At 40.8% G+C, this 72089-nt stretch overlaps 2 protein-coding genes and 1 long non-coding RNA gene across 3 annotated transcripts; 1 reads left to right on the plus strand and 2 right to left on the minus strand.

Moving 5' to 3' along the window:
- Positions 1 to 26442: 26442 nt before the first annotated feature.
- Positions 26443 to 29039, plus strand: LOC149919217 (uncharacterized). Its single transcript, XR_016464542.1, has 3 exons — positions 26443 to 26642; positions 26858 to 27045; positions 28950 to 29039. It is a non-coding gene; the product is annotated as an uncharacterized LOC149919217 (long non-coding RNA).
- On the minus strand, positions 27455 to 32698 carry RDH14 (retinol dehydrogenase 14). The gene is made up of 2 exons (XM_031610849.2): positions 32286 to 32698; positions 27455 to 29135 (listed from the first exon to the last, which is right to left on the minus strand). The coding sequence occupies exons 1-2, from the start codon at positions 32649 to 32651 to the stop codon at positions 28518 to 28520; spliced, it is 984 nt and encodes a 327-aa protein (XP_031466709.2). The 5' UTR covers positions 32652 to 32698; the 3' UTR covers positions 27455 to 28517.
- Positions 32699 to 38898: 6200 nt separating this feature from the next.
- On the minus strand, positions 38899 to 45396 carry NT5C1B (5'-nucleotidase, cytosolic IB). The gene is made up of 6 exons (XM_031610848.2): positions 45177 to 45396; positions 44933 to 45100; positions 41821 to 41950; positions 41221 to 41343; positions 40370 to 40554; positions 38899 to 39826 (listed from the first exon to the last, which is right to left on the minus strand). The coding sequence occupies exons 1-6, from the start codon at positions 45303 to 45305 to the stop codon at positions 39488 to 39490; spliced, it is 1074 nt and encodes a 357-aa protein (XP_031466708.2). The 5' UTR covers positions 45306 to 45396; the 3' UTR covers positions 38899 to 39487.
- Positions 45397 to 72089: the final 26693 nt, after the last annotated feature.

A 72089-nucleotide genomic window follows, 5' to 3' on the forward strand; every position in this document is an offset into this window, starting at 1 on the left:
ACTAATAATGAAAATAATAGCAACGTCACTGCAGCCAGGCACATGCATTGGTATGCAAAAATGTTTTCATCTGAGCAAAATACATGGCAGCAACGTAAATATTCCCCTAAGACAAAGAAACAAAACAACAGTAAAAACACCAAAGAAACAAGCCAGCAGGATAAAAGAAAAGCTAATATGGCAGAGAAGAGAGAAAAGAAAGTAAAAAAGAAAAGAACCCCCCCCCCCCCCCAAAAAAAAAAAAAAAAGAAAAGAAAAGAAAGAAGAGAAAGAAAGAAGGGAAAGAGAAAGAGAAAGAGAAAGAGAAAGAGAAAGAGAAAGAGAAAGAGAAAGAGAAAGAGAAAGAGAAAGAGAAAGAGAAAGAGAAAGAGAAAGAGAAAGAGAAAGAGAAAGAGAAAGAGAAAGAGAAAGAAAAAAAGAAAAGAAAGGAAAAGAAAAAGAAAGGAAAAGGAAAAAGAAAGGAAGAGGTAGAGGAAGAGGAAGAGGAAATGTAAATGAAAAAAAGAGAAAAAAGAAAAGAAAAAAGAAAAGGAAAAGGTAAAGGAAGAGAGAAAGGAAAAGAGAGAATGGAAAGAAGGAGGGAAGGAAGGAAGGAAGGAAGGAAGGAAGGAAGGAAGGAAGGAAGGAAGGAAGGAAGGAAGGACGGACATAAACCTCCAAGTTTTTCATATAGATTTTTAGCACTGTATTTTACTTCAAATTTTAGAAACAAAGTTCTACAATTTGTGGAATTCCTTGGATTATTATGTTTTCCACATGTGCCTGGATAAAAGCTATCAAAGGAAACATTATAATACTGTTTATCATAATAACAAGTGGACCACAGAGGGTGATAATTTTTTACATATGAGATGGATCCATCATGGAGATGCACCCAGGGTTTGGTAAGGGTCCCAAGTGCATGTCAGAGTGCTTCTTGTGCTTCCCCTTTGTTCTCAGCCCCCAGATGCATCACTTTGTCAGCACTGAGCAAATTAGTGGTTCAGTGATCCTTCACTAGTCTCAAATAAAACTCTCTTCTGCCCAACCTGGTCACAGCACACAGACTACAGAATGAGCTCCAGGCAAAAAGTGACAATTTCCTGTCCTTTCTCCAACACAAGTGACATCTGAGCACTCACAGAGGGTGTGGAAGCCCATGGCAGCAGTATCCTAGCCCCTAGGTGTTTTGTAGGTTATATATAAGCACCTATACGGGAGGAAATGAGGGGACAGATAGAAAGCCAACCTGTGTAAGCCTTTCAGATAACATACAGGCAAAACTAGATAACTGAGTCAGAGAGTGAGCATGAGGGCATTCTCTTGGAAAAGCTATTTTTAGCCTCATCTGGATCATATTAAGTAACCACTTGCTTCAAAGACTCCCTTTCTCCCACTCAGTGATGTTACAGGGCCATATTTGATCCTTCCAAACAGCATAGGCAGAAAAAAGACTTGAGCAGTGAGAGCCCTGTTCCCAATAAATTACTGTAACCAATGTGATGTCAGCAGTGACAAATGAGAAGGAAATTATATTTTTTCAGCTGTGAATGAACATACTGGTCTAGATTCAGTGTTGAACTGAGTCCTATGTCCATAGATCCACAGCTGCATTTGGAAGTGTAAATTCTAAACTGATGGGATGATTTTTCAGACACATTCCCCCTTCTTCATGCATTTTGTATCAGTCATACCACTCAGTTTTCCAATAAGCGGCTCAGATTTGATGAATCAGTCTGATCACCTGCAGCATTTCATCTCCATTCCCCTCTTGTTGTGCACAAAGGGCCAAAGAATTGAGGACAGTCATCTCTGCCTTGGGAGCTACCACTCACCACTCTCAGATGTGAACTTTGTTTTTGCAGTGGATTGCTAAGTTTTACAGAGCTGTAGAAATGAACTGTCTTTGCAATAGTGCAGGCCAGGGTCTTTCTGCAAATCCATCTTCCTTCAATAAGGAGAATTCTTTTCTGTCTCTCTATAAATTTATTTTTTGCTGCAGTACTACTCTTTGTTAAGTATGAATTCTGGATTATCCTGGATGGAGCTTGGCAAGAGGAACCTGGATTTAGCAAACTCAGACAACAACAGGGTAAATCAGAGAGAAAACACCCTTATCTAAGTCAGATGTTGCTTGTTTTCCCGTTACAAAGTAATGCATAACTTATTTCCAGTAAAACAAGAAAAAAAAATATCCTGAAGATTATAAAAGTTGTTTGCTGTTTGCTTGTTTGTTTAAAGCCCTGTTTTTGCCTGTGTTCTGGCAGGTCACACATTTTAGTCTGTTGCGCTGCTGCTCTGACATCTGATGAAGTGTGAATGGATTAAGGCAGAGAATGGTGCTCAACAGCATAAATGCTTTCTGAAGCAGGAACTTCAGATGCTGCTCATCTGAAGTTGTATGGCTCTTCCGTGGGTTTTTTTAGGAGCCTGGATACTCAGTGCTTTTCTGAAATTCACCTTGTTTCCATAAAACGAAGTGCTGAAAAGTAACAATTCTTGCAGTGATTTATATTTACATAGTTTGCAGGGCATGAGGTCAATGAGATGGGCTGACAAGAAATGGTAGATGAACTGCTTTTCCAGTATCTGTAAAGTTGGGATATTTGGCAATTACAGGTGATGAATATTCCATATTGAGAGTTTAAATCTTTCCATAATTCTTAAATATATAAATTGAAATTCTGACACCATGACATTCACCATGTAAAGAGGAAAAGTCTCAGAGGCATAATCATCCAACTTTTCCAAGTAATTCCTTTTGAATTTTATACGTTATTACACCAGGTGGCAAACTGCAGTGGAAGAAACTGTGCAGTACCTTGTCATGTAGTGGGAAAGCATGCAGTATTTAGAATTATATCCAATAAATTCTACACCTATCACCTTCTGCTTTTTGAATGGGTTGTTTACTAGACTATCTCATCTGGGTTTGTGTTTCCTCTCTTCATGGATTCTATCTTCATTATGTGGATCCATTTGCAGCGTTCTGTCATGCCAAGATACTTGTGTATGGTTTTATCAAGAGTGACAGTGATTTATTCAATAAAAAATTCCTGCCTACATTTCATGATAGGTTTGGCAATCATCTCTTTTCCAAACTTGCCGTATGATCCAAGAAAGAGGACTTAGGCTTAAGAGGGCTGCAGCTGTTTGGCATCTGATATTGGGAGCTTATTATTATTAGTGATTTGTGATCTCTAACCAGTCAGATCACTCCTTTCTCTAAACATTTTTTACTTTATTTTTTTCATAGGGAATGTAAAACCTTCCTCCTTTAAAGTCCTATTGAGGGAGGTGAAGACATTTATTTTTCAAATGTTAATAAAATGAACTTTATATTATTATTTCAGTGACTGATTAAAAATATTCTTTATACCATATATATGCTTCTATGCATATTATAGGGTGTTTCATTTGTGATCCAGTTGAGATAGAACAGCTCCATTTCAGTTAATGTCCTGCAGCACCAACAGAAATTATTCCTAGAACTCTAAGTAATATAAACAGAAGTTCCTCTGGGTAAAGTATACCTTTATGATTTTCCATTCTATGGGAAAGAAAGATTTGTGTTTGCAAGGATTCAGGGAAGCCTCATAGATTGTGTTAAGCAGGAGGTCAGAATAACTGATCACAGTGGTCTTGTTGGTCTTATACTTCTTGAACCTATAACAAGTTACACTACACATAACTCATACAGACCCCATTCTATCAAATCCAGTCACAGTGAACCCATTTAAACTGGTGGAGGACTTTACCCAAAACTCTCAATTTCTCTTCATTTACCAAATTAGGCAAGTAAATCTTATTAATTCAGTTAACAAGGATAAGTTCTGAGCAAAATTCTTCATAGAAGTTGCTAATATAAATAAACTGCTTTATTCTGATCATGCAGAACTAGTTACGCTGAATTGTGCTGTGATCAGTACTGGCCATAAGAATGAAACCATGAAATGGAACCACAAAACTGGACAGAGGTCAGCAAGCTCAATTTCCTAAGTAAATCTATCATACAATCATAGAATGGCCAGGGTTGGAAGGGACTCCAAGAATCATCAGGTTCCAACCCCCTGCTTCAGGCAGGGCCACAAACCTCCATATCTAATTACTAGACCAGGCTGCCCAGGACCCCATCCAACCTGGCCTTGAACACCTCTAGGGATGGAGCATCCATAACCTTTCTGGGCAGCCTGTTCCAGAACCTCACCACTGTCATAGTAAAGAACTTCCCCCTGATATCCAATCTAAATCTTCTCTCCTTCAACTTAAAACCATTTCCCCTTATCCTGCCATTATCTAACCTTGTAAAGAGTTAACTCCTCTTCTGTTTGTAGGCTTCCTTTAGGTGCTGAAAGGCTGCAATGAGGTCACCCCGCAGCCTTCTCTTCTCCAGCCCAGCTCCATCAGCCTGTCTTTGTACGGGAGGTGCTCCAGCCCTCTGATCACCTTGTGGATCCTCCCCAGCAGCTCCCTGTCTTTCTTGTATTGGAGGCCCCACATCAGGACACAGTACTTCAGATGGGGCCTTGCAAGGGCAACCTATGTATAGCACCAGCACCAAAGGACATTGCCATCAACTGCATTATTTGGAATCAAGTATCACTCAAATTTTTATTTCAATATGAATCTGAAATAGTAGACATACATGTTTCATTTGTCACGTTTCCTTAGAATGTGCTTCTGCTGGAGTCTCCATTTTGTACTGGGGTTAAGTTCTTAGTTTGCCTCATTCTGGATTAGTACTTGGAAATATATTAGCTGCAGATAATTGCAGTATTTGCTTTTGCTGTAATTGGTCTTGAATATGTATTTCATATTGAAATCCTTCAGAAACTATGCAAATGTTACTAAAGTATGAAGATTCCTGAGACATTAGGGAGCACTAAATTAAGTATTCTGCAGCTGAGTGGATTGTTAGAGTTAGGGTAGTATGGTTAGGTTGAGGTGGACTTGATGATCATGAAGGTCTTTTCCAACCTAAGCAATTATATCATGCTATGGTAAATTGTAAGGTTATGAATAAACCCGAGCAGTCTTAACTCCTAGTCTCTTGCCATCATCACTGAACAGTAGAAGATAATCCAGGTTAAATTGAAAAGTTTTATTTGAAAGTCTCTTCTGTTGCATTTACTTCAATGCAATCTTGCTGAATTCACTAAGTTTTCACTGGAGACTTTTTTGGTTAGTTGTGTAAGCACGTCCAAATCAATATTTGTTCTTTTAAACAGCCTCAAGGAAAGCTGAGCTAAAAAGTGTATTTTTTATCTGATTCTTTGGTTTCTTGACTTCTTTTCCAGGACTCTCTGTTCTGTACAGTGTAAAGGTACTTCCAAGATGGGTTTTCCACACAGAAATATTCACATTGCTCCTAGTTTGCTACCAGTGGGCCTTTGTTCAGTCATCTCAGCCCACGGAACTGGCAGAGTATGCTCAGAGTTTCTGGCCAGGATCCTTGAGCCATCCACAACGCAGAAAAATATTTCATAAAAAATAGCAATCTGATCCACTCAGATGAAGAATAGTTTCAGCATCATGCTTGTGAGAAATCTTGTTTCCATCAAAAAGTCTTCTTGCTAAGACCAATTACATATTGGCTGAAATGCTCCTGCTCAAAGACAGCTCAGCTTGACCAATTAGCTACAGTCTGGGAATTCAGCAAATTGATTTCTATTTCTGGAATGAATGAACGTAGGAAAAATATTAATCTGATTTTTTGTTCTTTCAACTCCTGTATCTGTGCAAAGTGGGTAAGTTACATGGACTCCATTTAAAGCATTTTGAGATCTGCTGAGTACTCGTCTAACAGCTAGGTGTTACTATTACTCTGCTCAGCTGCTGTTTTAAATGACATCCATGACTCCTAAAGATAAAAATAAATCTCCCATAAAGAGAGATGTGCATTTAGTTTTTAATTTAGTACTAAAAAACAACAAAACTGTTCTGTCAGGTTCCCTTCAATTAGTCGCATTTTATTCACTTGCTGTGTTATGTTGTCTCAGTACCACTTTTAAAGGCTCCTGGAAACACTAAGTGAGTCACATCCAGTTCTAGATCCATTAAGCTTGACTGAACAAGATTTGAAGGAAGTTCCTTGTGATGCATCTGATTTCTTTTGCTTTGTGGTTGCACCTACATGGCTCTCTTGTTATCTGTCTTATCCATGAAAATTCATGTAACTGTCATAGCTCTGCAAAAACTCTGTGAAGAAAAGATGAGGAAGTGAATCATAGAGACTGTTTCTCTTACTAAAAGCACTGCTCCAGGGAGTAATTCAAGCCCAAGTAATCTAGAATAGCTCAGGTTGGAAAAGACCTTCAAGATCAAGTCCAAGCACAACGTAACCATACCACCCTAACAACCTTCTGCTAAATCATGTCTGTGAGCATCGCATCCAAAAGGTTTTTAAACACATCCAGAGATGGTGACTCAACCACCTCCCTGGGGAGCATCCAGTGCTTAACAACCCTGTAAAGAAGTTTTTTCCTGATATCCAACCTAAGCTTACCATGGAGCAACTTGAGGCCATTTCCCCAGAATCCCCATTTCCCTGTCACCTGTCACCAGTGAGAAGAGACCAGCCCTACTCCCATTGCAATCACCTTTCAGATATTAGAAGAGAGCAATAAGGTCTCCCCTCAGTTTCCTCTTCCCCAGACTAACCAGCTGCAGTTCCTTCAGTTGCTCCTCATAGGCCATATTCTCCAAGACCTTAAAGCTTTCCTGCCCTTTTTTGGATCTACTCCAGCACCCCAATGTCCTTTCTGTACTGAGGTGCCCAAAACTGAACACAGTACTTGAGGTGAGGCATAACCAATGCCAAGTACAGGGGCAGGATTACTTCCCCAGTCCTGCTCACCACATTCCTGACACAAGCCAGGATTCCATAGGCTTTCTTGGCCACCTGGGCACACTGCTGGCTCATATTCAGCCGACTGTCCATTAGTACACCAAGTAGTGTAGAATGGTCACATCCAGCCTGTTTCTCCAGAGTACACTGGCCATATCCACACAATATATCACTTCATTATGGCTCTCCTTTGTCCCTGTATGCTGTCTTTTGGTCCTGAAATGCAATTATCTGGAATGGCTTGGATTGAAAGGTGCCTTAAAGATCATCTGTTTCCAACTCCCCTGCTGGGGGAACAGTTGCCACCCACTAGATCAGGTTCTCCATGGCCCCATACAATCTGTCCTTGCAGTGTTATGAATAATGTCTGACTGGCACAGAAAATTTACAGCATGAGACAGACATTATGCATTGCATATCTTACTGTGTAAGAGCATACTGAAAGGCTTGAAGATGCAGAACTTTCCTGGGTAAGGTTGGAGGGCAGCACAGAGCAAAGAGATCCAAGTTTCGTCTAGTGGCTGGGAGAAGTCTAGGAAGGGAAATATCCTAAAGAAACGCACCTGATGTTTTCTAAGGAAATTAATTAGAAGAAAGAGTGATAAAAGAGAGAATGATGCCAAAGTACCTACTTGTTCTTTGTTTCTTCTGCTACACAAATGTGATTGCTTTTTACTTCCCACTGCTGTCAAACACTGGATAGAGTGTGCATAAACAGTTTGGACAATGACATACACATGACCAGCTTCGTCTATGAACAGTTCTTTTGATGTACAACTAAAGCCAGGAGCAGGAATCTACAGCTGCAAGAAGGAAAGCAGATTCTATAGATCTATTTACTTTAATCAACTCATCCGATTCAGAATTTCAGTCAGCTCTATCAGATGCACGACTCATGCTTTGTGAGAGAAGGGCAAAGTGCTGGTTCTTCCTTAGATTATTCTGCAGACTACTGTTACTTCTGCAACTTCAGGAGACTGACTTCTCCCAGCTGTCATACAATCCACAGCAGTAATAAAACTGCATATTTCATCCTTTGTTAAATATTCAGATATAACTCCAACTCATCCTTAAGTATAGCACACAGGTTACAATACAGAGGTTTTTACAACAAAGCCCCTGATATTTCATTTCAGAATACCACAGAACAATGCTTCCTGAGCTCTGGAATATCAGTTTTTGGTGCACAAGTCTTTCTGTGAACTGGGCAGGGAGTCCGGGTAGATTATTTTTGACTTCTGATTTTTGTAGCCTGGGAAATATCTGAAAATAAAGCTTTGCAACACAGAGGGTTGATCTATGCAGTCCATAAGTAGCACTGTAATATGTCCTCTAACCACAGGCAATCATTCTATTGGACATTTAGTGTGAAGTCAACCTGAAGTAAACCCTTCTATGCCAGACAACTGATTTGGCTTCTGCTCTTATGACTTCCTTAATGGTACATAGCCTCCATTAAGGAGAGCGTGGTTCAGCACAGTGCAGATAAGAATTTTCTCAGACTGCCTCTTAACTTCCAATGCTTCCAATGAAACAGTCAAAAATGCTGATAGTACATAAAGAATCATAGAATCATACAATCACTCAGGTTGGAAAAGACCTTAAAGATCATCGAGTCCAACCACGACCTAACCATACTACCCTAATTCTAACAACCCTCCACTAAATCATGTCCCTGAGCAGTGCTAACTCTTGTTCCTGAGCAAACACCTTGAACACCTAGACATGACAGCAACCTTAGAAAGTTTCTGATCATCTCGCAACCATCCATGACTCTCAAATGAGAACAGAGGCCTGCCCCTTAAGCACTTCCAATCCCCCTCTGAAAACTCATTTGACATCCCTTGTTCGCCTTTGCCTGGAGCAGATGTGGAGCACTGAGTTGGCTATGAATGGAGGCAGCTGCAGGAACCACCAGCTCCAAGGCAAGCAGGTGCCTGACTGCCCTGTGTGCAGGCTAAAGGATGCATGAGGTTACCTACACAAATCACTCACCCAGTGATCCTGTCCTGATCATCTGTTTTTCTCACATTAAATAAACCTGAAATAGGCAGACATTCACTTATATACATATATTTATAGTGTATACATTTCTATATATGAATATATATATTATTTGCTTATTTGTTTTTATGTATATATTTTAGTGTACACAATGTATGTATTTATAATCCAATGTTTCCTTGTAACATTACTGTGCATGCGCTGTAAAACTTAGTTTATTCTAAGGAATAAGGAGAATGATATTCCACAGTGTGCTATCCTCAGTGAGAAGGCCTGTGCTCAGCTAATGTAGCTGAATTATACATGGCTAGTAAAAGTGTAAAGCAGGAAACTAAGCAGCAGTTTCTTCTAAATAATGACACCATAATTAACAAAAGTGTTTCTCTGGTCCTCTACAGTATAGCAACGTGTAAAATCTGCTTAGAGTAATGACAACTGATGACTTGAAGGCCAAACAAAAAGTAGTTATTGCACTGTTTTGTATGAGTTAATGTATAATTGTTTTTGGATTTTTTGGATTTTTTATTAACAGACCTACAAGCTGCAGTAGCTTAGGCTTTCAATGACTGAGATATATCTGAGGTATCAAAAATGGTGAATAAAGGAGCAGTTTGGTTTATGTCTTCCTTCCACTCTGCTACTGCACAGAGCTGGAAAGAGCTGAGTCCCAGTGCTCCTACAAAGTGATGTTATCCTTACAGCTACTTGTGTCAGCCAAGCCATATGGACCATGCAATTGAAGGCTGACCTCTGTTCGGATCATATTTTCACAGAATTTAAAGAACGACAGGATCATTTCCTTTTGTTTATCTATTCCCTTGTTCAAATAAAAGAAGTTGAAATAGTATGAAACATGTCGAGTTTTGCTATCAGTTGGACTAACTTACATAGCTATAGAACTATTTTAAGTATTTAGAACCTTTAATTAGCGTGTTTTCATAAACGGACATTTCTAATCTCTTTGGACTTTCAAACAGATGTTTTTAAATTAGAATCATTCTATTTCAAAAGACATCACTGGGTTTATTATGATATTTAAGTTATGCATTCCTTTTGATCACGATATTGTGACATACCTCAGACATCTTCATTGTTTGTGCTATTTCTTCAGAGCACAAGTGAAAGATGATATCATGTTGAGTCAACCAGTTATGCTGGGCACTGCTCTGTGCTAGGCAGTGTTTACTAAAATCAACCTTATAAACAATTTAAAGCTATTATTATTACATGGGAGGCCTTTAAATTAATTTGTGCTGACAGAAATAATACAAGCTCTGATCTGCATCTTGAGTTGCCTGAGAAAGCAAGGACAATTGTTCAAATATCGTGCATAATATAAATAGTTCCATATTTTATAGTATCTATTCCAGAAACTACACTTGACTGGAGAAAATATGCAACCATAATTACAAGTGTGACCAGAAACAAGGTACTAGGAACATTTCTTCTACATTCATCACTACTGTGGTGTCATATTTAGTAGAATTGTTGTGAGGGAGACAAAAAAGAAGTGCCATTCCTAAACTGCCACTTAAAAGTCTACATTTCCCAGTAAAGAAAAACCATTTTCTGAGGAAGAAAAAAAATCAAAAGTTTTTTTTTCTTTTCTTTTCTTTTCTTTTCTTTTCTTTTCTTTTCTTTTCTTTTCTTTTCTTTTCTTTTCTTTTCTTTTCTTTTCTTTTCTTTTCTTTTCTTTTCTTTTCTTTTCTTTTCTTTTCTTTTCTTTTCTTTTCTTCTTTCCTTTCCTTTCCTTTCCTTTCCTTTCCTTTCCTTTCCTTTCCTTTCCTTTCCTTTCCTTTCCTTTCCTTTCCTTTCCTTTCCTTTCCTTTCCTTTCCTTTCCTTTCCTTTCCTTTCCTTTCCTTTCCTTTCCTTTCCTTTCCTTTCCTTTCCTTTCCTTTCCTTTCCTTTCCTTTCCTTTCCTTTCCTTTCCTTTCCTTTCCTTTCCTTTCCTTTCCTCTCCTCTCCTCTCCTCTCCTCTCCTCTCCTCTCCTCTCCTCTCCTCTCCTCTCCTCTCCTCTCCTCTCCTCTCCTCTCCTCTCCTCTCCTCTCCTCTCCTCTCCTCTCCTCTCCTCTCCTCTCCTCTCCTCTCCTCTCCTCTCCTCTCCTCTCCTCTCCTCTCCTCTCCTCTCCTCTCCTCTCCTCTCCTCTCCTCTCCTCTCCTCTCCTCTCCTCTCCTCTTTTTTTTCCTTTCTCTTCCTTTCTTTTCTTTTGAAATTAGTTACTCTTTGTATAAGTCAAAATTCTTAGATGATATCAAATATTCAAAAAACACAAAAGTAAAATTTTCATCTGCTTTAAGCTTAACTTTAGACACACTAGGCCTTTTTTCTTTTGGGTTTTTTTTTTTTTTTTAGCTTTAGTTTTGTTGCCAAAACTGAAGGTTTCAGATTTGGAGACTGGAATGAGCAGAATGTGCACACAGTAAATTTAGTCTATGAGGGTATTTTGCTGCAGTATTTCAGACTCTAGCTAAAAAATAGGTCGCATCCTCTAAAATGTAAATGCACCAGTAATATCTGGCCTCTGTCACTCATACTCTTATTTGCCAATCTATTTTGTACAACATATATAATTAATCCTCCAAGAAAATGGGTCATTACATTTTCAATTTCTTTCCTAATTCTTTGTTTCCATTTTTTTTTTCCTGCTCTTGCTAAACTTCAGAAATATCAGAAGTTTTTACTGGGAAATAAGCTAGGAATATTTATTTAACAAAAAGTTAAGCAACAGCTATATTTATTCAATTTTTCAGTCATTGATAACATCACACTTTAAGCAGTCTGATTAACACCCTGAAAACCTCACAGCTTTCAGTCATTCCTCAAGTCCTCATTTCATTGCCTCTTCATTCATAACGTTTTCTAGGCAACAGAATCAAAGTTTACCAGTCAATAGGATGTAGAAAAAGTAAAACCTATACTTGAAAGAGTCCTTTTTTTCCTGTTACTCCCAGAGAATGATTATTGTTTCCAAAGAATTGTGGATAATGGATAAGAAATTATTTCATGTCTTCACTGAAACCTCACTGGACCCTGAACTAATACCTAACTCAGGATGAATGAAAAGCAATCTCATAATCTATGAACAGCACAGATCCATCCTTAAAGCATGAATACAAACACAAGGCTATGCTGCAGTGCAAACTTGTAACAAGCAACATGATTCAGAAGAAACAGTCAATTTGCTCATTTCTAGAGAACTGGCCACCAGTTTGACTTGATGAAAGTTCAAAAACACATAATTTAAATACCATGTTTAAAGTTAACAAAAAAACAGACACACTTTCCTAGATAAAAATTATAAATTAGATTGCAAATTGTCAGTTCCACACTGTTGGGAAAGTTAATTTGATTCATTTATACATGGGTTCATTTGCTGTCTTCCTCCAATGCGATGGGACCAGATTTAAGAAACTGAAACCTGAGAAAGCATTTTTCTAAGGTTAATGGAAATGAATCTACAGTGTTTTAGTGTGCCCTGCCTGGTGCAATGCCACGTGTGTATGGGATTTGTTGCTGGAGTATGCTCCATGCTTTGGGTACATTCGGACCATTTGATGGAGCTGCAGAACAATGAGAAGGAATTTGACTTTTATAGTAAAAAATTCCCAGGCTTCCTCCAAGCCAATGTAAACCTGCCCATTACCATTTTCTTCTGCTCCTTCTAAACAGGCTCTTACAGCAAATTCAGCAAAGCTATGACGCAGCCCTTAGCTCCCTCTTGGCAGGGATCAAGTCAAAAGCACAGCAAATAAATTACTGAGTCAACAATGTAAATGGATTTCTTACTACATTAACTGTCTGACTATTGACTTTGCCCTACTTCATGCTATTCCAATCATTTTCAGGCAATGAAGTTCCAGTTTGTTTAGCTGCTTGGCTTCCCTACTAAAAAAAACCAACAAACAATAAAATAAAAAGAAAAGCAGAGTTTATTTATAATTGCATGAATGACTTTGCTTTTTCAACTGTCTTCCATGTTATATTATTTATTGTGTATAAGGTGAACAGAAACCTACTGGAACAGAATCCCAGCATTTTAACAGCAGCAGATGAGAAGAATTTGTCTTTTTTACAGATGGTAAAATATATGCTTTCTACATTTTTTATTTGACCAAAACAAAGCAAAGAATGAGAGGAAAAAAAAATATGAATAAAAAATGAAAATGAGAAAGAATTTTATTAGAATCTTATGAGAACAGTTTACCATGCATATTTTTTTTTAAAATACATTAATTGTAGTCTACTAAGATCAAATAAAACTACAGCATTAAAAAATAGTACGTTTTCCCTGTGCTCAGCAGGATTATTCAGATTTGTTTTTTCATCAGACATCGTTAACATAATAAATTGCACATGTTACACTAACTGGCCTTTTACAACATTCCTATATTAGTCTTCAAAGGAATATCTAAATGATCTTCCACTAAAAAGGGAAGAAAATGCTGAATGTACAGTGCCTTAAAAATAACAGTGGCATCATAAATTTCCTTGTACATTTGCTTTTTCTTGCTCAGTGTACCTAGATTCATTGGCAAGGCTCTGTAGAAGCAAACCAATGGAGGTGTATTTGCATTTCTTTTAAGCAATTTACCACCTTGACCAGCTGCAACATTGCCAAACTAAAATCAATGGTGGCAGAACAAACTTTAGAGAAGAAAGGCTTCCCAGATGGGCAGATGCTGAGAAACATTCAAGTGCTGCTGTAATGTTTGAATCTTATGCAGAGGGATGAAAGAAAAACTATATGTCAATGGAGGTGATGGTAATGAAAACAGATGAAAGCACTGATTAATCTCCACTGTATGTGTGTGATGGGTCTTACTCTGGTTCAGCCCACATCAGCTTCTGTTTCAAATAATTCTTGAATGGAGATGCTTTTTGAGGTGAGAACAGCAATTTAAGCTTTTCCTATGTTCACTCAAGTTATTATTAATGATGATTAGAAAGTGAGAAGAAACTCAGCGCTCCTGTTCTTTTTAGCAGGTAGATTTTGCTTGTCTGATTGAAGCAGTTAAGTCTTCCACCCTTTCCACTCTTCCTGAAGAGTTACTGTCTTGTGGCAAAGATGGTTGGATAAAGAAGGAATCTAGTCCAAAATTACCAGAATTCACAGCTTCATATACAACAGAAACCTGTGACAGCATCTCCAAGAACCAGCAACCTGACCTGTGAAGCACCAAGACATGGTCAGTACTCCTTGCTTGACCAGCACCTGTCTCTTGGAGAAGGTGGAAAGCAGCCCTAAGAATTACCCATAGCCCTTACCTAACCCAGAAACATGCACGAATGCCCTTTCCATTGTCTGTAGACTCCATTTAATAAGCCATTACCTCAAGCTGCATTTCAAAAGGCACATCTACATTTCTGAACAGAAAGGTCAGTCTTGGCCTCAGGATCAAACAGAACGGACCAACCTGCTCCTGTATTGCTTGTGTCCAGGTCTCTCTAGATGGGATGTTCTCACATTTCAAAGCATTTAGTACTAGATACGTGCATTGCTCCATGTAATGACTTTGTGGCAAAAATACACAAACATTGTGTTGTGCATGATGTGTCTGGAATGAGATCCATGTTGCAGTACTCCGGTGTGCTTTTACAGCTCAGAACTTAGTTTTGAACCATAGGATGCAGAATGGAGCCATGAAGAAGAATTGAAGGACACATAACTTGCTAGAATAATGTTGGAAGGTTGGATCAGCCAGCCTCCAGGTCTTGTCCACCCATTCTGTCTGGAGAAAGCAAATCCCACATTATGGTTCTAAGGAAGAAGCTGGAATGATCCAAAGCAGTCAAGCGACATGCTAAAAACAAACTGTGAATAATCACTATGTAGAAATTATGCTTTTGCTTACCATTCAGTGCTGTTCCCACAGAGTTTGTGCCATTTTAAATACACTTGTTGGTATAAAACCTCTAAATTAGTATGACTTAACACAAAAAAATACGGTGACAAAATAAAACCCAAAATACACTCAAGATGTAAATATCTCAACAAAGCAAATGAGCTATGCACAAACATATAGTCAAGCAGTTAACTAATGAGAATTGATTAAAGTATGTAAAAAAAATGTTTTGGGGTGTCTAATCTTAATTCCCCTTAAGTAAGAAACATGTATGGACAGAATGGTTTATCCTTTACACTAGAACAACTGGATATTTACATGCTATTCTGGGAGCTCTGAGGTTGAGAACTTACACCACAGAAGTCTGTGGAAATCCTCCATCTGATTTCAAGTAAACTTTATTTTAGACTGAAAGAGAGAATAACTGACACACTATTTTCAAACATCCTGTTTGAGTGTTATGGTTTAATCCTGTAGGCAGCTCAGCACCTCATAGGCATTCGCTCATCCCACCCCACCCAGTAAGATGGAAGAGAGAATTGGGGGAAAAAAAAGTAGTATTTGTGCACTGAGATGAAGACAGAATAGGAAGAGAGAAAAAAAAAAAAAAAAAGTATTAATATTTACAAAACAATTAATGTACAGTACAATTGCTCACCACTCACCAAGATGGGTGAGTGCCACTAGTAGGAATTATCTCCATAGGAGTAGGAAGCATGAAACAAACGTGTGGCTGAGAAAGAGTCAGTCCACTTAAGTCTAATCATGAAAAGTTGGGGTTGGGCTCTTCATCATCCAAGTGTCCTTCAGCATCAGTGGTGAGGTGGGAATAGGTAAATCCTGCCAGATAGAGCATCTATTCAAAAATAGACATCAAGGAGAAACAGGATGAATGAAAATCAGGAGATGTTTGTCTCTTACCTGACTGTGCTTTCATGTAACTTAGGTGACCAAATGAGCCGAAGCACCTGACTCTTAGATTTCTTAAATCTTCCCCCTCTACTTAGCTCTCGTGAACCCCCATCTGCAGTACTGAATCCAGGCCTGGGGCTCCCAGTACAGGAAGGATGTGGAGCTCTTGGAGTGTGCCCAGAGGAGCGCCACTGAGATGATCAGAGGGCTGGAGCACCTCTCCTATGAAGAAAGGTTGAGGGGCTTGTTTAGCTTGGAGAAGAGAAGGCTCTGAGGAGACCTCATTGTGGCCTTCCAATACTTGAAGGAAGCATATAAACAAGGGGGAATGGCTGTTTACAAGGGGGGATTGGGATAGAACAAGGTGGAATGATTTTAAACTGAGACAGGAGGTTGAGGTTAGATATTAGGAGGAAGTTTTTCACAGAGGGTGATGAGGCACTGGAACAGGTTGCCCAAGGAGGTTGTGGATGCCCCATCCTGGAGGCATTCAAGGCCAGGCTGGATGTGGCTCTGAGCAGCCTGGTCTGCTGGTTGGTGACCCTGCACACAGCAGAGGGTTGAAACCAGATGATCTTTGAGGTCCTTTTCAACCCTGGCCATTCTATGATTAAAGCAATTAAGAAAAATGTGTCTTTGTTTAATACTGTAACTGAAAATAAAAATGCCCAGCGCTGATTTCAGGGGAACTGGGAATGCTTTGATCACGCTACTGAGTTTAAAACTGTTCCAAGTCAATATTCCTTGATAACATGTACCACAAGGCAATCATTTTGGTCCCTGGCATGATATTGGCCTTTGCCAGCATTTTGTCAGATAATTCTCAAGTGCAACCAAAATTGCCAATAAACATCCTGAAAACGCAGTTTGGATGCAGATAAGCTGCTGTGTAAGATAAAGAGAATTCAAGTGCACAGACGCAGACTGTGATATTCCAGTTGGCCTCACTGCCAGTGAACAGCCCAGGTACATTTAATTTACTGACCACGGTAGAGCAACAGAGGCAAAGAGCTGAAAAGTATTGGGATTGCCTATGAAAGGAAACCATTAAGTACAACATCCATTTCTTGCTTCCTCATTTCACAAAAAGAGGTAAAAAATCAGAAAGGATGTGGAGGACAGCCACGGAAATCATCTGAAATCTTGGAAAAGGTCCTCGCAGAAAGAGATTAAAGAGGTTCAGTCTGTTGAGTTTAATAAAAACATGTAGAGATGATTTCAGTGATTACAATGTGTGAGTATCACCACAGGGAGAAAACACTGAGCAGGGCTCATAACAAAAAGCATAATCAGAGGTGATAGCTGGAAGCAAAAGCCAGACAAATTCAGGCAAGAATCAAACCACATATTTTTAAGAGAGAAGGTGATAACCATTGGACTACACTGCCAAAGGAAGTGATGGATTCTCCAACTACTGATGGCTTCAGATGTAGACTGGATGACTTTCTAGAAGATAAGCCTTAGCCAAACACAAATTGCTGGACTTGACACAAGGCTAACTGGTTTAAATTAAGTGGCTTGTGTCATTCAGGAAGTCAGACTAAATAATCTAAGGCTCTTTTCTGGCTTTAAAAAATCTATGGATCTATAAAATGCAACTGTGTAACTGAATTGTAGTCCAAGAATAACACATTTTGATATAATAAGATTTCTATAGTCCAGTGCTACATTAGTGGACACAATTCCAAGTGATCAGACCATAGCTATAAAATTGAAAATGAATAAAGCATGACGACATGGTGATATTAATAACAATACCAATTCTCCATGTGTTTACAGGGTCAGTCAATAGAAATTGCAGCACAGTCAGTGGAATTTTAGCACTACAAAATTAGTAAGAGAAAATATACTTCAGTTTTCCAGAACAGTCTCTGGATGTCATGGAAGTAAAGTGAAAAATCACATCTATTCTGTTAACACTTGAGGGAGGAAGGGGGCATTTTCAAGCTCTGCTTGTTCCACTCAATTAAGGAGTGACAGAGTCCCAGCTCAGGCACTGAAATTCCATCAGTTATGGTGTTTAATATTTGGGGCAGTTCTTGGCACAGTTTTGGCTCCAGCCAACTAGCACTTTCTGAAACAGCTTTTGCATCACCCAGGAGTCAGCACGGGCCAAGGACACTCCTGAAAAGCCATCTGGATGCACCAACACTTCTTTTCTGGTAGAATAGAATACGATAGCAGGAAAACTGACCCACTATTCCATTTAGCTTGTGGCTTAGGAAACAGTCCTGGCATTTAATGCTTAGCAAAACAGATGCAGCAAATGACTGCAAAGAATCAGCTGCCCTTTAGGAAGACAACTGTGCTCTCAATTCCTTCCCTATCTCTGCTATGCAATTATTTACAATATGTATATTTTAATTTCATATATAAGTCACAGTGATCTATCTTTGAAGAAAATCGGCACTTTAAAAACTGCTCAACTGTATTTCAAGTTAAAAAGGCATCTCCCAAAAAAGATAATTGCAAATTGAACTGTAAGGTCTACTTCCTGAAGTGACTCATCAGGGTAAGATTAAACTAAAACCAGAAGTGTCTACAAAAAACAACAACAACAACAAAAACCACTCAGCACTTAACTTTTAGGACTTAGATCTAAGAGTGGAATCCAAAGCCAGTATTAGAGAGCTTTTAGGCACATGGAATTAGGTACTGTAGAAAAACAAGTAAAAAAAACTCCACATAGTGAGAAAGGAGACATTACATAATCATAGAATCATAGAATCATAGAATCATAGAATGGCCTGGGTTGAAAAGGACCTCAAAGATTATCTGGTTTCAACCCCCTGCTATGTGTAGGGTCACCAGCCACCAGACCAGCCTGGCCTTGAATGCCTCCAGGGATGGGGTATCCACAACCTCCTTGGGCAACCTGTTCCAGTGTAATCATTCCTCCTTGTCCTATCCCAATCCTCCCTTGTAAACTGCCATTCCCCCTTGTTTATATGCTTCCTTCAAGTATTGGAAGGCCACAATGAGGTCTCCCCAGAGCCTTCTCTTCTCCAAGCTAAACAAGCCCAGTTCCCTCAACTTTTCCCCATAGGAGAGGTGCTCCACCCTCTGATCATCTCAGTGGCCCTCCTCTGGACCCGCTCCAAGAGCTCCACATCCTTCCTGTACCAGGGGCTCCAGGCCTAGACACAATACCCCAGATAGTACCTCAAAAGAGCTGAGTAGAGGGGGACAATCACCTCCCTTTCCCTGCTGGCCACCACCCCCCTTTTAATGCAGCCCAGAACAAAGTTAGCCTTCCAGGCTGCAAGTGAACACTGCTGGTGTGTCCAGGTTCTCATTCACCAGGATCCCCAAGTCCTTCTCCACCGGGCTGCTCTCTAGGAGATCTTCTCCCAGTTTGCATAAATACCTGGGATTGCCCCGACCTGTTTAGCAGCAACATAATAGTGAAGTGCCTAGATCCAGCTAGAGCTAGAATCAGCAGGAAAACAAGCTTCACGAGATCAGGAAGGGACCTTATAGGAATGAATAGTAACCTAGAGATGGATGCTCAATGCTCTGATGCCCTGAGCTTTGAGGCTACAAACAAATGTTGATTTCAGTGGGCTAAAATCAGAGTAGAAATCAGTCTGAAAATGAAACATCAAGATCAATCCAGGTAAGAAAAATGCTTAAAAAAAGTAAACACATGATTAATTTGGCATATCTCTTTCCTGAATATTCTTTGAATATAATTTTAGACATTCTATTGTACCGTGCTTTTTATAGCCTTGTGTGAGCTATCTAATGTTCAGCCAACTAAGCTGCACGATCTGTAAAGAGACAATGCTACCACACACAGGGTTATTTGGATTAGTGAATACCATACGCAAGTAAATCATCTGCCAGATGGCACTGGAAGAAAGCTGCAACTCTCTCACTTTCATTTCCACAGCAGCAAACAATGTTCCATGTTTAAAATAAACTCTTCCAGATGAGTAAAAGATAAACTTTGTGGTGCTCTTTCTTGGTCTTCTCTTTGACTTCAGCTTTTTTTTTTTTTTTTTCCTCAAACAAACAAACAAATAAATAAGTAAAGCAAGTTGGTCACATTAATGAAAAATCCCAATTTAGACCACCATAGTATAAAGCAGTCCCTCTAGGCAGCATCAAAATTCCATGCTATTTATTGTACAAAAGGCAAAAATGTAATATAATATTTTCACTCCAACTTCTGTCAACAGAACCCTTAAAAATGAACACCTACCACATTAAGCCATTTCCTGTCATTTTACGGGTTTTCCATAATGAAGAAGAGCACTGCTTTGTTGAAAAATGGCTATTTTCACATTTGCTGATGTTTTAACCCTTTTTTTTCCCCCACTCCTAAATAGCAAACAAATCCCTCAGAAGCAGAAACAAAAAACAGCTCTCAAAGCTTTCTAATTATTCTTTTGATGTTTTAGGCTAGCCTCCCTTGAATCCGCAGCAGACAGCAAGTTGTCTCTTGTTCTGCTCTACTGTCCCAGGGCCCTAGTTTTAGTTGTACCCCTGAGATACAGCTAGTTCTTAATATCATCTGGATAGTACACAAAATGTGAAGTCATGTTTTTTGCAAGACTCTGCTTGTACTAAATGCCTCCATAATGCACACTTACATGTTTTTACAATACCTTTAAAAAATCATTAGAAACAACTTCAGGCATTTGAAGTTTTCCATCAGAGCAGATGGAAAATAAGAAAAGTTAATTTTTTGATGAAAAGATAGTCCAAACAAAACAAGTATCTCCTCTTTTTCCTCAAGTATTTTCAAAGCCAGGTGACGTCTCAAGCAAATTGAATGCTACTGCAGGGGTGCTAGTGAGCCTGTCCACAACAAGGTGCAGGATGGCATAGCTAAGTTAAGGGACGAGGTTCTAGCAGGAGCCCTCAACCTTCTGCATCTTATGATGATGAAGGCAACAGGGAGACTAAAGGTAAATACTTCCAAGGAATTAAGGACTTATCCACCAAGAAGGCAACAAGTCCAGCTGCTCACGTGAACTGCTGCTACACCAATGCATGCAGCTTGGGAAATAAACAGGAGGAGCTAGAAGTCACTCTATTACTGGAAAACCAAGATGTAGTTGCCATCACCAAAACCTGGTAGGATGATTCCCACAACTGGAATGTGGCTATTGATGGCTACGAGCTGTTCAGAAGGGACAGGCAAGGAAGGAAGGGAGGAGGCATTGCCCTCTACATCATAGAAGAAATAGCTGTGTGGTGTACTTGACACATCTAAGGGACAGGATGCCATCCAGACAGACCTAGATAGGCTCAAGCAGTGGGACTGGGGGGAACCTTACAAGGCTCAATAAACCCAAGTGCAGGGTCTTGCCTGGGTCATGGCAACCATCATTACAAGCTGGGGATAGAGCTTATATATAAGGATAGAGCACAACCCTGACAAGAAAAATACCCAGGGGTATTGGTGGATGGTGAGTTGGACGTGAGCCAGCAATGTGCCCTTGCAGCCCAGAAATCCAACCATATCGTGGGCTGCAACAGAAGAAGCATGGCCAGCATGCCAAGGGAGGTGATTCTGCCCCTCTACTCTGCGCTGGTGAGTTCTCATCTGGAGAGCTGCATCCAGATGTGGAGTACAGGAGACATAGACCTGTTGGAAATGCATCCAGAAAAGGGCCGCAAAAATGATCCAAGAGATGTAATACCTTCCCAACAAGGACAGGTTGAAAAATCTGGAACTCTTCAGCCTGGAGAAGGCGAGATGATCTGATAGCAGCTTTTCAGTATTTAAAGAGGGGCTATAGGAAGGGGACAGACTCTGTAGCAGGGCCTGTTGTGACAGGACAAATGGTTTCAAACTAATAGAGGGAAGAGTTAGGATAGAAGGAAGAAGTTTTTCAATATGGGTGATGAGGCAGTGGAACATGTTGCCCAGAGCTTTGGTGGAAGTCTCATCTTTGTAGACATTTGAGGTCTTTAAGAGTCACTTCCAACTCAAAAGATTCTAGGATTCTGTAGTCTTCATTGAAGATTATAGAAGGGCTCTGTCACTGCTTGTCTTAAAAGTAGATGGAATTTACTGAATGGATGGTCAAGATGTAAGTTGAGAGGGTCTGGATAGCTGTTGTGGAAGGTTGCAACAGGACACTGATAAGCTGAACATCAGTCATCACAAAAGAGCACTCCAAGTGGTAAACTGTAAAGTGTGTTAACAACTGCAGAGATGAGGTGACATTATGGGGAGGAAAAACATTTCTGGAGAATATTCCAGAGTATTTAACATACTCATAACTCTTTCTTCTCCACACTGTAATTTGTGAAGTATTAAAAAATAAATAAAAAATGCCACACATATACAAAACTGCATAAAGCTTTATTCATCAAGCTTTAAAGAGTCATCCAATAGACTGTTAGAGTTCTGCTGCCCAAAGCTAAAGCTAGGACATTAGGATCAGCAAAAATATTTAGGTGTCTGACTCCCAAAACTTTTAATGGGACTGGGATTTCAGACTGTTTGCTTTGGCCATGAAGCAGATGGCAAGAAGTGCTAAACCAATTACAGATTTCAAACATGCGACGCCCTTCTGACTCCTTCATGGCAAATAAGCTATCAGCTCCTTCTCTATCTCATTAACTAAGTTTCTTTCACATTATTTGAGAATATATGTAAATGTAAATGTTAAATGTAAAAAGAAAGTGATTTCAACCACGTTTGGTGGACTGTGTCCCAGCTTCCCACAGATAAGCAATTAGGGAAACATTCCTTTCCCTATGCTACATAGGGCTTTTGGAATCAATTGAATATTTAAATTGAATGTCTTGAAGTGAATTCAGTTCCAACAGGTGTGCGGCTACCAGTAGTAGCTAACTTGGTAAGTAAAAAGCATAGAGGGAGGTCATCATTTTCTGTTATGAGAAATAGCAGCACCGTTCTGGGACACATCAAAAAGAAAAATTCAACTGAGTAGCCCTCCTGGATCTCTTTGCAAGTCAATTACCTTACAAGTGATTAGTTTGGAAAAAGTTATGTGAAAAAGGGAGCAGGCCTCCCATTTTAAAATTATCTGTGTGACTCTTGTAAGTTGTTTATTTTCTTTACAGCCTTAGGTGGAAAGAAATTAAGTGCACTTAAGATGGGAATTATCCACATTTTTAAGCAAAAGCATAAGCCTACCACAAACTCACAGGAGTCAGGCTTTGAAGCCTGTGAAGCATTCACATAGTAGGAAGCATAGGCAAACCAGACAACCATGAAGAAAGAGGAGAGAACTTAAATACTTCTGTTTTTATTGCATCATGGAAAACTGATCATTGATCTCATTAAGAGGGAGTATTTTCACTGGAGGACTCCTATTGGGTTTATAAGCTTGCCTGCTGCTTGTGTTTTAGTGCCTGAAAGAGCAGTGTTGTCCCTTAGGATAGATGTTGGTCTTTGTGGCAAGGTAAGGAAGGTAAATTATTGAGAGAATACTTTAAAAAAAAAAAAAAAAAAAAGAAAAAAAAAGTACATAAGTCTCTCTTTACTTAAACAGATGTAGCATATAAAATAAATACATGCAACTGCAATTTATCTTGCCTGCAGAAACCTCATTTACAAGAGCTAAGTGTGTGCAGAGGGCTGGCTTGTAGTTAAGGGCTGCGACAGAATCAAACAACAAAAAAAAAAAGAATTAGAAGTTCCTTTCTCAAACTCTTGTTCTATCCACAAGGGAAGCTGGGAAGTTGTTTACAAGGATGCCCTGAACGCATCCCAGCACAGGTACAGGATGCCGGTCTGACAGTGCTGGTGGATCAATCAAATGCTAAATTCTAATAATTTTCACAAGATAGCTAAAGGTAAGTTTTGGCTTTTGAAATAATTGATTTAAAATTTATGTTTATCAAATACCTCTACAAAAGTTTAACTTCAGCTGTGGCTTTCTTGCATATCTGTAATGTACTTATTAACAATGTGATCATCCTCAGTACCTACCTGTGAAGGTTGTTCATCCCTGGTCTTTACATTTTATCCCTGGCCACTGTCTACCTCTTTCACTTCTTATTTTTTCCAAGTTTAATTCTTAATGAGAAATAAGATTAATTTGACAGCAGTGGTGCTCATATGGTGCTGAGAGTGGAGGGAAGCACCCAAAATATGTCCCAGTTTTGGCTTTATGACATCAGACAATTCCTTATCAGTTCACAGAACAGTAACATGTAAAGCTTCCACATCCTTCTGGAGGCAGTGTAATACTGAGGTGAAGTGAGAATAGGCTGGAACGAGATACTGATTGCTCTAGCAACTCCAGGAAAAGTTACCAGACAAATCACAGAATCACAGAATCACAGACAAATGTCTGAACTTAGTAGGATTCTACATAGCATAGCATAGCATAGCATAGTATACTTTCTAAGCCAAATTGTTTCCAGACTAGTTCGAATCAGCAGTACCAACTGCACATAAGAGATCTTCTGTTTTGTACTTGCATACATTTTGCAAGATTTGTCTCAAAATCCTAGATGCTACTGCAGTAACAAAAATATCATATAAGATAATATAAAGAGTAGCAGCAGTCTCAAGAGAGTAATGAAATCTTTTTGGTGCATAGAGACAAATTACACTAGACTCTGAAGGTGACAAATATTAATAAAGTTGGATGCTGGGAAAAAAAAAACAACCAAAAAAGCTGATGTGTTGATACAACAAACTTAACAATCCATCTTTTCAAAATGTTTTCAGGCATACTATATTTCATTAAGACTATCACATAATTACTCCTCTACCCTGGAACAAGGGCTTTATGTGGAATATGTGATTCCAGGAATTTAATCATTTTCTGACAAAGGCTTGTATTTCTGCAGTGTTTTCAAAGATAAAACACCTGGTAGATGTATAAGACATTGCATTTTATACAATCATACTATACAGGTGGTGTATATAATTCTATGTCTCTTATTTTTGTGCTCTCTGTACAACATATGCTGATTGTGCAGTCTAAAAAAAGGGCAGTTCTTTACCACTGTATTTCTAGATTAGTCATCTTCTTCACCTCCTACCCAAGGCTTTCCCTTTAAGAGAAGCAGATTGGTTCCAGCACTGAAACAAAACAGAAGTATTACTTCAGTATTGCTACAGCAGTACTACTGAGAACACAAACCCGAGTTTGGCTCAGCTTTTATCTCCATCCTTGTTTTTTGGCAGGTGAAGTACATCATATTCTATTGGTTTGAGACAACCTGCAATTCATGGCACATTTCATTTTGCTGTTATCTTGCATATCAGATGTGTTAGTGAACACATTTAGCTGCTTCAAGGGTTCTACATACAGCTATTTACAAGTATTTATAACAAAAATATGAAATGCAAAGACCAGAGAAGAATCTTCTCTATGCATTTTGCAAGTCTCTCTCTAGCATTAGAGAACTTTGTACAACACTCAGATAATGTTTTGACAGAACACCCATCTCCACACCTCTCTTTACAATGAGGAGAACAAAGGTTAGCCTGTTAGAGGATCTTAGAAACCTGTTTGGTTTCATAGCTTGTGTTGTGGTTTTCAAGAACGCTTCTTCTCCCACCCAATCACTCAGCCTAGGCTTGTGCTGGCAAAGGTAAGGATAAATAAAGCCCTCTTGAGTTAAGTTCAAGCATGCCTGGAGGCTGAGTAAACAACCAAAGAAAGTATCTCAAAAATGAGGCTGCTACCTGGATTTATGTATTTAAAGGTATGTAAAAAGGATCTATGGAATATAACAATGTATTATTAATATTCTTTCCCTTGAGTAATACTTAAAAAGGTAAAGCACTGTACGAGAGTGCTCCGAAATAAGTGCTTCCTGTTTTATGATGTTGGCCCACAACATCAGAGGTGGATGTTGGTGGGATGGCAGAAGACCTTGCACCTTCCCACCAATATTCTGTTACATGTTGTTACTGTGTGACAGATGGAAGCAGAGGAGCCATGGGACAGAATGGCATCTGACATGGAAGTGCAGATGAAGCAGAAGTGTGTCACTGAATTCCTTCTTGTGGACAAAATCACACCTATTGACATTCATTGATGCCTGTTGAACATTTATGGAGACCAGTGGAAGAGGTTTTGTTCTCAATTATATAGAACAGTGAGCCATTCCTTTCTTGGAGTAAGTATTTTGTCTTTTAAACTACTATACAAAAGGAAAAAGAAAAGGTCGCATGAATTATGTGAACTGAAATCCATAGTACAAAAATTTTGGAAAGAAGCTGTGGAAGATGTATAAATAGCTTGGGAGTGTCTATAAAGGCTGTCTCTGCAATCTCCAGTCTTTAAGTAACAATAAACTCTGTGCATTAGATCTTTCTCAGCAGGATAAATCTCAATACCAGATGTCGACCCTGTTAATATTACAAGGGAAAATGTTCTGTGATTCATAAAAATTTATGATTAAAAATGCTATGAGAAATCACCTGCCATTATGAACCACAATGAATATGTATGCAAAGTTATTGCAAAAGACATTCCGTATATTTTATTCCCAGAAAAAGGGAAAAATGTTCCCTGTGGTTCAAAAAAAAGTATAAACTAAGCAAAGATGGTCCTCTCTACTGAGGATAGGAAGAGACTCCAACAGAAAAGGGAATGTCAGGGAAGAGCAAGCAGCAGCAGAACGGCCATCATCACCTTGCTGGACTCATCAAAGCCAACAAGAGCTTCATGGGCTCTCAAAAGTGGGAGCACAGCACAGGGTCCGGGATTCAGTCCTTCCTGGTGAGAGGCAGAGGCTTCTCATGGCCCTGCACAGGGATGGGCCAGCCATGGCCCCGCTGTGCTGAGCTGGCCCCACTGTGCCACACAGCACTGTTCCTGTATCACAAACTTTGCCACAGCCCCCAGCTGATGACATGGCAACCCACATCACAAAGGAGACAACCCCAAATTCGGGGCAGAGGCTGGGTGCCACTTTGCCCATGAGGAGATCCAAAAAGAGGAGCTTGAATGCTTGGCTCTCTGCACGTCGCAGACATGGCTGCTTTCTGGGGAATGAGCTTCTTCCTCAGCTAGGAGGATGACGATATCTTTTACCCCATCCTCTGGGTCATGCTAATCACTTCATTATTTGTATTCATTATGGCCTTGTGGAAGCGGAAGGTAGGAGTCAGGGCTGGTGCTGAGCCAGGCACTGCAACACAGGGAGGGGGGTCGGTGGGGGCCAGGGCCATCCCCAGGCCTGGGCTGGAGGCCCTGCCTGGGAGGAGAGGCTGTGTCCCAGCGGGGCCTGGCCAGGCTGTGCCCTGGGTTGGAGAGTGCTGCTGAGGCTGCTGGGGATGCTCCCCTCTCACTCAGCGCTTTCTGTGCCCATATAGGTGGGAGGCCAAGGAGGCACAGCTGCAGAGGCAATGCAGAGAATCACAGAGGTGAGCAGAATGCCGTATAAAGACACCCCCTGGCCCCACATGTCCATGGCTCCATCAGGGAGAGTCTCTCCGTCTGTTCTCTATCTCTTCTACCAACAGCTGCAGACCTCCACAGTGCTTCAGTGCTCAAGGACACAGTAAGTAGTTAACTTCCTGGTAGTCTCCCTGTCCTCTAGGAGCGATAAATCCCTCACTCCCCTCGAGGCAGTGGGAGCTGGATGCTCTTCAGGGGCCTCTCTGTTCTCCTGGCACAACAACTCCCTTGCTGCCATTGCAGCAACAGAACCTGGCTGCTCTTTGATGGCCCCTTTGCCCCCTCACGGGTAAAGCTCCTGAACTTACATCACGGCAGATGAAGGCAGCTGCATTTCACAGGTGACCCTCAGCACTCTACTGCATGGAGCAGACTTGGGTCATGCTGCTGTGGACCAGCCTGACTTCATGCTTTCAGATGCTCTTGAGCCCCAAAAAATCCAAGAGGCCTTGGACTGAATCATCCAAAAAAGGAAATGCCAATATGAACCCATTAATTACGCGAATTTTTTAAAAAATCAGTACAGCTTCACTTAACATCCATTTAATTGTTTGTATACATACAGTTATTTTATTTCTACCTCTATGTGGCAGAAACTCCGTAAAGTAAAACAGGTGAGTCTTCTACCTTGTAAACATGGCTGGTATGTACACAGACTACTGGTTGTATCTTCCACTGTGAAAGAATGAATGCTAAGTTCTTTTTAAGATTTTTATTAAAGAATATTCATTAAGCTGTATCAGTCAGACTTACCTAATCTCACTACTGAGTTGCAAGTGCAGTCAATCCAAACATATGAAGAAGCATATTCTCTTCAGTCTTATCTGATTGAAGTCTTGAAAACTTTGCATGGACTCAACTCATGCAAAGTCCTACTGAGACATGTCAACTATGTTTTTAATGAAACCCAAGGCATCTGAATATCTAGAAACAGCAAGTTCAGCATATATGAAAACAGAAATGGAGCTTGCACAATGAAGTGTATGTATTCATTGAACAGCAGTTACAATTTTCTCAAAAAGTAACTTCGTACTTCATAGCTAAACTGTACACAGCTCAACAGTTTTGTTCATGGAAGCATTCAGTGGACAAGTCTTTGAATGGCACTCATGAGGCCTAATGATTACAGTATAAGATACCAGTAAAACTGTGCTTTAGATTTCACTATGATGGCTCAAAAAGACAGATCTTAGTATTAGGTTCTATTTTTAAAACCATATCACAGGAAGAGCATTTCACCATCAACACCCTACACTGTCCAGCATGACTAAAAGTAGCAGAACATGACAAATAGGCAACATTTACTGCAGAACACAGTTTTGTTTAATTTTTATTTTAGAACACGACTTTCTGAACAGATTTAGTCAGAAGTTACATTCTCTATTTCAGGTTCTTCTCGAATGCTTGTGCTTATTAAATAAAGATTATTTTAAAACAGAATTCCAGCATAAATCACTCCTCTATCAAACATTTATAAGCGTAGATCTGTGTTCTCACAACATTTAATGTGAGAATTAGTTCCAAATATGTATTGCATAGTTATCTGCATTTTTCTTATCAGATAATCCCTAGCGCTTATTTCAATAATCCAACCATCACTTCACTTATATCCCACAATTTTCTCGCAACCAGGTCATCCATGGCTTTGGGCAGAAGTTCCTCCTCTTTGCAGTCCCCAAAGTATTTCCCAGACACACCTTCAACATCAGGAGAAGAGGCCAAATAAATAGAAGTCTGGGCTCCTTCTAGAGGTGTTCTGAAGAAAGCCCATGACACCAAATTGAATAGGGGTTTTGCCAGTAACGGAATATTGACATGTCTCCCTAAATTTGTTCTGACAATACCCGGATGAAGTGAATTGACAGTGACTCCTGTCCCTTCCAAACGACGGGCTAGCTCCCTTGCAAATAGTATGTTAGCCAGTTTACTCCGGCTGTAACAAAAGCTTTTATTGTAATTTATTTCACTGTTCAAGTCTTCAAAGTTGATTTCTCCATACTTGTATAGCTTTGAGGATACTACCACAATCCTGCTCGGAGCAGAATTTTTGAGGAGGCCCAGAAGAAGGTTGGTGAGCAAGAAGTGACCCAAGTGGTTTACACCAAATTGCATCTCAAAGCCATCCTCTGTCTTCATGTATGGACACTGGAATATGCCTGCATTATTTATCAGAACATCCAGCCTTGGCTCTTCCTTTAAATAGGAAAGAAAAAAATAATTAGTTTCATAATCATTTGTCATGCGAAACATACTATTATGCTTAATATTTCTCAGTATATACTGTTAGAGGGAAATCACTTCCAGTTTTCCAACTGGAAGTTCCAATGGTAACTTTCCAACAGTTTCTAAAGCATTACTGAAAAAAATTAAACTACCACTACTACCACTAAACTGAATATTTAACTCCAGCAGGCTTCCAGTACAGCAGAGCAGGTCTGTATTAACTTTTAATGTATGCAGACAACACAATCACCTCCAGGCTGATAGTTTATCATTGTGAAGCATTTGTTTTCTTCTAAAAAGTAACCTGTTTATTTCACTTGCAAAAGCACATGCATTAATGCATAATAGTTTCTGACAAACCTCAGTCATGGGCAAGGATTCTACCATAAAAACATCGTGCAGATATGGCACAAAAGAATGTTACTGTTGAAGAGAACTGTCAAATTGTAGATCCATCATCTCACTGTGGAGATGATGTAAAAAGCTTTGCAAAACAATATTTTCATGGCTTTAATCGCTGTCTTAAAATTACTACATTTTATTGTGATGTTTAGTGCAAAGTATAGAGAAGAGCTCATGACAGAAAAGTAGAGTTCATTACGTTATTAATCTCAGCAAGTTTCATACAACAAGTTGAATCTAATAGGCATACTCAAGAACATATGTCTACAGGACTGAGGCTTGAAATTTTTATGATATGCTCAGCACGTGCTATCTGATGGTTCAGGAAACTGACATAATTAACACAGAAAGTGGTACAGATAATTCAAACATAATTTACAATACATTCATGTATCAGCACCCACTCAAAAACTAAGAGCTTTCCAATTTACCCCAAACAGCAGCTTTAAAAAAAATAAAATAGATCAGACTAAGCTGCCTACCTGAACTCCGAATTCAGTGCTTTCACCCTTGTCTGACAAGAATGTGAAGGTATCACAGGAATCCATGCTTGCATGACTCAGAAGCAAATGCATTTACTTAACAGAAAAAGCAGGATGCGTTTCCTTTACTGCCAATTCTTTAAAAACAATGTGCAGCCAGCAGACAGACAAAAGATCACTTTGGGTCATGTTAATCATAAAAACAGAGAATCTGAAGATGAATTTCATACTGTTTATTTTCATTTGACTGCTATCACCTGCAAAGATGCTCAGAGAGCAAAATCCAAATTTGCTCTTGTCATTCAGTTTAGTGATGTTGGCACCTGATCATGCACTTCAGAGGCACTTCAGCCTCAGATTTCTGCAGTATTGTTTTACACAATTCCTGAGGCATTATCAAAGAGCATCAAATTCAATTCTCTTCACCCAAAAACACATAATGATTTCTATCAATAAGCAAGGACAGGCCTGAGATTCTGACATACTGTAGATCTGCTAACTAGCATTACTTTACTTTAGAAAACATTGTTTTATAAGCCTTTTGTAGCATCTGATCAGATGCTACAAATTAGGAATTAACACTTCAAGAAGTTGTTCCACTTGTGATATATTCTGAAACTCCTACATTTAATAATCTCAAGTAATTGAACAATGCTAAGTAGCTACTATGATCAAGCGCATAACAAATTACAAAACATCGCTTTGATGGGCAATACTATTCTCTGTACCTTCTGAGGTTGCTTCCATTTTCTCCATTTTTCTTTGGAGCCCCCCAACATCTCTAAGTCCTCCATTTTTCTTTTTTTTCTTTTTTTTTATTTCAATTAAGTTAAGGAGTGAAAGATGTAATCACCTGTACTTTCAGAATGGAAAGCTCCCACAAACAATGTTAGGCTGTGGAAATGCAGTGTTTCCTCACCCTGAAAAATATTTAAGTCTTTTTCACCCTATCCTAACAATTTTTTTAGACTCCAAAAACATACACACACAAAAAAAACACAATAACCATCCACCCGGCAACTACAAAAATAAAACAAATTGTGCAATAAAGAATCACAAGTTCGGAGAGGACAATTAGTATGAGTTTGGACATAACAGCTTCTTGAAATTACATTCCTTTTCATGCAGCTGCTTTTGGGATTAATTAGAAAATGAAGGTTAAAATGCCTATCAGTGCATGCATTTGCAGTGCTGCTTTCTCCTTCTCTGACCATTTATCATTTACAGTCACTTCTATTGGCTTTGCTGATAAAGGGACAGTAATAAATTTACATTTCTGGATACTATGTAGTAAATGTAAAACAGTTAGGCAGTGTGTTTCTTTTTTAATGTTTTGTATCATTTTCTATACATGCATATTTTCCCAGATCAGTGAAGCAAGATTAGATTGACCTTATCATTGGATTCAAATGTATGAAGGAAAGATTGCAATGCTCCACTACAGAACTTAGCTTTTAAATTTACAAAAGCTATTTAAAAGTCAATGCAACACAGTCTCTCTCAATTTTTATTTATCACAACACCATCTAGACATCTTTCAAGTACTTAACAAGCAGTTCTCCAAGCTGCACAACTCACTAAGCCTGGCTTCCTATGGCTTTGCATCTCATGGTCTGCACTGCCAGATGCTGTCAGATGAATGTCTCAGCCAAAGCCTCTCATGGAAGGAGGAGATTTCGCTTGGATATAATAAAGTTTTTTACCATTGAGATGGTGAGGCTTTGGCACAGGTTGTCTAGAGAGCTGGTGGATGCCCTATTTCTGGAAACACTGAAGGTCAGGCTGGACAGGGCTCTGAGCTCCGAAGGAGCTGTAGGTGTCCCTGCTCACTGCAAGGGAGTTGGACTAGATGGCCTTTAAAGGTCCGTTCCAACCCAAATGACTGTATAAGGTGGAAAATTGATGGGCCGTCTCCAGCCTCCTTACGCTCAAGCTTTCAGGCTACGTGCAGAAACGATACTATTCAAGACTATCCACCTACTAAACTCGGGTACTGCAGAGCGTGCATCTGGAGAAGAGGCAGCAGCACGGACACAGTTCTGCATGGCTCACTCCTGAGCCTCAAGCCGCAGGGACAAGGCTGAGCTGTACGACCAACTGAAAACATCCAACGCAGCTTGCTTCAGAGCAAAGCACCAGAATGCTACTCGCAGCCACACCTCGCACCACCCCAGCCCGGGTGCGGCGGAGACAGAGCCCGGCGCCAGTCGGGCGGAAGGCCCGGCACAGGCCGTACCTGGAGGACGCGGTGGCAGAAGGCGCGCACGGAGCGCAGCGAGGCCAGGTCCAGCTCGCGGACCACCAGCTCGCCGGCGCCTCCCTCGGCCGCCTCCCGCTCGCCCAGCTCGGCTCGGATCTCGCGGGCCGCCCGCTCGGCCCGCGCGCGGTCGCGGCACCCCATGATGACGCGGGCCTGCATCCGCAGCAGCTCGGTGGCCGCCGCCCGGCCCAGCCCGCTGTTGGCCCCGGTGATGATCACCGTCTTGCCCCTCATGGAGGCCCCGGCTCCGGCTCCGGGGCGGGCCGCGGCCCGCAACCAACGCCAGGCGGCGAGGAGCAGACCGCCGCCCAGCAGCGCCGCCGTCAGCGCCGCCGGGGCCATGGCAGCGGACCGAGCGGCGCTCCGCCCGGCGTGGGCGCACGGCCGAGCCTCGGGGCTAAGTGAGGCTGCGTGAGGCTGCGCCCGCCGCGCCGCGCCGCATTGTGGGGAGCGTAGTACAGAGCGGCTCGCTGCGGCACGAAGCGGCTCGGAGCCGAATGGCGGGGTCCCGAGGCAGGAGGGTCGCGGAGTGCCGTCCTCGCTGCGCACAGGGCAGGGCCCAGATTGTGCTCTCCCACCTAAATGCGGTCGGAGCCCAAAAGTAGGCACAGTAACTGCACGGTTCCCTGCCTTTCCCCTCTTGTCCCTTGCCCTAAACAGCCCATCATATAATTTGTGCAGCCCTCAGATTTTCTCACCCCAAATTTTTATTTTGCAGAACCACAGAATGGCCAAGGTTGGAAGGGATCTTGAAGCTTGAACCCCACTGCCACATGCAGGGCCACCAACCTCCCCATTTAATACTAGACCAGGCTGCCCAGGGCCCCATCCAACCTGGCCTTGAACACCTCCAGGGAACAGGGCATCCACAGCCTCTCTGGGCAGCCTGTTCCAGCACCTCACCACTCTCTCTGTAAAGAACTTCCCCCTGACATCCAACCTAAATCTTCCTTTCCTCAACTTAAAACCATTTGCCCTAATAAAACTCCTTACCTGTTTAGAGAAGAATCCTTCTTAGTTTGAGTGGCATTCCAGGGAAAGAGGTAATCTCCTCTAATACTAGCAGGTTTCACACAATAACAATAATAGAATTATAGAAACATCAGGATTGGAAAGACCAATAAGATCGTCCAGAACAACCATCAGTCCGTGCCTGTGACCACTCTAGACCATGCCACTCTGAACATCCCCAAGGCTGGTGGGTAACTTCCCTACCTCCCTGAGCAGCCTGTTTCAGTGCCTCACCACTCTTTCTGGAACAATGTTTTTCCTAATATCCAACTGGAACCTGCCCTGGTGCAACCTGAGGCCATTCTCCCTCATCTGCTGAGGTGGGCCCTTATGAACCTAATGAGGCTCAACAAAGCAAAGTACAAGGTTTGCACTTGGGTTGAGGCAATCCCAGATATATGTACAAACTGGGAGAAGAACTCCTTGAGAGAAGCCTTGCTGAGAATCATGCAATCACAGAATCACAGGGGTTGGAAGGGATCTCAGGAGATCATTGAGTCCAATCCCCTTGCTAAACCAGGTAGTCTACAATAGATTGCACAGGTAGGCATCCAGACAGGTCTTGAAGATCTCCATAGGAGACTCCACAACCTCTCTGGGTAACCTGTTTCAGTGCTGTTACCTTTATCGTAAAGAAGTTCTAGCCCATGTTAGTATGGATCTTCCTATATATAAGTTTTAGGCCATTACTCTTTGTCCTTTTGCTTCAAATTACTGAGAAGAACCTAGCCTCATCCATTTGTCTCCCGCCTCTCTTTAGATATTTATAAACATTTATCAGATCTTCTCTCAGTCTTCTTTTCCCCAGGCTGAACAGCCTTTCCTCAGAGGAGAGATGCATTCATCCCTGTCTTTTTTGAACTGGGGACCCCAGAACTGGACACACTAGTCTAAATGTGGCCTCACCAGTGCAGAGTACAAGGGGAGGATCACCTCTCTTGACCACACTCTTTTTAATGCCACCCCCCAGGATACCATTGGCCTTCTTGACAATACATGAAGGACATAGAGGTCCTGGTTGATGAAAAACTTAACGTGAGCCAGTAATGTGCACTTTCAGCCCAGAAGACCAATGATATCCTGGGTTCCATCAAAGAGCGGTGGCCAGAAGGGCAAGGGACATAATCCTCTCCCTATACTCTGCCCTGGCAAGGCCCCAGCTGGAGTGCTGTGTCCCAGTCTGGAGCTTCCAGCACAGGAAAGATGTGCAGTTTTTGGACAGGGTCCGGAGGAGGGCCATGAAGGTGATCCAAGGGCTGGAGCACCTCTCCTGAGAAGATAGTCTGAATGAAGTGGGCTTGTTCAGCCTGCAAAAGAGAAAACTGTGGGGAGACCTCATTGCTGCCTTCCAGTATTTAAAGGAAGTTTATAAACATGAGGAAAATCAACTTTTTGATTGGGTAGATAGTGATAGGACCAGGGGCAAGGGTTTTAAACTAAAGGAAGGGAGATTTAGATTAGACATCGGGCAGAAGTTTTTTACTGTGGTGAGTGGTGAGGTGCTAGAACAGGTTTCCAAGAAAGGTTGTGGATGCCCCATCCCTGAAAGTGTTTAAGGCTAGGCTGGATGGGGGCCTGGATGATCTGATCTACTACTTGATCTAGTGGCTGGCAACCCTATCTGTGGCAGGTATGGATTGGAACTTGATGATCCTTGAGGTCCATTCCAAACCCTATCTTACCTGGGAGAAGAGGCCAACTCCCACCTTACCACAACCTTAAGGTCTCCCATGAGTCTCTTTTTCTTCAGACTAAAAAATCCCAGTTCCCTCAGCCGCTCCTCATACGGCTTCATCACTCTTCTTTGGATACGTTCCAGGGACAATGGCCTGATCATTCTCCCTTGATGACCTTAGGAGCAGCTGCATGTTCTTTTTTTGATTCCTCGGCCTGTCATTGTTCCTCTGATCCTTGCTGGGTTTAATTTGATTAAATGTTAGACAGATAACCTAGAAGAGCCCTTCTGAGGGGCTGAAGCAGATAGAAGGTGACAATAAGGTTAAGCTACATGTTCCTAAAATGCAGTTAAGATCTGAGGAAAACTGCTATTGAAAATTATGAACTCAGAGCCCTAATATTTGAAGTGCAGCCTTGCTGCTTTGCAATAAGTGTTACAAAAGTGGTCAAAGAGCTTTACTTTCTGCTTTAAGTGTAAAATGGCACCTGTAATAACACACTTAGCTGGACTGTATTGTTACACTTTACCCATTTTCTGTAGTCTCTGGAGCCTTACAAAGCTGTCAGATTTAGAGGCTGGCCTGTCACGCTAAAGGACAGATGGCATTCACATCTTTAATACTCCTTATTGAAGGCTGAATCTTGTTTCCCATTTCTTCTCTGTTTTGTATTCTCAGGACCTGTTCATCTAAATCCAGAAAGCATCCAGATTTAGGTTTGTAAAGATCCCACGTCACCTGCATCGTAAGGACCTGCAGAATGTGCCCTCCTGTCCCTCCACCATGCCAACTTAGCTTTGAATCTTCAATCCAAATTCTTTTTTTAGCCACCATCTTCACTTCATTTGCTCATACATTACCTTCTCTAAATCCAGGCCATGCTGAACCTTCCCATAGGGAGACAACAGTTCTGTGAAGGACACCAGAAATAAGCTTGGTTGCTAAATAAGCATAGAATCATAGAATATCTCAAGTTGAAAGGGTACCCAAGTCCTGACTCCACACAGGAAGTTGTGTATCCTGTGTACCTGAAATTCTAACTCCTTATCTGAGGCCATTGTCCACACACTCCTTGAATAGCTTGGGGCTGTGACCAATGACACAGGGAGCCTGTTCCATGCTCACCACTTTCTGGTGAAAAACCTTTTCCCAATCCCCAGCCTGATCCTCCCCTCCATTCCCTGTGAGGAGCTGTAGGCTGCCATGAGGCCAACCCTCAGCCTCCTAGCTGTCTTCTGTCAAGACCTAGTACGTTTGGGGAAATGAGCAAGAAATCCAAGAGAAAACCCATGAACCTTTCATCCAGTTTCTTGCAGTTGCCCTGGATGTGATAACCATTTGCAATTTTAACCTCCACTTAACAGTCAAGTGCTGATGCTACCAGCATCTGGGTATATGTTCATATTGCTGCATTCTGCTCTGAGGCTGACTTTAGTCACATCACAGCCAGAGAGATGTATCCGATTTTTCTGCATTTTTCTTGCCATCTCTCCTCTGACTGCCTATCATATTTCTCAAACAGTTTAACAAGCTGTATGAGTACCACATCTAAACACATTCGATTCTCCGAGAGATCTCTTCTTTGTTCTTGAGAAAACTCCCATCACTCTTTGCCCTTCACTCCACTGTCTGGCTCACGATTACACCAAAGAGTATTTTAATCAGGTGACACCAACGTGTCTGCTTGTGACAGAGATAGCTTTTGGCATTCTTAAACCAATGCAAGGGCCATAACCAGTGTGAGTAAGAACCAGAATATTCTTTATTAGAGGAACAGATTCATCCTGCTCCCTGTGCAGGATAAAGAATCTGCTATTCATCATATGGCAGTGGGGATTCTGACAGTCAGCTCTCAGGTAAGAACTGATGCTGCAAGGGATAGACCTCTACCACTGTGTGTGTACAGACCAAAAAAGATACAAGAACTGGAAGCTTCTAATCATGCCCTGGCCAGCATGTTTATAGAATCACAGAATTACAAAATCATAGAATCACCAATGTTGGAAAAGACCTCCAAGATCATCCAGTCCAACTGTGCACAGCTTTCACATCTGTAATGCTAACAATGCATGCGTGTAGGATGACTGATTATGTTCTGCTTCAGCAAGGCAGGGTCAATCTTCCTACAGTTTGCAGCCATGCTTTTGTGGTGAAGGTACACGTGCATTTTATACTTCACAGCTAAGGAATATTTTTTAGATGCCTTGGAGAGCTGATTCAGAGCTCTCATATGAAAACATCTGTTAATAACGTTTTTTTTATTATCTCCATTTGGTGAGGTAACTCTATCCCATCCTGGCAATGACCAAACCACAGTTATTCGCTTCTTCCTCATCTTCTGGCTGAGCTATAGAAATGTGATATATTTTGGGCATAAAGCCTTTAACACTTATGAAATTCCAAGTACACCAGAACTCTGCAGTCCATTCCATCAATACGGCAAGCTGGTGTGTGAACACAAAACCTTTCCAGTGCTTTCTGTTCAAGTTTTGTACAGAATCATGGCTTTCATCTTTTGTTTCCAGAGATCTTTGTGGCTTGGATGAGAGCATTTAAAAGATTAGCTACATTTTTGGGAGGCAAACCACAATTAATGCAATGAAGCTTTCTGCAATAGCAAGACAGTTCATCTGGACAGAAGAGACTGAACCTTCTCCGAGCCTAATGTGAGACTCTGGAGTGAATTCCCACAGGAACCACATATTACCACAAGCATTCACTACTATCTTATACTCCCCCTGCAAGGCACATTCTTTTGGTTTTGCCTCTTCTCAGATGAATACACAGCAACAGTAAAAATAAAACAGGACACTTGTTCCACTGGGGAGGGAAGGAGAACAAACACCACCTGACAGATGTTAACTGTGTCATTTGGAAGGCATTCAAAAACATGAACGACACTGAGATACAAGAACTTAGCACAAAAGAGGTAGATTAGACCTATGGTGTAATTTTACATGAATTCAAGTTGCAACAGACACCTGTCCAATGGAAACTCATTTGCCAGGTTCAGGTCATGCAGATTACAGAACAGATGTGAATACTATTATGAATCCAATCAAGAAATAAATAGTTCTTTAGTTTTTGCCTGAATAATGATATTCATAGCATATCTGACACATTAACATGAAATCTATTGGAACATACACGTCTTTGAGACATTACTACCTTGTAATTCCCATGGGGCTGATAGCAGTTAATTGTGGTTCTGTTCTGCTTTTAGCTGGGATAGAGTTAGTTTTCTTTATAATGTCTGATATGATGTTATGTAGTGGCTTTAGGAGAAAAACAATGCTGATAATACACTGATGTTTCTAGTTATTGCTGAGCAGTGCTGTATGGACCCAAGGACATTTCAGTTTTTCAATATTATATTGTTCTGCCAGTAAAGGGGCTTGGGGGAACCAGAACCGGTGAACCAAATTGGACAAAGGGATAGTCCATACTATATGACATCATGTGAAACAAACAAACAAACAAAAAACCACCCTATAAAACTGAGGAGTTGGTTAGGGAGGGCTGCTGCTGCTCAGGAACTGGTTGTGCATCAGTTGGCTATGGTGAGCAACAGCTTTGTGCATCACTTGTTTTATATACATATTTATCGTTACTGTTATTTCTCTTTCTTTTATGTCCTGCTAAGTAGTTTTTAGAATCTATACTAATAGGTTCAACTCATAGAACTTATGACTTCTACCTTTTATTTCCCCCCCCCCAAATTCTATCTGTCATCCCACTGAGGCAGTGGAGAGAATAAGCAGAGGGCGGAGTGGTGTTTAGTTGCTTGCTGGGTTAAACCACAACAGGTTCTAAATACCCCAGGTAGGGAAGAGAGAAAGAATTGCTGATCACATAAATTCATTTTGCATAGGAAATTATACTAAAGCCTGTACACAGAAAAATGACATTCTGTAAAGCCAGCTTTATTATAGTAGGAAAACAATATAGAAAAATAAAGGGTTCTTGTAAACACAGTATCAAATATACTAATATTTCACTTGAAAGACAATCACCCATGGAAGCTGAAACCTGCAGGTAACAAAGCTACGGAATGTACATTTAACAAGGTAATGACATGCAGGTAAACTGTACTTGTGGTAACTTCAGAAATGAACAGTAAGGGTTATATCTGCAGATGTTTCTTCTTATAAATAACCCAATAACAGTTTTTTTAGAGAAAATATTACTGTTCTGTCTCTTAAAATATATCTCAAACTATAAAAACAGTACAAATCTTTTTTCTAATATTGAAAACACAGTGTCATATCCAGAAGGGTAAACAAAAATAAACCCTAAACTGCTTAAGAATGCTATTAAAATAACTACGAAAAACTGGCCTATATTAAAAATATTTCATTTAAAGGTTTTTCTAGCCAGAAGTTAAATCTTTAAACAAAGTGCTTGTAGTACACAAATGTAGAGGTTTTCAGACCTACTAGTATATTAGAGGCTGGCTGAGTCAAGAACTTTATCCAGGATGGTACCACCCAGTCATGCAGATTTTTGGTATTTCTGAGCAACACCATAGGGAACATGTGCTGCTATGGTGCCTAATTTCTGTGCTCCTTCGATGTGAAACATCTGGTCATCAAAGAAGATGTGTGGACGTATTTTCACTAGGATTGGTCCTTTAGGAGCTCCTGCTAGGAAGAGCGCCTCATCAATCTCCAGACCCCAGCTACGAAGAGTCTTCAGTACTCGGGCTCCAGAACTTGCTGCACTTCTGGCTGTCACCAGGAAGGTCCTTATAGGACAATTTAATCGCTCATTTTTTGCATAGAACTTCTTCTGGAGTTTCCCTAGGTCTTCCAGAAAACCTTTCAAAGGACCCTGAGAATGAAATATTAAATGCACTATAAATATTTGCTCGTAGTCCCTAAAATGGTCCCTATGCTTTCTTCCAGATTATCATTTATATACAGAATTCGTTCCTTAATGCTATGATGCTTAGAGCAATCTCTATGTGTAATATCTCTAAGTAGGTCTACAAGGGCTTACAGGATGTCTTACAACATGAAGTTATAACTATACTACTTAATACCATGTACTTTAAAACCACCAAACTTATTTTACAATGATCCTCAAGGTGCAATCACTTGCCTGTACAAAGCCCAACAGCAGACTTAATTACACAGATGTCACCAAAGTCATTTCAGATGAATGACAACATTGTAATTATATCCCGATTAAAAGAAGTAAATTATATTTTGAGTCAATTTCCAATATGTTGCTTTCTGCAGAACTTTCATAGATCAAGCTTTTACTCTTGATTTGTACCATTGTTAACAACAGTAGAGATAGTATTTTATTTTAAGCTAATTTTAAAATGCTTGTGGTCCTTAGACAAATTTCATGGTTCTACCAAGTACAAACCTGTGCAAGTGGCTTATTTTCATTCAGCTGTTCATGTTCAAAAAATTTATCTAATCCTTGCTCTTTGACGATCTGTTCTGATTCATCAGAAAACAGAACTGCATCCCCATCAAATGCTACTCTCAGCTGTGTATCTGAGTAAGCAACATCCTTGTTGGCAGTGAACATGGTAGCCGATGCAATGCCTGAAAGCAGATCAGAGAACTTCAGTTGCCATGTCCTGCAAAGTCATTCATAGAATTATCAGCAGTTGAGTTCCAATGGTTTATTTGTGGTGACCTTTATATATAGTGAGCAAAAACCATTCCTGAAATTAGTTTGCAATGGCTGATCTGTAACACATACATGTGAAGGCTGTCTCACTGAAATAACTCCTTCAATAGGCTCACTTTCAGTTCCACATAAAACACAAACCCGGTCCCTAAGATATTCTGCAAATGAGGCAAAGCATGAAATTCCAATGAGACTGTTAAGTCAAAATATTTGCTTTTCTGAATATTTTTTGCTTCTAAAACACAGAAGTTAGCTTTTGTACCCCTATCAAACAAATGACTCGATTCACACACACTGAATGGGAACAAGCAGGGATGCACGGGAATTCAATTCCTGGAGGATGGTAGCAGAAGACGCAAAAAGGTGAGACAGAGGTAGAGGCAGATTAAGTTAGCATTATCAGCAGACTGAATGGTCTGCGGGGAAAAATGAAGAGAAATATTGTTAAGTAACTCTAAATGATAAGATTTTGGCATGCATAATAATGATTTCCGTCATTTGATGAAGCAACACTACTTTCTGTGAAAGACAAACAGTTCCTAGGTCGGCTTTTAACAACAAACAGAGACAATTCCAACCTGCTTCTATAGCTTCTTGCACTTTCTCAGAGTCTGCTGACAGGTACAAGTTGGTAAGATACGCAGTCAGGTAGCCAACAGGACTTTTTCCTCCTGTCATGCAGAAGCGTTCGATTGTTAAGCCTGAAATAAGAACAGCACAAGGTATGACTCTACTTGACACTACAAACCTGGAAAAGGAAGCTGTGAAAAACTACTTTAGCCTACAAGTGACAGTAAGCTTCAGAAAGGCAAACCTGTTCACTGCTGTATCAACAAATTACACAACTTAAACTGATGTTTAATCAGTCCTTCCATCTGGAGAACTTAACACAAAATCCCTTTAAGAATGTGAAAGGACATGTATATGGAGTGTGAATACCAAAGAAAGAAATGAACTTACTCTCAGAAATTAGGATTCACACCTGATTAAATCCGAACTATGGACCAAATCCTGTTTAACACTATTTCACTTTGACACACAAAAATAATTATTACCCCCAAAGGAACGGGTGTCAGTACCAAAGGAACTGTTTTTAATAAGGTCAGAGCAGAAAAAAATTGAATTATTTTATTATATAAGCACAGGCAGTTCTATAAAGTAGTATTTATTTTACTTACCGTAGTGATTAATGCTGTTTATGAGCCTCACTCCCACTTGGGCATGGTTGTTAGTCATCAGAACAATGTCAAATCGTTCTTCATCATCAGGGTACAGTTCGAGAAGCCTGGCATTGACATGCTCCAGTGCCTGTGGGTAAGAAATGTGGAAGTCAACAGACACGTGGTATATGCCTTCCTTCCTCATCACTCTGGCTTAGTGATAGGACTGTCTTAAAGGAGAAATAGTTGAAGGTTGAACTTGCTCAACTTTTTTTATTCCTTTCTCCTCTGTTGCTCCCAGGAACTGATGGCCTGAACTCATTTTAAGACAAGAAAGTTTATTTTGCTCAAAGTTACAGGATTTAACTAGAATGTAAATCCCTTTTCTTGAGATGCTGTAATCATCCAAAGTGTATCAATGCACGTATTGATTCTATGTTTTATTTTTATATTCTTGGCTTAGATGCTGAACTTAAACTTGTTCTAAGCTCCCTTTGAATGTTTTACTCTGTTTTGGATACCAAACATTCTTTTTCAGGAATAGAAAAGTCTCTTCTTCAGAAACATTCAAGTTTTCTCCTCATATTGCTTACGATTTGCTTGGAGACATCTTACTGATTTCAATTTGAAATCACTTTCAATGGGCTAACACACTGTATTCACAGTCTGGCATTCTTCTCTTTCCTTGACCTTCAATCTGCTTGTCTGTCTCTGTACCCATCTTCTTTTGATAGTATTTAGAATCTTATTCCTTTGAAGTAATACTTGCACTTTGCTCTATATTTATACACAGACCTGTGCTTTGAGAGCTTGGCCCTTGAATGAAATTCCTTGGGTTTACAGCAATAAAGACAACAATGAATCATCAAATAGATGCAAGATGGGTTGTTTCTCATTAAGGTGCTTTAAAAAGCCAGACCAACTGTTAATAATTAAGATGTAGATTTTATAACTAAATTCTGGAATTCTGGGAATCTCACTTTAAAAAGCACGTCTACCTCATGTGGGACTGTGTTTAGGAGAACTCTAAGTCAGAACCTGGTACAGATCTAGGAAAAAAGACAGTTTCTGATCACAAGCCCATGGTACCTTTTTTTTCCCCCCTTTTTAAATTCTCTGCTATTATTCTAGTATACCAAAACTTTCTTTAAGTATTAGAAATTAAGTGGAAGTGGAGGCAGGAAATGCCATTTTCTGTCCAAGTGCCTGTACATTCCCTGCCCAACTTGATCCCATGATATGGAAACCCAAGACATGGGTTCTCAAGTACTTCATGCATGAGATACAACGTCATTAAGTTAGTACTGTAAAGATTTCAGTACAGGAATACAAACAAAAATAAACTATTTACACTTTCTTTATCTCAGATAGAAAGTTGCCATTCAACAAACCTACATTCCTGCAGCCTAACGATTCCTGTCACTAAGCAATTTATGATTATGTAAAGAATTCAGATGCAAATGGAATAATGAAAGGGAACAGAGATCAAGATGCATTTAGCTTGGCCTAGCTAACAGTTCTAATCTTCAAAGTGTGAATCAAATCTTGCTTATATTCAAAAAGAATTTGACACTGAGCCTTAAGAAATCCTTTGAAAACAAACTGTGCTGGCAGGGCTGCTTTGTGGTATCTGCTGTGGGTAGGAAAAGATGCAGTAAATTCCCAAGCAAGTATGGCCTCCCTAGTGTACACAGCAAATTATTTCATATCTATGCTTTTGTTAAAAACACCTTTACTAAGTTTGTGCTTTTAGTGCTATTCACAGTTATCTGGTATACTTTAATAGCATGGGTATTTACCTCAATAATTTTTTCCATTATGTATTTTCAAAACCTGATCAAATCTACTGAAAATGTTTTACGTTCCTGAGACTAGAACACAACAATAAAGATCTACCTTTAAGTGAAGTTTTTTGTTCCTAAAATTGGTGTGTCAGAGCTTGTCAAACAATTTTCCATGGATATAACATGAACTCTGAACAGCAGTTTATTCAGGTTAGTCCCACTAAAACCTATGTTCCTCAAAATCATACATATGATTTCAACCTGGGATTTTTTAACTTGCTTTCCATGCTGGAGGCTGTTTGCCTTGGCCATTTCTCTTTTCTTATGCAATGAAGCAAAAATATTCCATTACATCTCTGCTCAACCAACTAGGGGCCTGCTGCATTTTCTGATCCTCAGGAATTATTTCCAGAATGAGAAAGAATCTTAGAACCACAGAATGGCTTAGGTTGGAAGAGACTTTAAGGCCCATTTAACCCCTGCCATGGGTTGGTTGCCAGCCAGCAGATTAAGCTGCCCAGGGCCACATCCAACCTGCAGGGATGAATGCCTCCAGGGAGGGGGCATCCACAGCTTCTATGGGCAGCCTGTGCCAGAGCTCTGAATAAAGAATTTCTTCTTGACTTCTAATTTAAAACTCCCCTCTTTGAGTTTAAAACCATTATATCTTGCCCTATGTGAGCACTTCCTGACAGAGTTCCTCCCCATTTTTTCTGTAGGCTCACCTACAGAAAAACAGAGTACTGGAACGCCACTATAAAGTCTCCTTGATGCCTTCTCTTTTCTAGACTGAACAAGCCCATCTCCCTCAGCCTGTCACCTCAGGAGAGTTTCTCCAGCCCCCTGAGCATCCTTATGACCCTCCTCTGCACTCATATTTCACCAGGTCCATGTCCTTCTTGTACTGGGGGCCCCATGGATGAACAAAGTGCAACAGATGGAGTTTCACAAGAAAAAAGCAAGGAAAAATTAAAGCTGATAAAAATAGTTCACTTCTGTATACAGTAATTTGATTCACACTAAGTCAACAGTGTCTTTAATTACAGCAGTCCTAATACAAGTGGGATTAAAAAGTGAAACTAGGATTAGGAACTGAGGGTTCTGTGGGTTGTTTTTTTTTCTTTTTTTTTTCTTTTTTTCTTTTTAGGGGAAGAGGCTACAACAAACTTACAACAGTTTGGGGCATATCTTAACTGTGAATCACCTCCCAAGGAAGGGCTATGTGCCCGCACCCGGCAGTTTTGGGGGCACAGGGCCAGGGTTATCTCTGTGCAAGGAGGGCTCCCAGCTCCTCCTCTTCCCGAAATCCGCTCTCGCAGCATCCCCAGCGCCCCCGAGCCGCGCACCTTGACGAAGTGAAACGCCGGTCCGGGCTTCAGTGTGACGTTCTCGTTCTCCTGCTGGTACTCCACGTACTTCTCCACCCCTTGCTCCTCGTAGATCCGCCGCTCCTCCACCAGATCGAAAAGGGCTCGAGACGAGACGGCCACCGTGATGGCATGCTGAGGCTTGGGCTGCAGGGCGAGAGGAGGGTAGCGACGGCACCCCCGGCACCTCGGATATCCCCAGCCCCATCCCTCCCCCGCTCACCGGCCGCGGTCTCTTGGTGACCAGGTTATCGTAGAAGGCCTTGGCCGCTGCCCAGTCCCGCTCGGCTTCCTGCAACCCGCTTTCCTCGGCGCTGTCGGGCTGCGGCGCGTCCGGCCCGGAGCCGCTCATGGTGCAGGGGGACGGGGCGCGCTGGGCGGGCGCGGCCGGAGCTCAGCACCGGGAAGCGGCGGGGCCGCCCCGCCCCGTTCGGGCAGGGGAAGGCGGCAGGGCGGCCGCTTTCCCTTTCGCTCCAGCCCAGCAGCACCCGCCCCTGGGGCAGCGGGGACAGAACGCGTCCACGCCCTGCTCGATGTTAGGCAGCACCCGCCGGAGCTGGTCTAATCTACGGGTGACATTTTATCTGCGGCACTTAGAGATTTATTGTTGCTTTAACATCGGTTGGAAAAAGTTCGTGGTGAGGAAAAATACAAAATGAAGTAATAAGGATCTGGTTGGCCGTGGAGCAGCCTGGGGTCTACTTTCCACGCAGCTCTTAGGAATGGTCATTTAAACGATAGCGTTTGGTTTGTGTGTGGCAAGCTCAGTGAGCTGTCATTCTGGCAGGTGGATTGGTCGTAAAAGACAGCATCCCGCAGAGATACACTTACATAACATGGCCTACTTATCTCATGCATACTGCACGGAAATGTTTCCAGCCTATCTGAACTGCAGCAGCGCTCCCCATGCTGATGGGCCGGAGGTGGCAGTGGGGAAGGAAGCAGTTCTGCTGCCTGGGCTCAGTAAATCCACAAAAGCGGTGACTCCACAGTGTCAGCACAGAGCTCAGTTCAGAGGAGTTGGAACATTTTGAAGGCAGACCCTAAACGTTGCCTCAGCCCCTTGCTGTTGCATAATCTTTCGCAAATCATGTATTTTCTGCCTTTGTCTATCCCCAAAAGGAGTAATTGTGTTTGCTGCTTTTTTTTTTTTTTTTTTTTTTTTTTTAAACAGGGTTTCCTGATGCAAGGAGGCTTATGCGATTATACCATCTGTCCATCATTCCCTAGTGATGTCCAGTTCCAGATGAATTTGGCAGAAGGATAAAGATTTCAAAGAGATTTAAATTCTCAAAACATTTAATGCCCACCACCAACAGCCTGCAGGAAAGCCTGTACTGTAAATGCTGTATATTAATCTGCTTGTTCTTGTGCTACATAATAGTGAATGAATGCTGCCTGGCTGCCTGCCTTCTCCAGTCAGCCCTATTGCCCATGGTCCCGCCGAGCACAGGGGATCTGGAAGCAGTAGGATCTTCATGGAAGGTAGGCAATGGGCAGAACTGACCCAAATGGGGAAGGAGGGCTGTCATAAAACCACAACAGAGGTGCATGGGGAGTACCTGAGAGTAGTTATTAGGAGGTCAGATAGGAAGAGAGGAGTTGGGGTTATTGTAAGCAGTAGTTGTCAAATTGCAACATTCCATCAGAAGAGGGGTGGCCAGCAGGGACAGGGAGGTGATTGTCCCCTCTGCTTCGCTCTTGTGAAGCCCCATTTGGAGTACTGTGTCCAGATCTGGACCCCCCAGTACAAGAAAGACAGGGAGCTGTTGGAGAGGGTCCAGAGGAGGGCCATGAAGATCATCAAGGGGCTGGAGCACCTCCCCTATGAAGACAGGAGCTGGGCTTGTTCAGCCTGGAGAAAAGAAGGCTGCGGGGTGACCTCATTGCAGCATTTTAGTACCTAAAGGGAGCCTACAAACAGGAGGGGAATCAACTTTGAAAGGGTAGATAACAGCAGGACAGAGGGAAATGGTTTTAAGTTGAGGGAGGGGAGATTTAGGTTGGATATTGGGGGAAGTTCTTTACTATGAGAATGGTGAGGTGCTGGAACAGGCTGCCCAGAGAGGTTGTGGATGCCCCGTCCATCCCTGGAGGTGTTCAAGGCCAGGTTGGATGGGGGCCTGGGCATCCATCCCAGGTCTAGTATTAAATGGGGAGGCTGGTGGCCCTGCCTGTGGCAGGGGGGTTGGGGATTCATGATCCTTGAGGTCCCTTCCAACCCTGGCCATTCTGTGATTCTGTGCAACATCAAAGGTATAACAGACATCTGAATGAATCTGGATTTATTGGCACTGCTATTAATAGGTGTAGATTGCTGTCTGTACAAAGCTGGGAGGAGCAGCTGACACATCAGAAGGCTGTACAGCCATTCACTGAAACATGGACAAGCTGCAGAGTTAGGCAGAGAAGAACCTGATGAATTTCAGCAAGTGCAAGTGTAGGGCCCTGCACCTGGGAAGGAATAACCACATGTATCAGTACAGATTAGGGGATGACTTGCTGGAGAGGAGCTCTACAGAGAAAGACCCAGGTGTCCTGGTGGGCAGCAGGTTGGCCATGAGACAGCAGTGTGCCCTTGAGGCTAAGAAGGCCAGTGGTATCTGCATCATGAACAGTGTGGCAGGTAGGTTGAGGGAGGTGATCCTTCTCCTCTTCTCTGCCCCTATCTCAGAATAGGGCCACATCTGGAGTACTGTATTCAGTTCTGGGTTCTTCACTTCAGAAAAGACAGGGATCTCCTAGAAGGGGCCCAGCAGGGCACCACAGAGATTATTGAGGACCTGTAGCACAAGGAAAGGCTGAGAGACCTGGGACTGTTCAACCTGGAGAAGAGAAAGCTGAGAGGGGATCTCATAAATGTTTATAAATACCTGAAGTGCGGGCATCAAAAGGATGGGGCCAGACTCTTTTCAGTGCCATGCAGTGACAGAACAAGAGACTGGGCAGAAACTGGAACACAGGAAGTTCCATACAAACACAAGGAAGAAATACTTTACAGGGAGGGTGACAGCACTGGAATAAGCTACCCAGAAAGGCTGTGGAATCTCTTTCTCTGGAGATATTCAAGACCTGTCTGGATACTTTCTGTGCAACACACTGTAGGGAGCCTTCTTTAGCATCTAGGTTGAACTAGATGATCTCCAGAGGTTCCTTCCAACCCCGATGATTCTGTGATTCTTTTCCCTGAGTTTTGATCCTGAATGTTTCCCTGCACTGTCTGTACTTCAAACCACTGCATGACATGCTACTGAGAACCCCCTCTCTTTCCTGCTGTAAGATCAGGCAAATCCCTGCATGTCTGTCAGCATCCAGCATGGGGGAAAAGCTGAAAAAGGGAGTTCAACCATAGAATAGCTGCATCTCGTCCCAGTCATTCCCACTGTCCTGCTCAGAGGCTTCAGCACAAGCCTGAGGAGGTGCTCTCTAATAAGATGCTACTCATGCATCTAGTCCTGGTTAAGTGCTGCAGTTGGTGAATTGCCTTTTATTGAATGGTGTTATTTTTGTTCTTCCAACCCAAGGAAAAGAGTTATCGCTGAAGGACTGAAGACTCCTTTTAACCTTTGCAGGGCATCTGAAAATGTAAAAGATGATAACTTGGTTCTGGTCCCAAACACTGCTGTTGAAGTGCTGCTGCTGAAAGCAGTGCTATGCTAACGTAAATATTTGACTCTCAGAACCCACATGGTATCTCTACATAGCACTCATCTGTGTGAACATATGCACTGAGCTGAGCTGTCTCTGTTTTGCACTCCACTGCTCACTGCTGACATAGCCTCCATTTCCTCCTTTGCTGGAGCTTGTGAACTTCAGGCCTGACATGAAAGCCTTCCAGCTTCAGCACCTTATAAATGAAATCTTGACTTTCCAAACGCGGCATGTAGCTGCCTTATCTACATCTAAAAAATGTGGTAATGCCCATGGAGTTCCAATAAATATCTATGTCTTGCTTTTACTGAATCTCCTGGGGAGTCTGAGAATAGAAATGGGTCCAAAATGGAATGACTTTGTGGTTTCTGAGCTAAACTCAAAAGGAAAGGAATTTTCTGCTATCACCCATTAATTTGTAAAGTTGCAGGGCATTTGTATTAAAACTAAAAAGATGTGTGTAACTCTTTGTGTGTCCTTTTTTTTTTTTTTTTTTTTTTTTTTGTACACGCCTTGGGCTGTTGGAACAAGCAGAGTGGGAAAAAAGTTCTCTTGCCTGAGCGCCATGTATTTTTCCAATATTAAAAGCAACCATTAAGTAAGGTTTATATGTTTCTTTTCAGGAAAGAGCTCAAAGTGTGTTATTAATGGAAAAAAAAAAAAAGCAAACCCACACTTCTATCTGGAAGGACGTGAAATATTTCCAAACATTTAACATACTGAGACCAGAAGTAAGGAAAAGATCACAATGGAAAGACCTTTTCTGCCTTTAAATTTGTCAGTCCTACTTCGTATTGTGCATGATTATGTCACAGACATTCAGTCTCTGGGGCCTCATTCAGTCATACCAGGGCCACTTCAGGCTGTGCCTCCTGTGATCTTTTTATGACTAATTGTGTACTAAGGCATTCACTTGCAACAGAAACATAAGTTGGATAGTGATTGACAGCTCATGTTCTGCTAAGGCTATCTATTCTATCTCCACTACCTTTTGCATGACTCATTCCAGTGTTTATGGGGCGGGTTATGTGACACCCAAACCCAGCAGTAGAGGTTGGCAACAGTCACGGAAGGAGACTAAGGCACTGCACCCTTTGCTCATAAGAGGAAAGCAGAAAGATATTTATTGATACAAAGTAGATATAATGTGGTAATTTGAACAATGGTGACAGCGGCTTAAGAAGATTTGAAACAGCCAGATATCCTTGACCATTTGCTACACAGAGGGTGGGGGAGCAAAATTAATCTAAGCGAAGCTGGTATGGCTTAAAAACAATAAATCACTTACTGAGGATCTGTCAGCAAGACGTCATCACATCCTAGGTGAATCTCTGTGCAGTCGTTGAGTAAATGTGAGTGGTATCCCTACTCAAGGGGAGATTCTGATGTGCAGCCAGCTGCTTGCAAGAACTCTCAAAAGGGGTTCTCTGGCTGCTTGCTATTTATGGGGTAAGATGATTTGTTGGTTCTGTCTGTCATCATATGTCTGAGCACTAATGGTGATGCCTTGATTGTTATTAGTCCCAAGGGCAAGGTCTGATGCACCTCATGGTACGCACTGTGCCTTGGGCATAATGACTGGGCTGGGTGTGGTGAGTGCAGTGTCACAACCACCCATCCTGGTTAGGTGACAAAGGTGACAACCCAGCATAAGTACAGAGGTACTGTGGCTACTGCTGTGTGGGTACTGCTGTGTGGAGGTATAAGGCTCACTGACCACTGATCTCCTTGCTCTAAGAAATCCTGTTTAATTATTGCAACAACAGTTCTGTTTTTCTTTTTACTGAGCTTTTCTATTCCTTAATCTTGTCAGGATGAAATCAGTAGCTAAACTGTGTCCTTAATTTTCTGGACATTTCTTCTCAGGGCTTACTACAAATTTTCCTAGAAAAGGATAACCTCTGTAGTATTCATACTGAATTCAGAGTGAACTGATTTGCTAACTCTTCTGAGCTGAGCAGCAAGTTGTGAGTTTACTTTCCCCCAAGGAAAGTTATCATGTAATTGCAAGCATTCAGAAACAAATCAAGGAGAATTCTGAAATTCAGAAAAATGTTACCTCTACCTGAGCATTAGCCAAAAAATGTGGTAAAAGAGCATCTTAGCTTCAGGACTGAATATTCCTGCCCCGGCTAGGTGTTTGCTAGTGGAAGAATTAAGGATTAAGTGACTTTTCTCACAACAATTGAGCAAGAGTCAATTAATCATAGAATTACAGAATAATCATAGAATCACTGAATCATAGAATCATAGAATGGCTTGGGTTGGAGAGGACCTCAAGGATGATCAAGCTCCAACCCCCCTGCCACATGCAGGGCCACCAACCTCCACATTTAATATTAGACCAGGCTGCCCAGAGCCCCATCCAATCTGGCCTTGAACACCTCCAGGGATGGGGCATCCACAACCTCTCTGGGCAGCCTGTTCCAGCACCTCACCACTCTCTCTGTAAAGAACTTCCCCCAGTATCCAATCTAAATCTTCCCTCCCTCAACTTAAAACCATTTTCCCTTGTCCTGCCATTATCTACTCTTGTAAAAAAAGGTGGAATAAGACAAGAATGTAGTCTTGCTGAAAGTCCGTGGTTAAAAAAAACTCAAAAAAGGTACATAAGCTGTAATAAAATAATTATATTAATGCTTTTTCAGCTAACTTAGGAAAGAAATTGATAAAATCATACTGATTAAAAGCAAAACCAAACAAAACAGCAATACAACTACCACCAGTGAAAACAATAGCAATAATAATGGATTTAACTGGTCTGAATTTGTCTTTGCAGTGATGGAGTTTTGCTACGGGCTGTGTTCCCAGACAAAGCAGAATGTCTGCAAAACAAAACAACCACACACAAAAATAAAATGGAAAGTTGGAAAAACGTGCACACAAATCCCATGGATCCTACGGAATAAAAAATACAATGCTCCCCCAAATTTACATTCAGATCTGTATAACAGAGATAATTCTTTAAATGTTTTTTATTATGCACCAATTATCTTGTTGATAATAGAAACAAATGGAGGCTCCGGCCAAGCAAGCAGCTCTACAGAGGAACAAGTCTGAGCAAGACTGAGACCTACATGCTGAAACCCTTTTGATTAGTTTTTCTGTATCAGAAGTTATACTATTTTACGATTCACCCATGTAATTAAATATACTATTTTGCATTAAGTGCCCAATGATCTAGCTATTAGGCCACTTTAGATTTCGTGAGGGTTTACATATAAAATTAGGTTATAGTCTTTAATAAGAAAATCTCCAGCCCATCTGAGCAGAATGTGGTTTCACACTAATCTCCTCGTCAGAACAAGGTCTCAAACAAAGTTTGCACTTGAATGTCAGTGATGGAAGCAGTGCACAATCCCTGTTGCGATGACGGAACAGTCGGTCCTATGGGCTTTGGGCAGAGGCAGCAGCAGAAAACCAGAACCATCGGAACAAAAACACCCACAGTGCACTATGGCACTGGCTGTCTTTCACACATGTATTGGGGAAAAACAGAACCACTGCTTTGCTAAAACAGAATATCTGCCTTTTCTCTTTACATACATAGAAAACTTCACTACTCTGCCCCCAGGATGTAAGACACAAATAATGGAATCTACACAGCACACTGGGACAGGATTTTTGTGTGCACGGCCAGCCCTCCTGCTGCTGTCCTTGAGAACAAAGCCTTTTTGCATGTTCCTTAAGAGCATCTGAAAAAAATACTCTTTATAAGCACTCTATCCCAAAGGATAGGGATTTAGTCAGAAGAAGCACAAACTGCTCCAAGGAAAAGGTGTGGAAGAATGGTGTGATTATACCTATAGATTCGTAGAATCATAAAATCATTAAGTTTAGAAAAGACAACTAAGATCAATCAATCCAACTGTCCACCTAACCCCAATATTGCCCATGAAACCATCTCCTTCAGTGCAACATCTCCACATCTCTTGAACACCTCCAAGGACGGTGAAGCCACCACCTGCCCAGGCAGCCTGTGCCAGTGCCCAACCACCCTAGTGATCTTCTTCTAGAAGTTTTTCCTAACACCCAACATGTGAGGTGAGCTTTAACTGCAGAAAGTATTTTTCCGACTGCACATGGCTACCATCTATTTCCAAGAAAAGGATTACAAGTGATTAGGGCAGCACTAGGGGGAGAGAGCAGCCAGAAGTATAAATATGGGAGGAGATTTAGGGCTTCACTAAGCCATAGCTTCAGACCTGTCATCAACCTGCACACGACGGCCTGTTATTTAAGTTACAGTGTGACTCTGCTTTACAGGGAATGTGTATTCCATTGCTAGTTTGGGTCCCCTCCCTCCTTTTGGCAAGTTAAAAATTTGGGAGAAAATGAATGAGGACTAAAAGTGATGATAATCTGTTATTGTTTGTGTTATGCTAGTTACCAAGGGCCTCTGAAAGCGCTGGGGGAGCTTCTGTGTTTGATCCTGTAGGAACACACAGGAAGGTGCTCCCCATTTGACGTCCATCCTCTCCTCCTCAGTCCTCTCAGCAGAAAGAAAATGACTTTTGCAGATCTCTCCAAGCTCAAGCGTGAAGTGTGGGGTTCGCACAATTGCTCTGCTCCTCGTGCCTCCCTGCAGCCAGGCCCCTGCCTCAGGCATTTGCAAAGCTGTTCCTCAGTCCTGCACTTGGCCCACACACGGCCCACTCCACGTCCCTGGAGGTTTTCAAGAAAAGTCTAGATGTTGCACTGAGGGACATCGGAGCAATCATAGTCGTGGGCTGATCTAGGTGATCGTAGAATCATGGAAGGGCTTGGATTGGAAAGGACCTCAAGGATCATCAAGTTCCAATCCCTCTACCACAGTCTGCCAACCGCTAGACTAAGTACTAGATCAGATTGCCCAGGGCCCCATACCACCTGGTGTTAAACATTTGCAGGGATGGGGCAATCTTGCTATCTTAATGGTCTTTCCAGCCTTAATGGTTCTATGATTCTGAGTCGATGAAAACCAGGTTGCTGTGAGCATCCTCTGGCAGAGGGAACCAAGTGAAATTGGTGAGTTTGTGGGACTGATCTGCAGACAAGACCCACGCTCAAACCAAAGTTCCTTGTGCTATGGCTTGTCCTTTTATCATGTAACTTACAATGTTCCTCATACGTGTACATCAGCTCACAGCACAGTACAACACCATCCACTGATCAGGGAAGGTAACACTCCAGCAGTCTGCTTTTAGTTCCCTTGGATGTACCTTTTAAGTTGTATTATTTACATCAAAGCTGTGTTTGCATTTCTCTGTTTTCAATAAATTTCTTGAGGATGTGGAATGATAACAGCAAGAGCAGCAATGACAACAACAGTAATAACATAAAAGCAGTGTTTCCAGTAGGAGGCTTTTGCAATATGTAATTCCATCACAAAATCCAACAGAAATTCAAAGGGTTTTTAGTATGCCTTGAATCACACAACTGGGTTGTGCAAGCTGGTTTGGCTCCTGATCTTAAATAAAACACAAACTCTTTGCCCTGCTTTCCTTGTAATTTCCTTCCAGTACAGAAATTTCCAGGGTAGTTGCAGTTATTGTGGGTTTCCTCTGTGAGAGAGGTATGTAGAAAAGGCAATTCATTCTTCAGATGCACCCTGGAGAGACTTTTCTTTTTCATACTAAAAGATAAGATGGGTAAATCATGTTTTTAAACTTGGTGAAATACTGTGAAATGGGATTGAATGGTACTTCTGGAGAAACTCAGGCTGGGAGCTGTGAACATGCAGCGAGCAGGCCTCTGGCAGTTCCCAATGACTTGTTCCCTGATGACACTGTCTTCCACTGCCTGCATATGGTTTTAATTAAATTGCATTGAGTGTTTTTGTGACCTACAGCCATGGCCCTTCGCTCTGCCCTGCCTGCTCATGGGGGCTGAAAAGACTTGTAAATTGTGACTTGCAACTTCGGAATCAGAAGACTGAGCTGGTCCTGATCCCACTGCCGACAACACTGCTGGGAAAGCCAGTCACAAAATTCAGGCTGAAAATCTGGTGCCTGGCTAAATTTCAATTTCAGTAACAAAATATTGTTATATACAGTGTAGAAAGAAGGAAAAGAGGCAAAGACTAAGAACAGATTTCCTGAGTCTGTTTCCTTGAATTCACATTATCTGTGAGTCTACTGGTGTGTATATTAAAACCAGTTTGATTTCTTTCTTTTCTTTTTTTCTTCATTTTTATACCTTTTTTTTTTTTTTTTTTTTTTTCCTGTTAAAGTGGGAAAACTCTTAAAAACTTACTCAGACTTATTTTCTCTACTTTCCAGACTTAAACGAATGTATAAGCTTGACTTGACGTACCAGAGCTTTCAGTTATGGTTCTCTTGTCTCTATGGGAGTCTATCTTCACAGCCTTTATTTCAGTGAGGTGCTTTCTCCATTCACTCTAGTTGTCTTTCTTTGCATCTGTTCCAATTCCAGTAACCCTCCAATGAACCAAAGTAACCAAAGTTTTTTTTTCTGTATACCAATGTTTTACCAGGATTTTGTGGCATTTCATTTCCTGGGGTACTGAACACGTTATTTGGATTGCTGTAGATCATTTAGGTCCTAATTCATCAAGCCTCTTGTCTCAAAAAGCTGTCCAGAAACCATCGTCCAGGAATAAGAAATTTGAGTTGCTTTTAAGCCTTGACTTGTGTGCCATTTGGTACGTACTCATTACACTTCAGCAATATTTACTAATTCTTTTCTAACAGCTTTTGTTAACCAGAGAGATGCCAGATTTCTTGTTCATTTTCTGCACTTCTTAATCTTGTGCCTTGTATCATTACATTTCATTTCATTTTTCATCTGCTAGCTTTCAAGGTCATTCAACCTTACTGAACAATTTAAAGTGAACCGGATAAAATTTATTGGCTTCTCAAAACCAAAAATGACTAGGGTCATTAACAAAAATTAAATAGAATCAGATTAATGAATGACTTACTGGAGTAATTACCATCAGCCAATGAGTTTCTCCAGGTCCCATTTAGTTATTCCTTCTCCACGTTAATATTCATTTAATAATATCACATAAGTAAAAGATTCTGTAGTAAATCATTATGCATTCAGTCAAATCTCATAACCAAAACAAAACTCTTTACAGATCTTCAAGAAGATTTTTTAAAAGTGCTTCCTTTGTATAAGATCAGATATTAAGGAAAAAATATGTATTCATGCATGGCCTGCCCTTGTTAAAACTATCTGACATTTTATTCTACATCTGTTTCCTTCCTTCTAGTTCTGACTCAAAGCCTTGAATGCTACTTGGATCTTCAGCTTATTTACAGCTGACTCAATTAATAATTGTCTGATAAAAACCTATCTGTATCTATCACTGTAGGTATTGTTTCTTTAATATCCTTACCATTTACACCAATCAAGTAAAAATAACATTGCTTTTTATCCAGCCTGGAGATATGTGATGAGATCTGCTGTTTATCAAATCCAGAAGTAATTAGTGCTTATCATTACTGGTACCGTTTGTTCTCCAGTCTATCCATTCATTTCTGCTGCAATGACACAGTTCCTGGTGGTATTTATATCTCTAATAATATCACAGATATGTGGATATGGTATTTCTCACTGCCTTTTCTAATCAGTTTAATGGTTTTCCTCCCTATTCATGAACTTCTTTCACATGACATCTTTAAATTAAAGTCTATGGTCAAAATTCTGTCCTTCATGCTGGGAGTGAGATATCTTACATAGAAGAATTTCACCCTTCCAGATACTGGCTTGCCTGTCCAGGAATAGGCTCAAATGAACCACAGCAGACTGCCAGTGACAAGGTTTGTATACAGCCCCCACAGAAATGAAATCTTTAACTCTTAGCAGACTGCCTCAGAAATTGAAAGTGGGTTTGCTCTGTTGGCTGGATATTTGAAATGGAAGAATTGCATGATATCTAGACAGTTGATTTCTTCTTGTCCTGTAAGAATCATCTGAGATATAGAAACCTCTCTGTTAAGCTCCTCAGATCTCCAGTTAAGCTGAATTTCATCGAGTTGTTCCTCTTCACCAGTCATGAACATCACAAAAGTACCATTGAGATGAGAGGAAAAAACACTGTATTTTGTTGTAGTTTCTGTCACCATAACAGATTCCACATAGTAGAAAAGCACCAACCAAAAGGCTCTTAATTCTCTATAACAGGTTTTTGTTTCTTTTTTGTCTTCTTCTTTGGGTTTCAGAATGTTGGCAGAAGGTTTTTGGGAATCTGGGTGAGAATGGAATATGGTCACTGCAGATCTTAACTTCATGAATTCTTGCTAACTCAAGTATATCTCTCCTGGGCACATGTAAACAGCTTTTCCAAAGTCTCATGACTTGGCAAATTTAAGTTGATTTTCAGAAATATGGCAAAAGTTGCTTAAAAATATGAATGTGAGCCAAACAGTTTGTTATTCTCAAACTGCATTATGAGAGAGAGGCAGATGAACAAATTTTCCTGAAATAACTTTTCTCAGTTGAGGTTGAATTTAGAATAATAATAATAATAGTAATAAAAATGCAAAGATTCAAACCTTTGGCAAAGTGGAAAATATTAGTCAGCTTAAGTTATAGCTATTAATACATATTCTGCCAACACTGTATTCATTCCAAAATGGGAGAACTCTTTGCAGTTGAGTAAAAAGCTGTGAAATAACTGGTAGCCACATTCTTGGGTTTTATTTAGTGCCAAGAAAAAGACTCTCAAGTGCAAACCGTGCACTGCATATGACTCTGATGAAAAGCAAAAGAAGGTAAGTAGTCAGATAAATTAAAGCACAAAAACATAGGTGAAATGAGTCTTTCAGAGGATGTGGACACCAATTTCATAATATATCCTAGTAAAGTTACGTTGTGAAACTGTAGGAAAACATCAGCCATAACATTCGGTGTATCAACTATTCTGATATACAAAAACCAATGGGCTACAGCAGGCACTCTGACTGAAGCACCCACACTGTGTTGGGATAGCAGCTCCTCATCCTGCAATGCCACTGCAAGGAGCCTGGTATCAGGACCTCCAGGACACCTGACTCCAGCTTGCATAATGGTTGGCAATGTAGTGGCTGCTCTCAATTTTAAGGATGCGTAAGTAGACAGTGCAGTGTGTTTGCAATGAGTAAGAAAACTTATGGCTCCACTTCTTCTCAGTACAGGTGAGAATGAGGTTCTTCCTTGCTCTTGACTTTGGATTTTATAGTATTAGTGCATGACCTTATAAGGAATGAATGAAGAAGTTATCTGAGACCTCTTAAAATACGCTTTTTTTACAGCCAGACACCACTGAAATAATAACTATATAATGCCTTTAGTTTCAGATTTCCTGTCAGTGGCTTTCTTACTATTTTAAGATTTAATTGGCTTTTAAATCTGTATTTATTTTTAAAGACTGCAATGTGATTAAGAGGGGAAAATAAACAATAATGTTCACATTGTATTATGCAATAAATGTTTAAAAATGGCATGATATAAATCATGAAGATGAGGTGGACTATGATTGTTTTTCTAGAACAAAATGTAGTCTCAGAAAATACAAATAAATTCTAATGGAAGGTTAAAAAGAGTTTTCTGTCATTCAGAAAGATGTTGTGGCTGGTGCTTATAAGAAAGAAAATCAAAACCTTCATAAACCTGTCGATTAATAAATGCTCTGGCAGGACATGATGTATTGCATGAGCCATGCTGCTCTGCTTTACATCACAGAGTGGCAGTGCCCAAGGCAAGTAGTTTGGACATGCTCTGTTTTCTGATTTTTACATACAGAATCATAGAATCACAAGGTTGGAAAGGACCTACAAGATCATCTTGTCCAACCGTCCTCCCATTACCCTTGCTACCACAAGCACTAAACCATATCTCATAGCTCTTGGCCACAGTAGTATGCATGTACTATTATTTACTAAAAAACCTTGACTCTACACATCTATTCATGTTGGAATTAAGGCTTTTGGGCAGATTTCTGCATTCCAGTCTCTGGAAATACCTTTGCCTATGTGGCCTCAGTCATTTATAACATCATGGTCAGTAGGGAGCGGGTTGATTTATTGTTAGTGATACCTCCATCATTTAGAGAAGAGCCTCAGGCTCTCTAACATATCTTCCCTCTCTCAGTGTGTCCAGTAACATCTATTCAGTATTTACTTCTGGAAAAATATAGAGATAACAAGGTGATTTTTGTATGACTTCGTACCATATTTCTTTCTAATCTCTTGACAGAGAAATACATCATCTGAGTTTTCCACTTCATCAGAAACATTTTTTTCTAACAGGGTGTTCTACTCCTCCATAACACTGAGATGATCAGAGCCCTGGCAGGGCAGCGGTCTCTCCAAGTGCCAGCAGAGAAGCTCTGACCTGACAGCAGACTCAATCTTCTGGTCTAATGGACGATGGTGGTGCCAGCACATGTGTCTTCTGGGAGATAGGAATGTGGATCGCACACAGAAGTAGGACTTTCTTCCCTTTACAACAGCTGAGCAGAGCAGCAGCAGTGCCATTGATTCCTGCTGTTGCCGCCCTGCTGAATGCCAAGACAGATAAACTGTGGGATGTTCTTAGCAGCTCCTCCACGGGGTAGTAAGATAAACATGAGAAACATAAGGAGATATTAAAGACTAGATTATAATCCATTTTCAGGAAACGGCATTTTCTCCAGCGAGAGACTGAACTTTATCAAAGGGGAAACTTCTCCAGGAGGACTTGCCAAAGTAAATCTCTTTGATGCAAATGGTTTAAGCGAAGGCATTCACCTTAATCTACTGTGTGGTGACCTGCTCTTCTGATACAAAGAATAATTATGGGTGTTTTCGGAATTGCTGTGGTCTGCAAATCCTCCAACTCTAAGTTCTTAATGTTCCCGCTTCACCACTCTGATCTTGGTCACCCACATTTCTTGTAATTTTGGCATTGCTTAATGCCTTTAGATGTTGCTTGGAAGGACTTCACTGCCTTTTGAAGGACAGATTAAAAAAAAGCAAACTTTTTTTTACCTTTATGTTTTATTATTGTGCCTGTGTCTAATAAAGTAAACAACTCACAAATAACTTGATTGAAGTGCAGAACACAATGGAGAAGACGAGTGTTTAGCTGTTGAAATTAATATTTTCATGCAGATTGATGTTTGTGCCAGTTTGCTATCCCGGACGTTTTCAGTTTAGTTTATTTGTATTACAGTAGTAGTGACAATGTAGTTAAATATAGCCTCAGAAAACAGGATCTCTGCCTGTTTCATTTGTATTCTACTGTTCTTTCATTAAACATTTCTTCATCTTTGCAGAGCCAAATTCTTACAATAATAAATCAGAGACACCTAAGGTTCTTGCCAAGTCAAATATCTACAGTTTCTGGCAATTATGTAATTTCCAGATTTGCTACAATGACTCTTGCCGATAAGTCAATTGTCATAAAAAGAAATGTTCCAGACCAATCTTTATTAGGGTGTCCTTCACTGATCTGTGTAAAATAATCCCCCTCCAGCCCCACTTTCTTTTAGAAAAGAGAAACATAATTACAGCTTTTTCCCTTGCTATGAATGACTCTTCATCATAACAATTTATATCTGGAAAATGTCACAAGAAAATGTGAAAAAGGTAAGTTTAAACCAAAGAAATCAGGCACTGCTGTTATTAATAGAACAGCTCAAAAATGTTTCCCATGATGTGTTATAATGGCTCTGTCTTATAATAAAATTTAACAGTGATGTATTTCCCTTGTTCTCAAGTTGATTTTGTATTAGAAGTCCAGACAAAAGTAATTTGTAGCAAAGGTCCCTGATCCAATGTCTGTATATGGAAAAGACTCAAAGGACTTTGTGCCCATTTAAAAGCCCTTTAAAATGATTAATGGCTAAATGCATTACAAATTATCAAGAATTTCACACTGACAAAACAGAGAACTTATTCTGAGTTTGGGCCAAATTTCCCTTCCTTTGTACTGAGAGTAAAATATCACACAAACAGTAATTTTGAGCACACATTTAGGGTGGTGATGAAGGAAGGGCAGATAAAAAAAAGTTCGACTTCTTTTTACCCATTTTTTGTTCTTTAATATAGGTGTTTTATATTTAAAAGTGTGCTTGCAATCCTTATTGTCACCTGTTTTGCAAAGCATTCTCTGAACGCTTCATCGTTTTGAAGGCAAACAAGGAAGAACGAAACGAAATCCCAGGACTTAGCTGCAAGTTCCCAATTTTTGATCACTCCTGGAAGTGATTCTGGCACCAGCTCTGAAAAAGAAGCCTGTCGTTTTCTGCACTTAAAAGCTAATGATTTACTTTCCAGCTCTCACTGTAGTTTCTTCTTGAGTTAGAAGGCAAAGCCAAGATATATTGCAGTGGCCTGTTGGGGCCAGTAGAGTTGGCCAATCTCATTAGCCAACATTCATTTGAAATACAGACCTAAAATATTATTGTTTTTGTACAAGTAGAAATGTTCATAACTAATAGAAAGGGAAAAAAAAAACAACCACTAAAAACATCAACCAACCAACCAACCAAACCAACCATCAAACAAACCAACAAAAAAAGCCCAAAGAACCAAAAAACCATGTGTTTCAGTACTAGTCAAAGAAAGAAAACACCTCAGATAGTGGCACACTTGTAACAACCATGTTTTTTCATGGTGGTGATGGAGATATCGGCAGATGCCTCAAGCCCAAACACAGTGGTTCATTCATCCATGCTGCGATGTTGGCATCCCTCAGAGGCATGCTCAGGCATCACTCACTTCACCTCCAACAAGCTGCCTCTTCTATCAGCAGCTAGCACTCAAGAAGTTGGCAGCATGCCTTTGAGGGATCTGCTGGCTGCCACCTCTGCTTGAACTGCCACGTAGGAACACCCCACACCCGGTCCAAAACGTGTTGACAGCTAAGAATATATCAAATTATAGTAATTATTACATGTATTTAATGACTGTATGTTTACACAATTTTATTAGGTCATACACTTATTTTATGCAGGGAGCTTCAGAGAACTGGTAGTTCATGGGTGTTCAATCTTGTGGCTTGTCTGGACTGCACTGAGTGAAGAGGAATTGTCTAGGGCCATCCAAGGAGGTCGCTCTGAAAGTAATGCTTCCTAATTATTTCAATGGAAGCTGCAACAAGTACAAACAGCACAATAGCAGTATTTAATAGAGCAAATTCTCAGCTACAAAACACTTCTTCAACACAGTCATGACCATTAGCTGTGCATTTTCACCATTGTAAGGCTGATTGCGAAGAAAGGGGTATTTCTCTGCTGCCATGATGGCATGATGGCATGAGGTGACCACAGGACAGGCTGGGATGTGTTGCACATTGGATATGCGTGCACTAGTTGCTAATAAATGTGTGAAACCACTGATCTTATATGCAAGACCAGCCCTTCCCTTCCCTTCCCTTCCCTTCCCTTCCCTTCCCTTCCCTTCCCTTCCCTTCCCTTCCCTTCCCTTCCCTTCCCTTCCCTTCCCTTCCCTTCCCTTCCCTTCCCTTCCCTTCCCTTCCCTTCCCTTCCCTTCCCTTCCCTTCCCTTCCCTTCCCTTCCCTTCCCTTCCCTTCCCTTCCCTTCCCTTCCGTGTAAAAGCAAATACAACTGAATTGTCTACCATCACAAAAACATTGTGAGGGCCATAACATGGAGGAGTCTGATTAATCATGCACAGGACACAGCCAGCCTGTGAAATATCATGGAACAAAAAAATGGGCCTCTGTATGTCTGTTTATCCATTAACATATTATTTTCCAGTTTCTGTCTCTTTCTACAAAGCACTGTTTTTTCCTCCATGCATGTTGTGCCTCGATGCTGCGCGTGTAACTCAGTGACAGTACAGAAGTTTGGCAGGTTTCCAGTTGCCCTCATGTCATCTGTATGAAATTTGAAAACATTAGGATTGTACTTATTCAAAAGATTGTATTATCTTTTGAAGTGATGATATGATTAATTATCCTGGAACTCATTAGCTGTATAGGTCTAGGAAATGTATATTATGGACAAACTCAACTGTTTAGTGATTTGTCTCAGGGCATTGTTAGGGTCAAAATTAAAACTGCTGTCCTCTCTTCCATCTCTTCCCTTCCCCCTCTTCATTAGCATGCTGTCTGTAATAAATAAATAAAAATGAATTTTGGTACTAGGTATTTATAGACTAAGGAGAAGTCTTAACCAGTAGAAAAACCCCAATACTCGTTCAAGCAGACTCATTCAAAACTCATTAAACACTCATTCCAACACTAATATTTCAGAGTTTACATGAAATGGTAACATTGTTTCAGTTATTTCACAATACCAATACCAACAAAATATCACTGAATCACAGGATGGAAGGGACCAGTGGAGGCCACCTGGTCCAAACCACTGCTCACAGCACCATCAAGCTTTGTTACCAGTTGTAAATAAAGGCTCACCAGGCTCCCACACGGGGTGTCAATAAGGGCAGGGGTGGGTTTTCACTCCCTAACCTCTTACCTGCCAGCTCATCCCACTTTTGTGGATATAGGGATGTGCTTTTTGAGCTTAACCCCGAGGCTGGCATCTGCTATATCATCTGGACATCCTGGAAGCCTTCTCCAGCACAATTTCCTTTCTATCTATCTCCTATGGCAAGGCCACTACGTTGGGCAGGCAGCTCAGAGCTGGAAAAAAACACTGAAAGAAAGGCTCAGGCATCATTCTATTACTGTAGGGCTTGGTGTTGGTATGCTCCTGGGCATGATGGAACAAGCCTTTCCCACCATGCCCAAGCCTACTATGAGGATTTTATGTGGCAGATGTGACCCCCATTATACTCACTGCACTTTGGCAGAGAGGAAATTTTACACTTGTGGACATGAATCGTGTCATGTCATCTGGCCTCGGAGAAAAGGATTGTTTCCAAGTTGCTTTTTGTTGTACAGAGATAAGCCATATGATCCCAGTGAAGCCTACTCTGTTCTTCTGTAATGTTGCGCTTAAGAAATAGAGGAGTATGCTTGTCTGGCAGGAAGGAGTACAGTACATGGGTTCCCTTCAGCTCATCCCACTTCCATGTGCCGGAGCAAAGAAATTCAAACATCCTTATCTGTGCTCAGAGACCAGGGCAAGAACAGAGAGATCACAAAGGGACTAGGAGCAGGACACAAAATTAGCAGAGTGAATACAGCAAGTCTATTAACATCTAATAATTCTGGCATTGTTTGGAACAGGGGATATTTAAGACCATATTCATGGTATTAGTGCATCTCCCATCACTATATTCAAGTATTAAAATATGGATTATAGCTAACATTAAAATTGCCGACATGGGACCCAAGAGACCCTCTGCACTTTGGTGAATTACAGGAATGCTTTCAGAGAAGCAGATTCATTGATGCAAATAAGGAAAAATCTACTCTTAAATTTATGACTAACATCATAATGCAACCTAGATCTGAGGGATTTCTTTTTTTTCCTTTTGCATAAAACTATATATCTACAGTTATCCTAACAAGCAAAAACATTGGTTTTGCTGAACAGTTATCTTTTGGGTCTGTGGAACTCACATAAAGTATCTTAGCAAAAGCACTCTCTCAGTTGCAGCAGAGCCAAGATCTTACAGCTGTGACTGTGCTAGGAGAGCTGCCATCAGTATGGTAGTAAAAAAGAAACAGGCAGGAAATAGATTTCACATTCTGGCCAAATATAACAGTATGGAAAAATGTTTATGTCCTGAATCAGGACAAAGGAGTCAGAACCTAAAAACATCATGGGCTGTAAATTCAGAAGATATGATTTTGGTTCAGATCAGTGGTAACATTTTGTTTTGGTGATTTGGAAATGTTTTGGTTGTTTTTAATAAATATTTTGTGATCTAAGTTGCTTAGATTTCTTTATAAAAAGGAACTGTGGGTCACAGGAGGAACATTTCTAGAGACAAAGTCTCACTTCAGAAAGCTTTTGCATATGTTTTTCAATCGGCTTCTTGAGACCAATGTTTCCCCTTGAAAAATGTTTTATGAAGTAATCAATATGTTCTAATTTGAAAAGTAGAACAAGAATGTTCCTGACCACCTCACTGATGTATCCTTAATGACAACAATTCTCCTTGGTAAATTAGGCTTGGAGCAATTCATATAAATAAGAATCATGTATGTGGGTGCTGAAGGGCTGGAAGTGATAGCTGTGTATGTTTCAGCAGTTTTATATGCTCTGTCTTCATTTGCTGGAATTGTTGCTTATTTTTTATATTCTGATAGTGTTGGGATTCTTTCTGCTGTATATACAGACATCAATGAGCAGAACTACTCCCAGACAGTTACTATTTTGCTTTGCCTTTAGGTTTGAACAAGACAATTAAGACAACCTAAATACTCAGTTGTAGTTCCATGATTCAGGGTAGACTGAAAATAAAAACTGGAGTGGAATTTTTGCAAAGTATCCCCTGCTTTTGTTTTATTTTATTTGTTTTTGTGTTTCTAGCTTGCAATATTTAAGAAAAATGGAATCATGGAATCATTTGAGTTGGAAGGGAACCTTAAAGATCATCTAGTTCAACTCCCCTGCACCCATCCAGCACCTTGAATGTCTCCAGGACTGAGGCATCCACCACCTCTCTGGGCAACCTGTGCCAGTGCCTCACCATCCTAATGGTAAAAAAACTTCCTCCTCATGTCCAGTCAAAATCTCCCCTTTTTTAGATTAAAACCATTTCCCCTTTTGCTATCACAACAGAGCCTGCTTAAAAGTCTGTTCCCTTCTTTCTTATAGACCCCCTAAACATATCTGAAGGGATATTTTGGCAGAGTTTCCTGATACAGACTCATTTTTTTTTTCCCTCTGGAGGATGACATACTCACTCATTAATACATGTGCAGAACACCCACAGATCTGTACACAAGACATTCTCTGTTGTTCACAGCAGAATTGATGTTAGCTGAACAAACTGCCAAACTGTAATTAATATAGGATAAATGATTAACAAATGTGATAAAAGCTGACTCTGGGCCGAATGAACTGCTCTTCTTCAGTTTCCTCCAGGAAAGAATGGTGGTTTCTTCTAGGGGTTGATTCAAAGCAGCAACTTCCCACAGGGGCTCTTGGGCTGAGCCAGCACATGGAATTGTAGAATCATAGAACCATCGGGGTTGGGAAGGACCTCTGGAGATCATCAAGTCCAACCCTCCTAAATGAGGGGAATGACCGTTCCTGCAGCAAAACCTTGCTGTCCTGGTTCATGAGGCACCGTGGCCTCATTCCAGTTCTGTGAGACGAGGAGATGGGGTTATGTTTCATTTGCTTGTGCATTAGGATTTCCTTCCAAAGGAAACAAATAGGTTTATGGGTAGAGGGGCTATCACATATCATTCTTGTTTATTCGCTGATGGGAATAACTGGGGGGCAAACTGCAGAGCTTATTTTCCCTGCTGAATGGATTCTACTGGGATGAGAATGGCAAGGGCTACCATCAAGTGCACTCATGCTATTTCAGGACAGCTGCCTGCTTCTCAGGACCCCTTCCTCCCTCCATCAGAGATAGAAGCAGTGTAGGAAAAATAACTACCTACTTCTGAAGTTAAGCTATTCAATATTTCTCCCTCCAAAGTCTGAAAAACATAAGCCACAAACCAGTTACTGTTTCTTTAACATCTGGAATGAAGTCCAAGTGCACTGAGCAACGTTTTGCCTCTTAATTTTTACAGTGCATATCTTTTAAAATATGTCGTCTCCCAAAAAGAAACTATGGAGTTTTTCCTGATGTTTTTTTAATATGAGATTTATTGATGGCTATGTCAAAATAAACCTTCTCTGTAGGCTGTAAATACTTAAAATCATGACGTGATTATCAGCACTGATCAAACTCTTCTTCCTGATCTGGAAATACCTCACCCTTTGTATCTACCTGTAACATTTTTGGTTTTATACACACACCAGCAGAGTTTTTGGAGTATTATTTAAATAGTGATATTATTCAGCTTAATTTATCCCTATAATAATTTTCACTGTATGGCCCTTTGCTGCTGTTCTGTAACAGCTAGAAGCAAATGACTTTGCAAAAATGAAGAACCATTCCTGAGGCCATTATGCTTTCTTATTCCAAATGTTATGTTATATACCTACAGAAATTATATGTTAGTTAAAACATCTGCTAAAGTCATGCACAAGCTGTTGTTTAAGAGCGTCTGCAAATGATCAGATGCAGCCTCACAACCAGGTCCCTCAGTCGCAGCAAATTACAAATGCGTTTCAAATAGGATAATTTGACCAGCTGAAAGATATATAGAACTATTTTCTGAAGAGAAAAACATTACAAACTTCTTGCCCATTACTTGGTTTTGTCTTTGAAAATATCCCTAAGAAGGGACCGGGGTCCAAACCGCAAAATACAGAGCTGGATTTTAAAATCCTTGAATTTGGGGGATCTGATTTAAGTTTTAGTTCTGCTCAATGTTGAAGGGGATCTCATTTGTGAAATTCAGAGCTGTGTCTGGTTTTAGGTTGGAAATTAGTGCAAAGAATTGGTATATTTGCTTCCAAGAATCTTAGTTCAGACCCTGCTTCTAATTGTTGTCCCAGTTGAGGAAGCACTGATGGCTAATGCACATCATTCAGGAACTCGGTACAAGTATTCTTGTACAATGTTTCACTTTACGCAATTGGAAACAAATGCAGTGCTTGCAGCCAGACCTGCTTGTGCCACAAGTGAAAACGGTTCCAGCTTCCACAGAACACAAAACCAAAGCTTTAAAGTTATCAGGTTATGGTTTCTAGAAGCAGTTCTCACCAAACACCATTACAAAATAACTAAAAAGTCAGGAAGTTGTATAAGAAGTTGTTGTCATTGCTATTTTTTTGCATTGCTTTTTTATTTGTTTCCAATGGAAGTAAAGGTTATGGGATGTTGTATTTGTTTCTCTGACAGCTGCTGAATTTCCTGGAGTCACAGAATCGTTAAGGTTAGAAAAGACCACCAAGTTCACTTAGTCCAACCATCAACCCATCCCACCATGCCCACTAACCACATCTGCAGGGACCCATTTCAGCCAAACATGACAGTGGTATACATGCTAAAGATGCCAAGTTCCTATAGAACTTGGCAGGGCCTGTTTGAGAGTCTAAGAATCAATCAGAGAAGATGGATGCAATGTGATTATCAAATACATGCCTTATGGAGAGAAACACAATGAATTGCAGACGTCAGCCTGAGTTAATCCTTAATGAAGTAGCAGAGAATCCCTCTCTGAAATCCTAAGCCGTAGGAAATCATGTTTAATTAGTTTTGTCACTTTGAAGACTTCTGCTTTTTTTTTTTTTTTTTTTTTTCTTTCTAGGTTTATGCAACTGTTGTGTTCTATTTTGAGCCTTGGTCTTTGCACTTCTCAACTTTCATGTGATGCTCTCATGCAAACAACTCCTAAAGCAGCAAAATGAAGTTCAACTGAAAGCATCACTTCTTAGATGGATTCACAGTAGATCAGAACTTGATTGAATAAAGAAAATAAATAGCAGTGAACAAAGTCCTGAGAATCTCAACTTATTCTTAAGAGTGATGCCTCTGCTTGCCTAGTTAAATCATTAAAGAAGTCAATCAAAAATGAAGTTAAAAGATTGACTTTAATGAAGCCAATCTTTTAAGATTGGCTTTTTTCAAGAACATCTGTATTAATTCATTCATCAGTACTGGGGAAGGAGATTTCAATCATGTGAATGGGGAAAGAGATTCAACATGGGAGAAGAACTCTTTTAGCACTGTGAGGCAAATAGGGCTATCTTACCTGCTGGGAATATAATAGGAGGACTTCCCAATATAGACCTATTTGAACTTAATAATAAAGAGTTTGTGTCCATGATAATGAGGTTTAAAATGTAGACAATCGTACACATCAGTTCTTTGCAAAGGAGGTCTTGATGATGGTCTGATGACTTTCCAGACTGAGTCAGTGGGATTTATGTTACCATTCAGAACAGCAGAGTCGTGTAAGAATGGCATTTATTTTTTCTGAATGTTCCACCTCATATATTCCAACACTACTTATTTGCTCACTTCTGAAACTTCATTAGGGTTTCAGGACTTGTTGCACACACTGCAGAGCATGCAATCTCCGATTAACTGCTTTTAAAATAAATATTTTAATTAAAGCTGAAAGTAAACATGACCTGAATAAAATTTTGAATCCTTCTTCTTTGTACTTTGTTTTCTACATCTATGTTTAGCATCAAATCAACAGATGGATCCAATCCTGGAAGGGGCCTATTTTTTGTTTCAGACATTCCTGAATCTCATGAAAACAGCCTCAGGATATTACTTTTAATATGTCTAAGCATTTGTCCAATTTGCCCTCAAACTTCAGTTGCAAATCTAACCTATCTCTGGACACAAATGGCCTGTGTATAATAAAAAATGGACTTTTACTATCAAACTGCACTGCTTTTGTCAGTCACTTGGTCCTTTGAGAACAAATGTCCCAATGTAATACTAATTCTGAGGTATTTTATGATATCTCTTTTGTAATCCTCTAAAAACATTTTATAAAAATAACTTATGTCATATCTGTGAAATATGTAACTGATGTCATATTCTTTGGGGACATTTCAGAGTCCAAATACTTTTGGAACCCACAATATATAGCTTGTCTGCTGCACCTAAGAAAAAAATCCTGAAATCCAGCCATCCTTCTTTTGTAACCAAGAAAAAAAAAAGAAAAAAGCCGTTTCACAATAGCTGAAAGGCTACTATGATTTTTTTTTTTGTGCAGGTTTCCAAGCTCCTGTGAATTCCCTAAAAGCCACTTGGAAAAGGGAGGGAAGTATGAATTTAAATCAGTAATAAATTCATGCGATGATGGCACAAGGTTAAAACTGAAGAGATGGATTCACATCATTCCAAGGAGCACTCTGAAAGTCCCAGAAGCTCTCTGTGAGTTGGTTTCCTGACTGGTTTAGTGGCAGCCCTGATTTTTTGTTTCTTGCCTGCCCACTGCAGGGGAATTGGACTAAATGGCCTTTAAGTGTCTCTTCCAACTCAATTCTATGATTCTCTGATTCTAAAATCTTTGAGGACAAAGCTTTCACTTAGAATAAATCACTGCACTGTGCCTGATATTAGGAATCTGATCTCGGCTGGGTCTTGTTGGTGCTATTATAATGCCAGTTTGAAATAACATCATAAGAGTATTATGTTTCTGTTGCACAGTGATTTTCCTGCTCACAGATACGTTGACTTGGATAATTTCTTACGTTAGAATTTTGAAGCCTATCTTCTCATCTGGACATAAAAATAGAGTAACTGAAATATAAGATGATTTTGCATCTTTCCGTATCTGGAAATTAACTCCTGAATGGCTTCACGATCAATAGCAGTGAACTCTTCGGGATCTCGGAGAACTCTCCGCATACCATAGCACGGAATGACCACTGGGTGGCTACACTGCCCTTCAGCATAGCGGAGCCGCTCCGTGATCCCAGGATGTAGCTATTAAGATGAACAATGGAAGGATACACTCAGAAATCTGGAACTATTCAAAAAACGGGCTTAACTGGTCTCTTATTTGTAAACTGTGGCCCATTGGCCTCTACACTGAAAAGTTACAGTGCTGCTGGAAATCACCATCAAACAGAAATAAACGTGGAGGGGGAGAAAGGGAAACACGGAGATGAGTTAGCAATAAAGCAAGCATATTCTGCACATTTATCTTGTTATTCTCCACGTCCTGGCCACTGCCCAGTTTGATTGGCTCTGCTGGATATCCTACTGGTTTAAAACTGCTTTGGATTTTGATTCCTTTTCCTGTGCTGGCATTCACTGAGGAGCTTCCTGCCATGTGCTGGTGTGAGCTCCTGGTGATTGATATTAAGAAGGGCTGTGACCACTACTATCTGACACCAGGTTGGATGGGGCTCTGAGTACCTGACTGAGCTGTAGATGCCCCTGTTCACCGCAGGGGAGTTGGACTAGATGGCCTTTCAGTGTCCCTTCCAACTCAAATGATTCTATGATCTCTTCATCTCAGCCCTACTGGGAAGATGGTGCTATGTGGGAGGCTACACGTGTGAAATCATCTGTGTAGCTCTACAGCATTCTCATTTGCAGGGATGAAACCTTCCAAACCAAACTCATAACTGAAGGTCAATTTAGTGATCTCCAAAGAGCTTTTGACACAAGGCAATTGCTGGATCTACAGCAAGACAAATAATATTAAATGATGAACAGCACCAATGTGATTAGAAGATCAGGCAGCTCAGGTACAACATATCCTGTGGCACTGTGAGCTGGGACAGCACATGTTATTTTTGTGTAATAATGATTGCTGCTGACTGCCATGAGCAGTCCCATTGGAAACGGTAGCACAGGAGCTGAATCCATTCCAGTGCTTATTCTGAAAAGCAGTGGTTCTAACTGGTTATGACTGATGCTCGTTACTTTTTGGTAGATCTTTTGTTGTTGCCGTTGCAGTACAGGGGAAAGATATAACTTTTCATTTGGGAAAAAAAATGTAAACAAAGTGTGCATTTACAAAATGAGACCTTTGCTGCAAATAGGAAAAGATGTAGTAATTTGGAAATGTCAGATGTTTAAAACTAAAAAAGGAGACAAAAAAAAACCCAAAATGTCAGTCAATGCGAATGTGTCAATAATGCTCCAGCATGAATAGATGGATGGGTCAAGAAAACACCCACTTGTCACATTGCCATTTTAACTCTAGAAGTTCTACATTGTGGCTGGCAGAAATCAGGATGTTAGGAAGAAGGAGAAAGAAAGGGGTATGTTGGCAATGAAGTCAAGGAAGTAATTCTGGGTCTTGTGTGCAGTAAAATTCCCCGTCTCTCAATACAGGAGTGAAAGAAGGCTTCTCAGTCTAAACATAGCATTGGCTGATTGCTGTGTGCTGTGTGCTGAAAGGTTTCTGCCCTGATGACCGAGTGAGTGGGAGTTTAGCTCTCTGCAGCCAGGCTCTACACTGCTGTGTGTTGCTGTGTGATAGGATTCCCGGCTGTACTCAGTAGTTTGTACCAAGAACTTGTGATAGGAAGAATTTTGTTTCCGTCTCTGCAATCTCTGCAGTCTTGGCAATCTGTGACCGTGGCTTTTAAATGAGAAAGTTTACCCAAACATCTGACTTCATGATGTAAAGCTTTTGTTCAGACTGTGTTCAGCAGTTCTGCATTTATCCTCCGGCTCCCTGGCTTGTGGGAGAATACTGGTCTACAGATCCAGACGCAGCTGCAGAGTGCATGGCAGAGGAGTGCCCTGTACAGCCTCTCCCTCACCACGTACCATGAATGTGCCACAGCTGAGAAATGCTAGAGAATGAGTGAGTGGAGAAACAGGATTTAGCTTCTTGGATGGCTATGAATCTGATTCTGTCCTTTAGGAGAAAGTAAGAGTTATCTCTGGGCAGGTGAATTAACTCAATAGTATCTTGTGCTTCTTTCTTGGAAAATATATGTTTTGTATGTCTTATCCACTCCTCTAAAGGGCTTCAAGATACCTGAAGAAAACGTGCTACTTAAACACTGGGCATTATTTTTAGAGCACTCTTCTCACTAGATAAGCCAGATGCAAATTTTTACTCCTCTTTCTTTACCAAA

The sequence above is a fragment of the Phasianus colchicus genome, chromosome 2, assembly GCF_987193195.1.
Source record: "Phasianus colchicus chromosome 2, bPhaCol1.hap1.1, whole genome shotgun sequence".
Classification (NCBI taxonomy): domain Eukaryota; kingdom Metazoa; phylum Chordata; class Aves; order Galliformes; family Phasianidae; genus Phasianus; species Phasianus colchicus.

Bases quoted from the DNA above. Each gene is read 5' to 3' on its own strand.
- RDH14 (XM_031610849.2), bottom strand. From the start codon at position 32,651: ATGGCCCCGGCGGCGCTGACGGCGGCGCTGCTGGGCGGCGGTCTGCTC. The intron at 29,136-32,285 runs GTACGGCCTGTG...TCCTATTTAAAG, and splicing joins TCTGCCACCGCGTCCTCCAG to GAAGAGCCAAGGCTGGATGT.
- NT5C1B (XM_031610848.2), bottom strand. From the start codon at position 45,305: ATGAGCGGCTCCGGGCCGGACGCGCCGCAGCCCGACAGCGCCGAGGAA. The intron at 45,101-45,176 runs GTGAGCGGGGGA...CTCGCCCTGCAG, and splicing joins TCACCAAGAGACCGCGGCCG to CCCAAGCCTCAGCATGCCAT. The intron at 41,344-41,820 runs GTAAGTAAAATA...TTCTTATTTCAG, and splicing joins AAACAGCATTAATCACTACG to GCTTAACAATCGAACGCTTC.